Source organism: Silene latifolia, chromosome 3 (assembly GCF_048544455.1).
Source record: "Silene latifolia isolate original U9 population chromosome 3, ASM4854445v1, whole genome shotgun sequence".
NCBI classification, from domain to species: Eukaryota; Viridiplantae; Streptophyta; class Magnoliopsida; order Caryophyllales; family Caryophyllaceae; genus Silene; species Silene latifolia.
This window is the reverse complement of record NC_133528.1, coordinates 14,229,853-14,301,941: the sequence shown is the minus strand read 5'-3', so window position 1 is coordinate 14,301,941 and position 72,089 is coordinate 14,229,853. Positions and strand designations below refer to the sequence as shown.

General features: G+C 36.6%; 3 protein-coding genes across 3 annotated transcripts; all 3 read left to right on the top strand.

Annotated features, from left to right (window-relative positions):
• The first annotated feature begins 23,656 nt into the window (after positions 1-23,656).
• On the top strand, positions 23,657-24,919 carry LOC141648712 (aspartic proteinase nepenthesin-1-like). The gene has a single exon (XM_074457433.1). It carries the CDS (start codon positions 23,657-23,659, stop codon positions 24,917-24,919), a length of 1,263 nt encoding a protein of 420 aa, XP_074313534.1.
• A 14,477-nt stretch (positions 24,920-39,396) lies between these two features.
• Positions 39,397-40,332, top strand: LOC141648711 (aspartic proteinase nepenthesin-1-like). The gene has a single exon (XM_074457432.1). The coding sequence runs from the start codon at positions 39,397-39,399 to the stop codon at positions 40,330-40,332; it is 936 nt and encodes a 311-aa protein (XP_074313533.1).
• A 3,003-nt stretch (positions 40,333-43,335) lies between these two features.
• On the top strand, positions 43,336-44,499 carry LOC141648710 (aspartic proteinase nepenthesin-1-like). The gene has a single exon (XM_074457431.1). It carries the CDS (start codon positions 43,336-43,338, stop codon positions 44,497-44,499), a length of 1,164 nt encoding a protein of 387 aa, XP_074313532.1.
• The last annotated feature ends 27,590 nt before the right edge of the window (positions 44,500-72,089 follow it).

Below are 72,089 nucleotides of genomic sequence, written 5' to 3'. Positions count from 1 at the left end.
AGGACCACTCATCGCTACCAGGGTACCCTTCCCGAGTCGTCTGAAGGACGCAAGGATTGAGCAACAGTATGGTAAGTTTGTGGACATCGTGAAGAACCTTCAGGTAACTGTCCCTTTTTCTGAACTTGTTACTCAGGTACCCACTTACGCCAAGTTTATGAAAGATATCGTGACGCGTAAGAGAAATTTGAGCGAATTTGAGACGATTTCATTTATGGAAGAGTCTAGTAACTTGCTGTTAAATAAGGCCCCTCCAAAAATGAAAGACCCGGGCAGCTTTTCTATTACCTGTGTCATAGGCAATATGGTTATTGATAAGGCCCTCTGTGATTTAGGTGCCAGTGTCAGTGTCATGCCCCTTCCTCGTCATGCAAGAAATTGAAGATGAGTCACTTCAAGGTGACTAACATTACCCTACCGATGGCTGATAGATCTGTTAGGAGACCTTTAGGTGTCTTGGAGGATGTGCTGTGAAAATAGGCAAGCTTTACATCCCAAAGAGATTTCATTGTTTTGGATATAGCTGAGGACACCCGGACCCAAATTATTTTAGGAAGACTGTTCCTTTGTACAAAAATATTATTGATGTTAGACAAGGGCGTCGACTCTTGCGATGAGGGGATGACGCTATCACATTCATTTGCCAAGATTTTAGCCCACCCAATGATAGAGGACACTTGTTATTCGGTCGATATCATTGATGAGTCTATTTATGACTTCTGGTCGGGTTCTTTTATGAAGGACCCACTGGAAGCTCTCATGCTTTTTGATGAGTGTGCAGATAGCCCAGAGGACGATGACGCTGCGTTGGATTTGCTTGTTGATGATTTAGATGAGCATGAGGGAGAGCAGGTGGAACAAATGATTAGCACACTTTGCTCCATTGAGGTAAAGGTACCGGAACGTAAGCCTCTCCCTTCTCATCTTAAATATGCCTTTTTAGACGATACAGAGCAGTATCCAGTCATTGTTAGTGCCAAGCTTAGTGATGATCAAATGACTTTTTTGTTAGTCAGACTTAAGAAAAACAGAAAGCAATGGGCTATTCATCGGATGATATCACGGGATTAGTCCCGATATTTGTATGCACAGGGATAGAGTGGAGGAGGATCACAAACCTTGCGAGACAGGTCGGCGTCGGCTGAACCGAGAAGATGCGAGGATGTTGTGATGGCCGAGGTAATGAAGCTGCTGGATGCGGTATTATTTATTCTCGTAGGTAATTCTAGATGGGTAAGCCCAAAGACGGGTAGTCCCGAAGAAAGGAGGGACAAATCGTAGTTAAGAATGAGAAGAATGAATTAATACCTACCCGAGTAGTGACTGGTTGGCGGATGTGCATAGACTACGATGACAAAATGCCGCCACCAAGAAAGATCACTTTCCCCTTCCTTTTATTGATCAAATGGTAGAAAGGTTAGCTTCTCATAAATTTTTCTCGCTATTTAGATGGGTATTCGTGGTTCTTTCGATCCCTATCCACCTGCACGATCGTGCCAAGACTACATTTACCTGTCCTAAGGGCGTTTTTGCGTATCGCAGAATGCCTTTTGGTTTGTGCAATGCCCCTGCCACCTTCCAAAGGTGTATTATGGGGATATTTTCAGAGTATATTGAGTCTATCATGGAAGTTTTTATGGATGACTTTAGTGTATATGGTAGTGATTTTTCTAACTGTCTGTCTAACCTTGAGAAAGTGTTGCAGCGTTGTATTGAGGTTAATCTTGTGCTTTGAATCGGGAGAAGTGCCACTTTATGGTCAACGAGGGAGTTGTCTTAGGGCACTTAGTTTCGATAGGGGAATAGAAGTTGACAAAGCAAAGGTGGAAGTGATTCAAAGAATTACCACCTCCCCGTTAATGTTAAGGGGGTGAGGAGCTTCCTTGGTCACGCCGGTTTTTATCGCCGGTTTATCAAGGATTTCTCCAAAATTGCTAAACCACTTACACAAATTGCTGTTGCTTAAAGATGCCCCTTTTGTGTTTATCGACGCTGTCTTTCTGCTTTTAACAGTTAAAGCGGGCCTTAATCTCTCGCCGATCATACAAAATTTCCCCAACCGGGACTTGCCGTTTGAGATCATGTGCGACGCGAGTGACTATGCACTAGGAGCAAGTGCTTGGCCGGAGGAAAGACAAAGCCTTGAATGCTATTTACTATGCGAGCCGAACTCGGATGAGGCTCAAGTGAAGTACACTACCATCGAGAAGGAGTCATTAGCTGTAGTTTATGGCTTAGAGAAGTTTCGTACTTATTTAGTAGGGTCAGAGGTCACTGTTTTTACTGACCATGCAGCTTTGAGGCATCTCCTTGCCAAGAAGGAGGCTAAACCGTGGCTACTGAGATGGATACTCCTTCTTCAGGAGTTTGACCTGCAGATTAAGGATAAGAAAGGAGCTGAGAACGTTGTAGCTGATCACTTGTCGCGACTGATGCGACAAGAAGGGGAAGATTCTCTACCTATTGATGATTCTTTTCCTGACGATACTTTAATTGCTGTTATATCGTCTATTGTTGACCAGGAACCTTGGTATGCAGATATAGCTAACTTCGTTGTCAGTGGCAAGCTGCCGCCCGACCTTTCTCATCGCCAAAAAGAAGCGTTTTACGTATAACGCTAAGCAAGATTTCGGATGACCCTTACTTGTTTAAGGAATGTGCAGACGGTCTCTACGGACGGTGTATTCCGCAGTGGGAGACCAAAATAGTCCTGGAAGGCTGTCACTCCTCTTCATATGGTGGTCACCACGGTCCATCGCGCACCGTGGCTAAGGTACTTCATCCGGTTTTTACGGCCCTCTTTATTTGCTGACGCCAAGTCTTTTGTTTCAGCTTGTGATGCATGCCAACGATCAGGGAATATTTCGAAGAGGCATGAGATGCCACAAAACGGCATCCTAGAGGTTGAGGTTTTCGATGTCTGGGGCATTGATTTCCAAGGACCGTTCCCCCCCAAAGAAAGGTAACAGGTACATCTTAGTAGCAGTAGACTATGTGTCAAAATAGGTTGAGGCAATTGCTTCACCCCATTGTGATGGTAAGACCGTGATAAAAATGTTCAAAAAGATCATATTCCCCCGTTTTGGTGTCCCTAGGGTCGTCATTAGTGATGGGGGATGCATTTTAAGGAAAAGAAACTCACTTCCATACTGTCTAGAGTTGGTGTCCAACACCGGCGTGGTTTGGGGTATCATCCCCAAACTAGTGGTCGTGAGAGGTCTCTAATCGTGAGTTGAAAGAGATCTTGTCCAAGGTAGTTTCTAAATCACGGAAAGACTGGAGTCTTAAGCTAGATGACACATTATGGGCTTATAGAACTGCCTTTAAGACACCAATTGGTGCATCACCTTATAGGTTAGTTTATGGGAAATCGTGTCACTTACCTGTTGAGCTGGAATGCAAGGCCTGGTGGGCAATTCGTGAGCTTAATTATGATCCTAAATTGTGTGGTCAGAATCGTCTTTTGCAGCTAGATGAATTGGAAGAGTTTAGGCTTAATGCCTATGACAGCTCGCGCATTTACAAGGAAAAGACGAAGAGATGGCATGACAAGAGAATCTTACCTCGGGAGTTTCATGTGGGGCAGAAGGTGTTGCTGTTCAATGCCCGTTTGAGACTATTTCCTGGCAAGCTGAAGTCCAGATGGAGTGGTCCATACACGGTGACAGCTGTTACCAAATTTGGATCCGTAGAGCTTGAAGATTCCGAGGGTCATAGATTCAAGGTGAATGGCCAATATGTGAAGCATTACCATGAGGCGAGTGAAGCAGACAACCGCGTTGAAGTCTTGCGCTTCGACGAGCTCGACGCGCCAGTTACTTGATACCAGAAAGGTCGTGCGGGACCTCTTAAACCAGCGCTCTCCGGGAGGCAGCCCGGACAGTTTTATTTGTACTTTTGTTGAACTATTTGTTTTTCTTTAGCTTTACGTTAAACCTTAGACGCTGCTTTATGAACAATTCTTGTGCTTTCCTTGCTTTTATGCGTTTTTTGCAGGTTAAAGTACTCGATCGAGTGCTTTTGTGTTCGATCGAGCACTTTCTGATGCGGCTGCTACTCGATCGAGGGATGATGTCCTCGATCGACCAGATCCCTACCCGTGCTTACTCGAACGAGAGGGTTGTCAGTCGACCGAGCCCTTCCAATACGCTGGTTCACTCGATCGAGCTGTTCCAGGCGCTCGATCGAGTAGCTATAACCTCCAGCTGCTGTTTTACGTCTACAAAGCCACTGTTTTACTCCCTTTGACCTCCCATGTTCATGGTCGGTTTGGGGAGGTCCCGCTATATGACGTTTTGTAAGTTTTCCGACTCCGCTTCTCCTTTTCCTTTTAGTTTGCAATTCTTTCCCTATTTTTGGTACAATGAGGGCATTGTACGGTTGGGTTTGGGGAGGTATGCATCCATATCTGTGTCTGCATGTTTCTTGCATTTTTGCTTGCACGTTTATTTATTTCCGCATGCATTGTTGTTTTAATTAATTCAAAAAAAAAATTCATATAAAAATCATAAAATTCAAAAATTTTCAAAATTTTCATGTTTAAATTGAGTCAGAACGTTTGAACATTGACGCTACTTTGAATCTTTACTTGAGCCTGGCATATTCTTGACATTTACCTGGCATGATTATGTGCATAATCTACGAGTTTTGTTTCTCTCTTATCTGAACGAATAGACTTGATTCTTTATGTCGGCAAGCTACAATACATTCTGAGGTTAGAGCTTATTAAACTGGTGACATTCATGACCGGTTTCATTTAGGATGTGAGTAGTACTCTCTTTAAGACATGTAACATCAATTTGCATAAGCATGAGTCCAGTCTTCTTAATACCTGTATGCATTCGGTCTGTGGATGGTGACACGTGTTAAGAGAGGCGGTCCCCCTTATTTCATTCTACCCATGAGCCTCACATAGCCAAATTGCCTTTTTGTCCTATCAACTACTTTCTATAATACTTCCTACCCTAGCTGAGCTAGTAACGCGTAGTTCTTGGAATGTTTTATTGCAAAATGGTTATTTCATCTGATTTCAGAAGATGGTGGAAAGATTGAAGGGAAAGAAAGAAAGAAAAAATGTTGAATTGAAAAAATGGAACGAGAAAAAAGTGCGAAAAAGAAAAGAAAGAAAGCGAAAAAAGAGACAGAAAAATTCAAAAAGAAGAAAAAAAAAAAGAATGAGAATTGCACAATGGTTCACACTCCCATGCCTTATTTATATCTTATGGGGAGTTGATGGCTTTTGGTTTTGTGAGTTTAGTGCATAATTTTGCACCGTTTCATCTTGCTGTTATGAGTACGAAGTTGGGATGCAGTCTATATTTGGATCCGTTGTTGCTAGCCTAGCTATTAACCCCACATATCCAAATTCATTTTAGCCCCTTCTTACCCATTACCTCACTAACCCAAATGTAAGTCCTCGGCACGTGTCTTGGTCATTAGTATGGTTGGAATGCATATGTACGGTTGTAGAGACTTTATTCATGTTAACTGCATGCATGTTCTTATAGGTCGAGTTAGGTGAGTGTCTTGCTTCTTCCTATCTTTCACATATATACTCACCTTGTACCTGATTTAGAGTGACGAGCGACCCGTGAGAGTCCGACATCTTTGAATCCTGCAAGGTCGACGGTTCAGTAAGCATGAAACATTAATTTAACTCGTTTGCACTTTTCAGTTGCCACTTTGTCATTTTGTTGCATTAAATTGGTTCTAGTGGATGATTTGTAGCTGATGCGTTGGTCCCGTTCTATTGTTCACCCTTAGTTGCATTCATATTTGCTTGGGGACAAGCAAAGGGTTGGTTTGGGGAGATTTGATGCGTGTCTTTTATATAAGGTTTTCACCTCATTTTTACACGCATTTCTGTGCTTTTTATGTAGCATCTGGCTACAAATGCCCCCGAATTTTCTACCTTGGTCCGTTTATTGTAATTTGCAGGAATTGACCGAGGAGGAGCTAAATCGAGCCTTAATTGTCCCAATTGTACGCATTCATGGGAGATAAGGAGCCGGAGCTTAGGAATCTTACACTTGGAGGACGCATGAGCTGAGTAAAGGAAGAAACTCAAGTCTTGACGTGCCTATGTAGCTCGATCGAGTGGTTTTACTGCTCGATCGAATGCTTTATACACTCAAGACTGGTCGATCGACCAGTTTAAGGAGTCGATCGAGGAAGTTCAGCAAGCAGTGCTCGATCGAGAGGTTGTCCTGGCTCGATCGAGTGGTTTGTCGTTCGATCGAGTGATCTCTCTCCTCGATCGAGGGGTTTTCGTATGCTTCTAGTTTATTTCCGCCTAATCTTTTATGGGCTTTTGTAATCAGTCCATAGATTAGGTTTAAGACAATTTTTCAGTATAAGACTAAGGAGAACATCACGTTACTCCTATCACTTCACTACGTACATTTCGACTGCTACTCTTGTTACTGTTCTTTGGATTTCTATTCTCTACATTTGTCACTCGGATTCGGTATTATCAATCTAATTTATTCCTTAATCATATTTACTGCTTTTAATTCCTTTTCTCTCTTTGCTTTATAATTGTTCAATCGATCTCTTAATAGTTGTCATCATGCTTAGTTTTAGTTATTTGGTTATTGCAATTGTTAATCCGACGATTATGAGTAGCTAATTTCCTATGCTAAGACTATAGGGGATCCATGATTTGAAGGGAGAGTAATCGATTCACTAGGTTAATACCAGTACCGTCTTTGTTGTTTAAGTGCTGCATATAATTGTAATTGCCTAATTGAGTCGACGCAATTAGACCCTTATTCTTAGTGGACCTTAACCTGGACCGAAAGGTTGGAAGAGGCAGACTAGTAGCGAACAATAAAGTATTGCAGCGAGGACGAAAGTTAAACTGTTTACACTTTAGGGTGAATTAAGGACCGAAAGGTGACATTCGCTACCCCTTAGACCGTGCTGCATTGACCTGGGACCTAGATTACTCGACCAGATGATTATGGTGAACCGTTTGTCTTAGCTATTCTCTTTTATCTGTTAACCTCCTTCTTTTCATTTCTCTTCCCTTATTCTCTTAGTTTAGAAATCACATTTTATAAACCCCCAATTGGTTACTTAGACGAACTTGAATTTAGCCGACAGATTCCCACCTCTCTGTGGATTCGACCCGACTTCCCTAGCTATATTAGTTAGAGCCAGTTGGTTATTTTTGACAGGTACGCGACAGACGTGTCAAAGGGGAAATGATATGGTTCTCGAGGCGGTTACAGAAAGATAGAAGAGAACCTCGTAAGTAGCATGCATTCCCCTGTGAGACTTTATTTTTTTAATCACACTTGGACTTGCATTGATACACATTTACATGTATAACTGTTACCATGTTAATGTGTAGGTGGCAAAGGGAGTGACCAACTTGGATCGGCATGTAACTTATAAAGAAAGGCACACGCCTAAAGGATCCCGGTCGCGTGACAAATATGATGAGGAAGTGTTGGCCAACATAGTAAGCATTATTTTATTAAGACGAGTTCATTACTAACTTTATTATTTTAGTCACAAATATAATTTGAAGTTTATTTAATATATTATAGGACAACGTATTGAAGGAGGTAGAAGAAGGGAAATTCACTCCCAATGGTCGTAATGACGTTCTTGCTAGAGCGATTGGCCAACCCGAACATCCAGGTCGATTGAGGGGCGTCCCGTTACAGGTTGGAGTAATGAAATATTATGGGACAACTGCGCCGATAAAGAAGAAAAGGAAGACTAAGTCTGAGAAGGCTGACATGGTACCATTTATTCTATTATTTTCATTTAAGTTCAATTCACATGTTATTGTTGGGATAAAAATTGCTGAAACATTACATTCTTGGCACGCAGCTTCAGTTAATGACATCCGTACTACTAAAGTTGAATGCTGGAGGCAAGCTTTCCGAAGAAGAAGTGAAGATGATGGAGGATGTCATTTATAAAGGGGGTAATAAGGTACAACAGATTGGTCAAGAGGCCGCTAATACCTTGGCAATACATGAGAAGGAAGTATCGGTCAATGAGATTCAGAAAGATCAGGTACCTAATGCTTCTGAAGTTGTAACAACTAAAGCCGATCAGGTACCTAATACTTCTTTATTTTTTTTTATTTTTTTTTGGGTAAGATCAGGGGGTGTGTTCCCTGCCATCTCTAAAATGCTATAACTTCTGACATCGTGCTATTGGTTAGTTTTATTAGGTAAATAATGGGTCTGAAAAGGAGATGCAACTTGAGAAGACGACTGATGGAAAACAGCATACATCCCCTTCAAGTCAGTTCACTGTTTTCAGTAAGGTATGCATGAAGTGTTTAATTAGTTAAATTTATATGTATTCTATTAAATTTTGGGATATAATAATGTATGTGTATTCTTCAGGCCATAAACAAGAGGCCAGTTATTCTTGCTGACCCTAAATTCGAAAATCCATATGTGCGTGTTGGCCGGGGTCTCGTAGAAATGCACACCAAATCGAAAAAATCGTAGTGGTTGTTCATGGCGAAAAACTTTTGCCGAATCATATAAAAGTAGAGATAACTATAGTCTTTCCAGGCCATGAAAACTTTCAACCGCTGTCCCGATTCGTGACGACATTACCATTCTGGGAGATGCGGTTGGAAGTTTCATCCAATGGCCTCGATTCTCACATCTTCTTGGCTCGGTCGTCTCCGCCTCGGCCCGAAAGCGATTGGGGTTAGAAGAAATACCTTTATATATATGTTAAATTTTTAATTGTTGAATGTTTTTATATGTTAAATTTATATGTTTTTTTTTTGTAGGGAACAAAAAAGCCGGCTTTGGCGGATAAGCCTAAGTCCACAGACATGCCAAATACCTCGTCGAGACAACAACTTGATGAGGTATTTAATTAACTTCTCCATTTTTTTAAAACCTCCCTTTAATTTTTTTGTTTCTGTATTTCTAAAAAGCATGGAAATTTTTTGTATGTAGGGAACAAAAAAGCCGGCTTTGGCGGATAAGCCTAAGTCCCCGGACATGCCAACTACCTCGTCGAGACAACAACTTGATGATGTATTTAATTAACTTCTCCATTTTTTAAAAACCTCCCTTTAATTTTTTTTGTTTCTGTATTTCTAAAGAGCATGGAAATTTTTTGTATGTAGGGAACAAAAAAGCCGGCTTTGGCGGATAAGCCTAAGTTCCCCGACATGCCAATTACCTCGTCGAGACAACAACTTGATGAGGTATTTAATTAACTTCTCCATTTTTTTGAAAACCTCGCTCCCTTTATTTATATTTTGTCTGTATTTCTAAAAAGCATGGAAATTTTGTGTAGGGGACAAAAAAGACTGATAAACCTAAGTCACCAGTCATACCTGCTAATACTACCTCATCATTGAAAGAGCAGGTTGATGAGGTATTTAGTTAAGTACGCTTTTATTTTTATTACTCCAACTAGCTAGCTAGGATATGTTACCTTTGGATTTTTTATTATTTTAATTATCTACATGTGTAGGTTGGTGGTAGTAGCACAAAATCAAAGAATCATTATTTCCCCGAACTGAAAGAAGTTAGGAGTTTAAACTCCACAAAATATTCTGGGAAGGATTACATGCAAAAAGTAAGAACGGTGACGATGAGGAAACTGCATGAGGAGGCTTGCGAACGCATAGGCAATGAGCAATTGATAATTATTCCGCTCGAGGAGGATATTCTAGGGGTTGAACGCGAAGCACTTATGTCATGGGATATGCTAGCCATTTGGGCTGGCCTAGACCAGATTGATGTCCAACACCTATTTATTTGGATGAAGTAAGTTTCTTAATAAGTAATTTCATATTCTAATATTCTGACTACTAGATAGTGTTTTAAATACCGGAATTAATACCGTAATAATGTAGGATATTGAAATTGAGAGTGATCCCCGAGAAGAAGATTCCATTTGATCAATACGGATTCCTGTGCCCCTATATTTTATCTATATTTATTCCGGATTACTCGTTCGAAGATCGGGTAGATTATATTGCTCAGCAATTGGCGACAACCAAGAAGCTGATTTTTGCCCCTTATAATGAAAAAGGGTAATAAACAAATTAATATTACGTTTCCCCCTACAATTGCATTTTCATAACTAATATATGTACTTGTTAATAATGATGATGTCTCTTGATGTAGGACTCATTGGGTGCTAGCAGCCATCATGCCGACGAAGAAGAAAGTATTTTGGTTGGACTCTATACATCATCCACCAAGCGAGACTTTTAAGCGCTTGATTATTAAGTAAGTTTATAATACTGATTTATTTATAATAACATTAAGTATCAATTTTTATTTATAGCAAAAAGCTCATTTTTGCCACAAAAATATGAGTTTCTGCCTCTTTTTTTTTTTTTTTTTTTTTTTTTTTATAAAAAAAGGGCCTTTGAGAAGAAAAGAGCTAACGAGGATCAACCCACGAAAGATTCTGATGATGGCCCTACTTTTATTACGATAACAGGGGTACGTGCTCAAATATAATACCTTAAGTGCAAAAATCTGTGTTTAATACTAATACAATACCTAAAGTTCAAGATTCTGATGTGAGCCTTCTCTCGTCTGTTTGTTTTTATGTAATAATAGGTCCCTCGCCAGCCGGATAGCATACAATGTGGATACTACGTTTGTCGGTTCATGTTGGAGATTATTAGGCAAAGATTTATCCTTATTCCAGAAAAGGTTAGTAATTTAATAACGTGTTTATTACTTTTTTTTAAATTAGAGCTGATGTTGTCTTGCTTGCTGCTATACCATGGTGTTGCTATGCAATATTTGATGTTGTTACAATAATGTCTTGTCTTTGTTTTTTCCGCAGTATTTAATCAACCCGTCACAAGAGATTCAACAGTACAAAAGTTTAGATATAGACGAGGTAAGGGACATGTTGGGCAAATACGTCTTAGAAAATAGAAATGCATGATACTCAGAGCTTAGATCAGCTTATTAGTAAATTTTTTGTTGAAGTTAGGGAATGATTAGTTCATGTAAATTTAACTCCTTGTAAGTATATATATATATATATATATATATATATATATATATATATATATATATATATATATATATATATATATATATATATATATATATATATATATATATATATGATGTTGTTTGTTGTGGTTGAATTGAATCTATTGAGTTCTGATGAACCCAACTGTGATTTATGCTGGTGCTGGTATATGGTGCTGCTGATATATGCAGGTTTTGAATGACATGAAACAAATTTAATTTTTAAAAACATTAGGAGTTCGTAATAAAAACGGTTACTAAAAAACAACCGTTGTGAATACCTTTCACAAATACCGCGCATAATATTCAACAACAGGTTTTAAACGAAGAACCGTTGTTAAAAGTCTTCACAATTTTGGAGAGAAAGTTACAACAAAGGGTTTTAAATAAAGAACCGTTGTTACTACAAATTTCAACAACAGGTATGTAGCATATACCCGTTGTTAAAAGGCTTCACAATTTTGGAGGAAAAGTTACAACAACAGTTATACATATGACAACCGTTGTTATATTATTCCCACCAAATTTTTGAAACACTTTCCACAACGGCTTACACGCAACAACAACGGCTTTTAAGTGTGGTGAATACTTTCGACAACGGTTTAAGTAAATAACCTAACCTTTGTAAATACCTTTTACAACGGCCGCTTTAACAACGTCCGCTTTTTGTTTTTACAACGGTTTTTACCCGTTGTTATAGCCTGTATCTGTAGTAGTGATATAGTGTAAATTGATAAACAGTATCAATCTAATTACCCTTTTTCATAATCAGTACCAACATAAAATTTAATTTGTAAATAGTACCAACAGTTTCTCCGATCAATAAGTAGTACCAAGACACCTGTAAGCGCCACATAATTTTAAAATTTGAATTTTTCCGTCAATTATTTTGATTATATTCCCATTCTACCCTTCCTTTAATGTTATTATAGAACATCACCTCCCTTTCCATTGTTGCGTTTTTCATTTTCTTGCTTCTCTGCCACTTCCTCCACTCGATCTTTACACAATTATTAATAAGAATAAATTGAACAAACTAATAAACATTTCCGGCATTCCTCCATCCCTTGAGAGCACGATGAGCACCAGACTGGGTTCGATTGAGTTGAGCGAGTTGTCGCCTCCTTACTTGCGCAACAATCGCCGAGTCAACTCCAGTGTCAAACCAATTCATCGAAGGCGAGTTCGCCATCACTTTCGCAACTATACTCTTCTCTTCTTCTATCTCCATCTTTTTTCACTTTTTCTATCTTCATTTTCTTCTCTCAATCTTATTCTCTTCTTTTATCTTCATCTCTTGTCCTATCTCATTTTCTTCTAGCAAGATAAAAAAGAACCAACCAACTCAGTTGATTCGAAAAAACCTACCATCCACATAATCAGTTTTATTGATGATTTTTACCCCCAAAATGCATCCTAATGACGACTCTAATTGGCGTGTCATTGTTCATCCTACAGGAAAATTCAAAAACCTAAAACTGAATCATATTAATAAGGTCCAAGTTAAATAATAGTGTAAATAATCTGAATGAGTAATAATCTAAAAATAAATAAAGAAAACGCAGTAATTTACAAGAATAAACAAACAAAAATTAATTAACAAGAGATAGGTAATATAAATAATTATAATAGTTGAGTCTCAACCATCACCTTAAGGTTTTAGTTGAGATGGTTCATTTTTCATGGTATCAGAGCCATCGTGACCAAAGGTCACGGATTCGAATCCTGGCAACCTCTAAACTCCTCAAAAACTCTCGAAGTGGAATTCTAGCACACGGTATGAGGGAGCCGGCATTTCATTAATGGAGCGTAATAGGAATGATTATAATAGTTGGACCTCATGTAATACTACGTATTTATGAGTCTCTGGGTACTCTATCGAGTAGGCCTTACTCAGTCGAGTAAGGGCAAGTTGCAGTTTAAAATAGTTTCTGACCTGTTGGGTACTCGATCGAGTAACGTGGATACTCGATCGAGTAAGGGGGCACTCGATCGAGTACCTTAGCTACTCGATCGAGTAGCCGGTTCTGAGGGATGATTTCTCGGGTTTTGTTAATAATGCGATTAGAGTATATAATACTTCCGTCATTGTTCTTAAAACACTTTTTAAAACCTAATCACTGTGAGAAGAGAAATCAAACTACATCATTCGCTTTAATCGCATTGTGGGCAAATCCCGGAACTTGGAAGGTCGGATTCTACCTTTCTTTATACCGTTGTGATCCTTGCGTCGAGGGTAAGACCTATATACCGTTTTTATAATGTTTCTTTAAAGTTGGTTAAACCCTAATTTGGGGATTTGGGGGTTTTGTTGTTTGTATGATTGGTAGTGATTATGTATTTGTATATTAGGAGGAGGATTCGTAGAGGAGGCATTTTGATATCAGCTGTGAGATCGTCTGATTGTTGTGCTTTCCAGGTATGGTTTCCCTACTCAGTAGTATTTACATAATGTGTGGTGATTGTGCTGTAGTTAGTGATTGTTGATTGTTTCAGACGGTTGTTGATATTGTATTGTGATTGTGATTGTGATTGTTGTCTCTGGTTCTCGAGATGCGTTCTCGGCTGAGTGGAGTCACTTGCGGGAGTGGCTTCACGCCCTAGTTTCGCCCTTCGTGGAACCCGCCACGGAAGGGGATGTGCACATTAATGGGATAGGGTTATCGCTCGGTATGATGAGTGGGGATTTGGTGGGTACGACTGCGGTCCCCCCATCGGCGGGCTGGTCCAAAGGGATGGACGATCGGTGATGGAGATGGATTGGAGTGGGTGATTGTGTGTAATCGCTGAGTGTCTTGATTCTTCGTCTTGTTGATTATATAGATTGTGTGAATAGTATCGACCCGGTTTATTGTTTTAAAACCTGCGGTGATCCATTCGGGGATGGTGAGCGGATGTTGAGCGGTATGAGTTGAGTCTGGGATAGCTGGATGTGCCACGGTCTGATGATAGAAGTCTTCCGCTGTAGCTTAGTAGTCTTCATAAACATTTCGATTAGGCGATTAGACAGTTGGTTTGAGACATGTATTCGTATTTTGGTTTGGTTTTTGGATTGTAACCTTTCACTAAAGTATTTCTATTTAAACGTTGTTTCATTATTGTTTATTTGATTATCATTGCCTCGGGTAACCGAGATGGTAGCATCCTTATACCTGGGTGGTCCTGGTAAGGCACTTGGAGTATGGGGGTGTTACACCTCAACCATCACCTTAAGGTTTTGGTTGAGATGGTTCATCTATCAATAGGGTCAAGAAACATGCGTTTCAGGGACGAAAAAGAGTTTAGAGGTTCGCTTCATACGCGCCATGGTAGGTAACGCTTCGGCCGGCGCATATGCTACCCTTATCGACGCGTTGTTGAATTTGGAGATAGTATTGAGTTTCAGTGTTGGTCTTGATAAAATTGATCTGAAAAAGTGTAAGGAGAAATGGATTAGGGTTACTAATACTCCTGATGTTCTTTCTGATGATGTTGCTGATTAGCAATTGGCCTTATGTTGGCTGTTCTTTGAGGGGATGACGTTGAAGGTAAAAGAACAAGTAAAAAATTAGGGTCAGTTGGAAGGTTATTTGAGAGGATTCAGTGTGTCTTGTAAGTTTGGATCAAACGAAATAATGAGAGAGGGAGATGAATGGGGTTGAGGTAAAAATAAGGGTAGTTTCGTCAATTTAGGTAAGTATAAGCGAGTAAGTGGTACTTTCAGGTGTCTTGGTACTACTTATTGATCGGAGGACTAAGTTGGTACTATTTACCAATTAAATTTTATGTGTTGGTACTGATTATGAAAAAGGGTGATTAGATTGATACTGTTTATCAATTTAAACTTTCAAGTATTTTTTCATAGTTTTTGTTTTTTATGATTTGATACCCATGGATATCAATCTCATACCCACATCAACCCATACCTCATGGGTTTGAGGTATGGATATGAAAACCCTATTTTTTTTTGTTACAAGAAGCGCGATTAACCCATAAAAGAAAACGATAACAAAACTAAAAAACAGAACAGAAAACAGACGAACTACGCTTCCCGAGCTGGGACAATCCTTGACCATGAAACACCACCGATGTCTTGTTGCATCAATTGGAATAGGTGATTTGGTATCTCACCTGGCTCCCACACCACGACTTGGTTAGCTTGCGCAATCCCAAAATTAAATTCGCTAGCCAATCCGCGCAATTATTTGATTCTTTCTCCTATTTTTGTCAAACAAACACCTACTATTGGTTTGACTCATTACAAACTCATAACTCATACAATCATGAGTTGAAACAAACACCCCATATATAGTTTTACAAATACAAACTCATAACTCATACCTTCATGAATTGAAATAAACACACCCCTATAGAGTTTTACTTATGCATAAGATAAGGAAAGCAAGACGATACTTTCCTAGATAATATCTAAAGGAATCGAAAAGTGTATGTAAACTAATTACAAGAGAAAATGCATAAAGTAACAAGCAAAGAACAAATATACGAAAATATATACAAAAGATATTCAAAATATAGAAACTTTTTAGAATACAGGAGTATCAATTACTTGTATATGAAAATGAAATAATAACGCAATATTTTTTTTGTCAATCAAATAAAAGATAAATTTCTTATATATATTTGTACCACATATCATTTCCTCAAATTCAAAAATCATTGAACAAATTTATGTAAATGATTCGTCATTCGAAAACATTATTCATTCACAAAATAAAGTTAAATGAAAATCTTGATTTGATAAAGAAAATCTCGAACATTTTTTTTAAGAAAACTATTATGTATATTTACGAACAAATAAAACTATTACTAAATCAGTTTTGGCTTGAAATCACTAAGTTAGATGGGTGAATTTTGGCTTAAAATCAATAAGATATTTTTTTCAGCATAACTATATTATAAAATATTAATTTTCACTTTCTATTATTATATATTGATCAATATTGCTTTCCTTAATATATAAAAATATTGTTTTACCTTCAATTAATCAACAACATTTAGAACTGATATTAAAGCTCGTTGTTTTATAAATTAGAACTTTTTTAGGAAAAACAAATAATTTTGACGAATTCAGCAAAAATGCTAAGAAATGGATTAAAATTTTACGGCACATAATACGTGACTGAAAGTGATCATACTGCTACTCCAAAATATACGATGGCACTCATACTTATCTAAAAGAATAAACAATATTATTTTATTGATACTATCACATAAATGAGTGGCACTAAGCAATTTTTTTTATAAGGTAAGAAAACTAGATTGGTCCTCTGGTGTATGATCAACCTATCTCATCATTTCGAATAAGGGAGGTAAGGTAAAGCCATCGGCTTTCAAACCACCTCGAAAGAGTTGAATATGAATGTCCAATAGAAGCCATAAAGTCAGCAACCTTGTGTAACACCCCCACATACCAAGGTGTCTTACCAGGACCACTCTAACATGAGAGACTGTTCACCTCGGTTTTCCGAAGCTAGTATATCAAAGTTACCATTCCAAAACAACATTTATTGAAGTATAAAGAGTTAACGATTACATGTTCCAAAACCAAATCCAAATCCAAATCCAAAACAAATGTTCACTAGTACTTAACTGCTGAAACTAAAACAGTAAATCTCATGACAGCGGAAGCTAGACTCGAGTTGATGACTCCCCATCTCGTCCCCAAAGCTAAAGACCATCATCAACTGTCACAATCTTCTCACCATCCCCGAATGGTTCACCTTTTTTTTTACAAAACAACAACGGGGTAGTTCACTGCATAATCAAAACAAGATGAAGTACGATAAACATAAACAGCTGTTCACAATCCACCTCCAACTCCCAATCACATCTCGTAACTGAATACACACTAAAGTGTGTAGCCCTGCCAGTGGGGGACCGTAGCCTTGCCCACCTAAGCCCCCGCTCATTAAAGAGCGATAACCATGTTCATTAATGTGGACATCCCCTCCTGTGGCGGGTTCCACAGAGGGCAAAACTAGGGCGTGAAGCCACTCCCGCAAGTGACTCCACTCAGCGGAGGACGCACCTCGAGAACATCATCAACCATCTCAACACCAACACTAAACTCCAATCCAACAACAGTAATCAATCACAATATCAATCGTACAAACAATTACAACACATATCTTAAATCAATTAAACAGTAAAGCGAGTAGGGAAACCCTACCTTAGCACAACTGAAAAGAGACAATCAAGCAGGCTAAAACGGCTCCTCTCCGAAATCTTCACCTAACAATAATCATACAATTCTAATTACAAACATGCCAAACTCCTCTTTCCCCCAAATCACAAACTAGGGCAAACCCTAAAAGACAATTTGATAGAAACTCAAAGAACTAGAGACTTACCGACATAATTGATGCGAAAGAAGGATGAGCAAGACTCACGAAATATCCACAAACTTGAGAGAGATTTGGAGATGATTAGAGTTACGTTGCAAGTTTAGGTTTGGTAAAAATGATTAAGAACTGTAAATCTCGTTTATATAACTCTAATCCTCTCTAAATCAAACCGCGGAAATAAACACCGCCAGACCGGATACTCGGTCAAGTATAAAGTATACTCGGACGAGTATCCTCTACTCGGTCGAGTATTCCCATACTCGGCTGAGTTTTCCTGGACAGTAGTCTGTCTAGAAACACACGACACACTTACTCGGCCGAGTAACAGACTTAGAAAACCGTAGTATTACACTTTGTTGGCTTCATGAAAGTAATGTTTAATTATCACTTCATCGAAAAAATGAAGGTCTAATTTTACATCCTTGATAATATTAGAAATTTCCCAAGGAATTTGCCAAGTACTACGAATTGCCTTAGTAACACATAAATTATCATCTTCTACAACTAACTTTGAAATTCCTAAGTATTTAGCTGCTAAAATGTCTTCTTTTAAAGCGAGAGCTTTCGCAACAAGAATTTTATTAGATCAACACTTTTTTTGCTCCCAACAAAACAACTTTACCATTGTGATCTCTTATAGAGTATCCTAAAATAGTTTTACTGCCATCTTTTTTTGATCCGTCAACATTTAGTTTTAGAAAACCGTTGTTAGGTTTCTTCCACCAGATTTCTTCCTTACTAGTAGTGTTTATAGCTGACTTATCTTTCTCGACATTGTTAAGATCTTGATGTCTAGTCTCATTATTCCAAATCTTAATGCTATTACAACATAAGAGAATAAGTTTGCTGATATATAAATGAACATTGTTAAAGATAATATCATTTCTACAGAACCATGCATTCCACCAAATAAAAATAATTTTAACAAAGGTGATCACATCTGTTGATTGGTGATATCGTGGTATGGTATAGCATTCGAATTTTGAGGGTGATCACATTAGATCAATATTTTTTCCCTTAATTTATCAAATTAAGTTTTTTATTACTTTACTTTTTCGTGTAAAGGGAGCTATAAGAATTATATACATGTGGCTGATAGACGAACCCAAATCATAACTACCACCCCTCATGACTTTACCAGTTATATAACTGATATTTGCGATAAGTTTTTCATTATGTGGTAACGTATAAATGAGAATGTGGAATCGGAAAATTTTGTGGTACCTTTAAATTTTACCATTTTGCACATGATATCCAATATTTTAAGTTTATGTATATGATATCCTCCATGTTTGATTTTCATGCACACCATGCCATTTTTGTCGCTATAAAAAAACTCAATTGAGGATAACTCCAAGACCGCAATCCCTTACTACTAAGAGAATAAAAATTCTCTTAGTTTTCCCGCCTAATGATACTTCTTCTTAATTGGGCCTATTTTTTGAATACTACTAACACAACAAGATTTGATAGATTGTAAATTGTGAACCTTATACGTAGTCCACTTTTTCTATCTCATCTGTCAAAGTAAAAGTTATTAATAGCCCATAATTTTGGACTCTGCATGTCATATTATAAGCTAGATTTTTTTTGGTGTAAACCATCCGGTTTAATCCAGATTCGAGCCTGGTAGGACCACTCGGGCGGTAAAGCTCTCCCTCATGAGTTTTAACACCGCTGCATTCCCAGGGCTCGAACACAAGAACTCTGGTTAAGCTAGAACAACTCCTTACCAGTTGATCTAAGTGCTCATGGGTATATTATAAGCTAGATGAGTGAACTTCATTTCGTATAAATTTAAATTTATATTATATTTATATGTTACCTCTTTTGTAAGAAATCATCAGTTATTTATTATGTAAAATATACTTCATTTATGCAAATAATTTAATTGATAATATCTCTTTATAAAATAAATCTAAAAAGTATCGTGCTATAGCACGAGAACTACACTAGTTCAGTATCAGCCAACTTTTTCTAAAATAATTATCTCGTCATAATCTACGATTTGAGAAAACAAATTGTCTCATTGACAGTTTAGAGGGTTTTTTTTAACAAAAATCTCAAATCAACTATATCTTCGTTCGATCTTAAATTTCTGAATGGTCATTTTTGTTTTATCAATTTATAGAGCAGAAAGAGGTAATCAATTTGAAAAAACAAAAAGTCAATTCCGATTTCTGGTCTATGATTTACGCTAAATTGAAAATATTAAGAACGATAAAAAGACCATATTGTGTTTAAAAATCAAATCTCAAAAATATCATATACACAAATTTAAAAAGTTGAGTAGCACGTGCAAAATAGTAAAATTCAGAGATATCAATTTGGTTGCACCATTTCAAGAGCTCAATTGATTTCTTACCTTATTTGACCATTATACCATTCCTTTCAAGTGCAAAATACACAATTTTTTTCCCACATATGGACTAGCCTATTTATTTCTTTTTTTGTTGTAGAGGGATCCTTGAGCAGTTGAGCGTTATTTTGATATTTACTAATTTCGTAGTTACGTCAATAATACCTCAATATAATTCATCATTATAATACTCTTTTATCGCACATATTTATTTATTTTTAATTAAAATACCTCTCATAAAAATAGAAAAAGTAAAAAAATAAACGAGACAGAGGAGTATTATCTACTTAGACGACCCTCTGAATCTCTGATCTATATAAGTGCAAATGTACTTGTAATGCCAAAGCAAATTTCCTCTGTTTAGCAAATGAAACCAAAAATGCCTCATATCTCTATATTCCTTGTATGCTTGCTCTCTTTAATCATAGCGGAATTTTCCTCCATCTCCGTTACTAATGGATTCGTCATGAAAATGATCCCAATCGACTCACCCCATTTAAAAATCCACCAATATAACTCTGTTCACCATGAACGACATCAATTTCTAGCCAACATATCTTTGACACGGGTCCTCGATCATCAAAGTAAGTTAAAACGAGTGACACCCGACTACTTCAAACAAACAATGTCCCGATTCAAAAACAGTTATTTTGTGACACAACTTTTTTTTGGTGAAGGCCCGGGTTCCTACTCCCCTTACCTAGCCGTAGACACGGGTACAGACATGACATGGGTTCAATGTCAAAATTGTAATCCTTGCTTTGAATTAAAAGGTCCGAGTTTCCCCTCTAAAGATTCCACTTCGTTTGCACGATTGGACTTACATGATAGTATGTGCTCCCCTCCCGTGTTTGATTATCAAGGCGCTTGTGGCTTTGGGCTCAGCTACGGTCAAGGCTTGACCAATGTAACCGGCCTTTTGGGAAAAGAAACCTTCCGATTTCTAAACTCTACAACCGGGACACTAGACCCGTACCCAGGTTTAGTATTTGGGTGTGGATTAAAAAACGTAAATGTTCACTTTGGGTTGGACGATGGTCCAGAAAACAAAATAGTCGGTATGTTTGGCCTCGCAGCCTCTACACCATTATCGTTTGTAAACCAACTAAGCGATCAAATCCAAGGTCGATTTTCTTACTGTATACCCCCGTTCGATCCCTTTACCATGGGCCAATCAACAATTAACTTCGGGTATGATGCCAAAATACGTGGCGATGCTATGACCAATGTAAAAACCATAGCAATGCATAGTGGGGACCAATACTATTTATACTTGACCGGTATAAGTATCGACGGACAACGACTATCGATCGATCCATCATATTTCGGACCCGGTGACAATTTTGAATCAGGCTTATTTATTGACAGTGGAAGTCCCTATACAATTTTACCAGAATCCATATATAATCCTATAAGAGATGAAATTATCAAATTTTTTAGTGATAAATATAAATGGGTACCGAAGGATCCACAAACATTATTTGAACTTTGTTACCCACTTTCGGATTATCATCAACAACAGGACGTACCGACAATAATTCTACATTTTTGGAATATAGATTATACTGAAGAGGTTGATATGATTTTGGATAAAGATCGTTTATTTCAAGATTTGAGCGATGAATTTGGTCGTAAAGGATTTTGTTTTATGGTCTTAAAAATTAAAGATCCTGGTCCTATATATCTTGGTGCATTTCAACAAGTTAATTACAAGTTCTTATATGATATAAATAATGCGGCTTTGTCTTTTGTACCTCAGGATTGTCATGAAGAAAATTAATTAGTATAAGTTTATCTTGAATTTACTTGAATAAATCGATACGGATCGGAGTAATTTTTATGCTATGCAATTGTATCGCCTGTGTAGGAAGGATTTTGTCATAAACATCAAGTTAATTACATGTATTTATATGAAATTCAGTCGCAATTTCAACCAATATGTCGCAGAGTTTTCCTGCGTAAGCCAAATCGTAATTTCAAGATATGTCGTCATAATATTAACAACCATATTGAATGTGTGTCATGATATTTTGATAATTTATTTTATCATAATTTGAAGATATGTCGTCGAAAAATATATTAAATGGTAAAGGTATGAGTAAAGTAAATCTAAGGTATTTTTATTTCATAAAAAAATAAAATTTATTTGATAAATAGAGCCATAGAGGTAGCTCGAGTAGAGCTAACACCAATACGAGTAAAACATAATAAGTAGCGGTGAACAAATTTATGTCCGGACCGGAAAAATGGACCAAATCGGACCATGTAGTCTGGACCAAATCCGAACCGAATTATTTTGGTCCGGTCCTCGGTCCTCATTTTTTTCAAGGTTTGGTATTCGCTCCTGTCCGGTTCAAGACCGGTTAATTTAGGTCCGAATCAAATGGACCAAATTTCATGCTTTTAATGATGCAACATTAAAATATTATGAATCAAATTAATATTATATCTTCAAAAAACATTATAAATTAGTATTGTCAATGATTTTCATAAAAAGAGCCGTCTAATAATTTAAATGCATTTTATTTAGCGGAATTAAAATGTAATTATCGTACACGAAATAGTGAAAAAAAAAACTAATTTTAGCTCCATTTCGACCCAAGATCGGACCGGACCAAATATTTCGGGTTTGATCTGGTCCAAAACCAAAAGTTGTAGGTCTGGTTTTCGGTCCACTAAATTTTTATTTTCGGTTTTCGATACGGTCCGGTCTTGGACCGATTCTCTACCCTAATAATAAGACCTTGGCTCTGTTTGCAAAGTACTCTCTCCTATTATAAATAACTATCCCCCTTTCCTTATTCATCTATTCACAATACTATCTCTTTTTCCTTATTTAGTAAAGTTTTATACTTATTTTAATCAAATCACCCAACAACAATAACCCACAATACTCATACTTTATCTTATTTTAATCACCCCACCTTTACGACAATACTTATTTTAATCATTTTACCCCACATAATAATACCCTACAATACTTTCCCTCTCCCAATCTCATCACCTCCACCATAATACTTTATCTTATTTAATTCCAAACCTTAATTCTTTTGTCATCTCTTAATAGTGACACTTATTTAGAATATGAGGGAATATTTCTTAGTAGCTTATTATTTCACTAAATTAGGTTATTTGATCAAATTTCAGCTACCTTATTCTGGTGCAAGTGTTTGATAAGTATTATTTATTTAGCTAAATAAGATAGCTGAAATAAAATGTTGTCGAAGATATTACTCGTAGGAGCTACCTTCTCAACTAGTATGCCAAACATTTTCCTATATAAATAGCTACCTTATTAGTGCATCTCCCCCGATTATTTGTTGTCCTATTCTTATTTGGGGTGTCTCAGTCAATTGTTGTTCTTTCTATTTTAAGAATAAACTTGATGAATAATTTGATCATTCACAGTCAATTTGATCCACTAATCATTAGTAATTGGCTCCCTTCACTTTCATTGGTCCTTGTGCCAAAACCAAATAATAACAATTAATCGGGATGGAGAAATAGCTTTTAATTTTCAGTTATCAATTACATAATCAGATTCCGACTACTTTTCATGTTTCAGCCAACTTTTCACCTACTTTAATCAAAGAGAGCCCACCTAAACAAAAAAAAAAAAATAGTAGTATCATTGCAATCGTTATCTATCTTATCGAGTATACTTTGTTTACTTCGGCAACTGATTATGCCTTCTTAAAAACATACATTGTACTCACCAAAATATTAGCTATAAATAATTACTTAATACAAAAGATCTCCTTCCACATTTGCACATACAATACTTAAACTCCTAATTCTATCACAAGTTCACAATAAGTCGCAATTCTATCATAATTCTATCACAAGTTCGCAATAAGTCGCAAATCGCAATGGCTCAAACAACAATTATTATATTATACTTTTTATTGTTCATGATATCCCTTGTTCCAAAAATCAATGGCTTATCACTTAAAATGATTCCAATAGATTCACCACATTTGCAAATATTACCCAAACATGCCACAGCTCTAGAAAGACGTCAATTCCTCATCAACATATCTACGTCAAGGGTGAAGAATTATCCTTTAAGACTAACTCCTAATGGTCTCAAGTCTCCAGTTAAATTGGCTAAAGACAGTTATTATGTTACTAAACTTCCGTTAGGGACGGGTAAAGGACTTTTATCTCCTTATATGGTCATTGACACCGGTTCTGACGAGACTTGGGTTCAATGTGAAGGTTGTGACCATTGTTTTGAATCAAAATACAAAAATTTTAACTACAAGTTATCCCCCACTTTTTCACGAATGGGTGTAGATGATCCGTTGTGTTACTTACGGTTAGCCTATGACGGATCTTGTGGCTTAGATATTAAATATATGGATTCACAAAGTACCGTTGGTTTTGTTGGAAGAGATGTCACTTATTTACAAGACACAATAACGGGAAAACGTGTCCCGTTCAATGGTTTCGCATTCGGGTGTGGACTACAAAATGAAGGGTTTGATTTTTCTACGAACATGCGTGAAAATATTATAGTTGGTATACATGGGCTTGGAGTCGGTCCTAGATCGTTCTTATCACAATTCCGTAATGAAATTAAAGGTCGGTTTTCTTATTGTCTAGCGGCTGGTTCGAAATTATCAAACATGTATTTTGGTGACGAAGCACAAATTAGTGGAGATGCTACTAGGGATGTTAAAACGATCGCTATGAATAATTTGAATAGATACCATGTGTACTTGAATGGAGTTAGTGTCGATGGAGTTAGAATATCAATCGACCCATCTATTTTTGAATTTGATCCAATTGGATATACTAAAGGGTTTATTATAGACTCGGGTGCACTTCATACCGTCTTAGCAAGAAGTGCATTTAATCCTATAAAAGATGCGGTGGTCAAGTACTTTAGAGAAAAATATGGTTGGGAACCTAACCCTCAGCTTCACTTAGAAACGTATGATCTTTGTTATTCATCGTATCCTTATGACGTTCAAAAATTTCCTTCTATGAGTTTTCATTTCGCCGGGATTGGACAACAAGGAGAAGTCGATTGGGTTATGGACAATAATAATCTATTCAAAAAAGTGGATGAAGGATTTTGCATGACTATATTGAGCATTGATGACCCAGGCCCTTGTTTACTTGGAGCACATCAACAAATCAATTTTAATATTTTATTTGAGGTTGCTAATGGGTTTTTGTCCTTTGTACCTCAAATGTGTCATGAAAGCTAGTTTCTAGGTTCTGTAAGTTTTCTATGTTACATTTGGTAAATTCGAATAAATCTATCTCGATGATTTATAAAAAAATTCTCGGAGTGATTAGTAAAAACTTTACTGCAATATATGTGCTTTATAATTAAAATGCTCTCCAGCAATCGATCCATCATACTTCGGACCATATATAATCCTATAAGAGATGAAATTGTCAAATATTTTAGTGATAAATATAAATGGGCACCGAAGGATCCTCAAACATTTTGAACTTTGTTACCCACTTTCGGATTATCATCAACGACGGGACGTACTGACAATAATTCTACATTTTCATTTTTGGAATACAGATTATACTTTTTTTTTTGGTGTTAAAGAGGGGCAAAACCCCGATACAATTAACTACTAGCTATTACAAGAGGAATAGCTACCCCAAAAACGTCCTTTCAAAGGATAGTACGTAACTCATTAAATGGAACATCTACATAAGTAGGAATAGTACTTGAATTAATTCCTCGATTAGCTAATATATCCGCAGCTCTATTCGCTTCTCGATAAACATGCTTCAACTTCACCACCCAAGTAGTGCTTCAGATCAATTCTTTGCATCTTCCAATGATAAATTTTAGATTATTACTTACTAATTGATCCTCATTAATTAACTTCACACATGGAGAGTTGTCCATGTTGATCAGCAGCTTCGGGATATGCATCGACTTAGCCGTTTCCAACCCGGCAAGTAATGCAAGAAGTTCAGCCTTCATGGATGTGCAAATACCACACGAGAAATAGTAAGCTGATCCCAAATTTCCCGTCTCATCATGAAACACTCCACCACCGCAGGCCGGTCCTGGATTACCCTTCGAAGCATCGTCCGTATTCAGGAGAATCCAACCATGTGGTGGAGGATTCCAACGGACATAAATCTCAACATTAGAAGGTCTCGGTGGTGGGATAAGGATGTCGAAATTGTTGAATGTTTGTCTCGTTATGTCAAATTGTTGACGCAAAAACAAATGGGGCTGACTCGGGTTCTCACTATCCCGTCCAAAGACAATATTATTTCGCCATTTCCAAATCCACCAGCTTGTAACAGTTAAGAAAAATAGTAGGCTAGTCCACCGCGTTTACCTCCACATCGTTACTCGCATTTTTGGTTAACCAAAGAGTAAAGGGGGTATTAAGGAATAAATTATTAGTGGTACTAATCCCTATGAGATACCAAATATGTCGAGATACCTGACAAGAGCGGAGTAAATGTTCGGTCGTTTCTTCTTCTTCATTGCACCTTGGACAAAGCGGATTATCACCCATATTTCTTAATAGAAGTTAATCCCTTGAGGGTTTTCATTAGCAAAGATACCAATATATACAGTTTACCAGTCAAGAGCTAAGCCTAAATTAGAGGAGTCAATAAACTAATTCTAGGCCTAAATACAAGGAGTCAATCCTATGAATATGGAAAAATATAACTACATAAGATACGCAATATTTTTCCTAATATGTACATATTCTAATACGCTCCCTCAGTCGAAGCGGGAGGAGGACGGATGCTGAGACTAGATCGAAAATCATCGAATAAAATCTTAGGCAAGCCTTTTGTAAAAATATCCGCAAATTGGTAGCGAGATGGGACGTGATGGACTTTGACTTGGCCAAGAGCAAGTCTCTCACGTACGAAATGTATGTCAAGCTCAATGTGCTTAGTACGTTGATGATTGACGGGGTTTCCCGCTAAATAAATTGCTGACACATTATCACAATAAACCATGGTAGCTTTTCAAATAGGGCAATGAAGTTCCAAAAGCAAATTACGAATCCAACAGGACTCGGCAACAATGTTTGCGACGCCGCGGTATTCGGCTTCGACACTTGATCGTGAAATAGTAGGTTGCCGTTTAGAAGACCAGGAAACAAGATTGTCCCCAAGATAGACACAATAACCCGATGTGGACCGGCTTGAATCGGGACACTCACCCCAATCGACATCACTATAGGCCGTTAACGTAGTTGAGGAAGAAGCTGTGAAGTGTAAGCCATAGTGAGACGTACCTTTAATGTATCGAATAATTTGTTTCAGGGCACCGAAGAAGGCTTCACGGGGATCGTGCATATGTAAACAAATTTATTGCACCGCATAAGTATATCGGGTTGTTGGAGTAGTGTCCTTCACAATAAGTGCGTTTACATATTAAATCTCGTAAAAGGAATATCAGAGATTTATTTATTTATTTGTCAGCTGATCGTCATTAATCGGTAATGATTGGCTGACTAGAGTTTGACATTACTGTCGTGTGACGGCGGTGATCAGCTGATCCTTTTAGGTCACACCTATAGGATGATACCCAAATAGAATAAATTAATTGTTTGTATGAGACACGAGATAATTAATTCCTTGTATTATTTGACTCTTAGTTAGTCACATAAATGTATTATTTGATGACGGGTTACGAACTCGGGACAAAGAGATTTATTATTTAATTATGAGATATTTAAATAATAAATGATTAGAATTTATTAATTAATTAATTTTATATGATATGTGTATATGTTTTGAGGTGGAATTAATTAGCTATTAAATTTTACAAGAGGTTGTAAAATTAGCTAAATGGGTTAATATTGACACATTGTATGTTGATAAAATGGTCTTATGATTACTTAATAGTTAAGTAGTCATTGGTAGTTAATTTATATTATTTAAGTGTTAAATAAATTAAATTAATATTTAATTATGTAAGATAATTAAATATACGACTTATAAGCATTTGTGGGGCAAATATCAAAAACCGAAATGGACCAAAAGTAGTCCACATATACTGGTTTTTTGAGGACATCACAAGTGTCTTTTAGGTGAATTTTTCCACTTATAATTGTCCCCTCAAATTGCCTATAAATACCATTGAAACTCCACCATTTCTCTAGTTGGAAAAATTTGAAGAAAAATTGGTCTAGGTTCATATACACTACCTAAAGACCAAATTTTTCTTCTTATTTTGTTCATCTTTTATATCAAAAACATATATAAATATTAACTAATAATATTATCAAAGTAATAATATTTATTAGTACATCATATATACAATTAAATAAGGTTTACTACTACATATATCTAGTTAGTATTGTAGTAGTATTTTGGGTTGATTCTTGGGTGTATCCTTAGGAGACCATTTTTTTGGTGGTTTGTTGTCTTGGAGGATCATCCATTTTCATAGCTCAAGAACAACATCAAGGAAGGAGTCCTTGAGTTGTGCCCAAAACTTGCCTTATACAATGTAAGGAACTTTTGTCTTAAGATGGTTTAATACCATCTTTTATACTTTTATTTGCATGCATGTAGATTTAGACCATTTTAAATTAATTTGTAATTTTAATATCATAAGATGAGTATTAATACGGTCTAAATAACTAACACGGGTCTGGTAAACGTGAGGTACTGTAAAGCATCTGCAAGGCTACAAAACAGTGTCAGATTGGCAACCGGAGCACCTGCGTTAGCACCGAGTTTGGCTTTAGTATCGACTGGTGTTTGTGCGGGTTTACAGGTAGACATATTGGCTCGGTTAATGATGTCCTCTGTATATTTCTTTTGGTGAAGAAACAGCCGTGGGAGTGGCGGACAACAGAGATACCGAGGAAAAAATTGAGCGGACCCAAGTCCGTCATAGCAAATTACGAACGTAACAGAGACATAAACTCATACCGTAATGCGACAGTAGAAGTATTAAGGACGATGTCGTCCACATATAAGAGGAGATAGGCCATACTAGTACCACGCCGGAAAACAAACAGTGAGTTGTCAGACTTGCTTTGCACAAAACCAATTTTGGAAGCATAATTAGGAAATCGATGGTACCAAGCACGGGGCGCTTGTTTGAGGCCATAAAGCGATTTTTGTAGAAGACATACATGATTAGGATGAGTAGAATCACGGAATCCGGGCGGTTGGTGCATATATACCGTCTCAGCTAGATGGCCATGTAAAAAGGTGTTTTTGACGTCGAGTTGTTGGATTGGCCAATTCTTGGAGACCGCAAGACTAAGAACGGTCCGGATAGTCGCGGGTTTCACCACGGGACTGAAAGTCTCATCACAATCGATTCCCACCTTTTGAGACCTGCCATTGACAACAAGTCGAGCTTTGTATCACTCCAATTCTCCGTTAGCTTTAAATTTATGTTTAAATAACCAAAGACAACGCGTAAGATTGACATTAGGAGGTCGTGGCACAAGAACCCAAGTCTTATTCTTAATGAGAGCATCGTATCGTCTTTCATGGCACGATACCAATTAGAGTCATTAAGTGCATCAATCGGGTTTTTGGGCACAGGGAATGGGTTGTTGTGGCACATAAATCGAGGAGGTGTCAAGGCTTAAATATTCCATGTTTGGCCCGAGTTGGCATTTGAGGTGAGGGAGGAGGGGGTGGGGTCGGGATCGTGGATGCAAGGGACCCCTGGCTGCTAGTCGGGGAGGACGTAGCAGGCGAGGGAGGTGAGCCAGCAGGGCTGACTGTGGGACCGACAATGGGAGAGGCTGGCGGTGTGCGTGGTGGGCTATCCGGGTTTGAGTCGGGATGAGGTTGGGAGTGATTGATGTGGTGAGTCATGTAGGGTGTAGGGTCATTGGTGAGAAATTGATATGATGAAGGGGACGGGTTATGTATTGTAGCAAAGGGAAAGACCGATTCATCAAAGGTCACATGATGGGCAATAATAACCTTACGAGTCACCAAATCAAGACATTTATAACCGCGATGGGAAGACGGGTAGCCGAGAAATGCACAAGCCGTAGCACGTGGGTCGAGTTTATGGATAGTAGTAGAAGGCTTATGTGGGTAGCAAAGACATCCAAAAGTGCGTCGGCGGTTGTATGTTGTGGCACGTTTATAGAGACTCGATGTAGGGGAGGTGAATGAATTGGCTTTGCTAGGTAAAATATTGTGAATGTAGGTGGCCATGTCGAGAGCATGATGCCACATTGAAGGCGGCATATGGGCGTGTATGAGGAGGGTACGGATGGTGTTATTAATGGTCCGTATTTTACGCTCCGCTTTCCCATTTTGTGGGGAGGTGTGTGGACACGAAAATCTAAACAACATTCCGTGATTAGAAAAGAATTGATGAAAAGAGGAGTTGTCATATTCACGTCCATTGTCGCATTGGAGAGTTTTAATTGGGAGATGAAATTGAGTTTTTATCATGTTGTAAAATTTAGTGAAAATGTGGTAAACTTGAGATTTTTTGTTAGAGGAAAAGTCCAAAGAAAATTAGTGTAATCATCGAGTAAAAGAATGTAGTATCGGTGATTTAATGTGCTTAAAACTGGTGATGTCCATAAATTGGTATGCATGATGTCAAAAGGTTGAATAGTAGTAGATAAAGAAGTGGAAAAAGGAATTTTAATGTGTTTTCCTAATTGACAAGCATTGCAAATAGACAAAGCATTAGCTGAACGACATGGAATAGTTTTATTATCACACAAAGAATTAAAAACTATGGGGCCCGGATGTCCTAGGCGTCCGTGCCAGGTACTAGATGATACGGCGGTAAAGGCGTGGGGATATTGGACGGGAGCATCTTGGGTCGTTGGGTGTAGAGGGTAGAGGTCACCGGTGCTATGGCTTCTCATAATCGGCATCCCCGTCTTGAGGTCCTTCACAGTAAAACCAAATGAGTTAAATTCCACAGCTACATTATTATCGGTCATAAATTTGCGAACGGAAACCAGATTTTTAGTTATATTTGGTACGTGGAGAACATTATTTAAGACAAGGGGTTTATGAGGGAAAGGGAATGAAAGAGCACCACTTCCAATAGTTGGAATCAAATGTCCATTTCCGACTACTATGTGACGTTTGCTACTCAATAAAGAATAAGAAGAGAGTTTACCATTGTCGGCTGTCATGTGAGACGACGCTCCCGTGTCCATGTAGTATTTGTCGTCTGGAGGTTGGAGAGTCAGAGTTTGCATCGCCGCAGCTATGTCCGTTGGTACTATTAGAATATGTAATATTAGGAAAAATATTGTGTCCGTTGGTACGAACGCACCCTGTTGAGTCCCAATAGGAGATGGCTGTGCTATATAGGCTTGTGCAGGCCGAGGACCAAGAATCCCCTGACCACGAGAGGGAGTACCTGTCTAGCCGGAGGTGGGATATGGGTAGGGTGGTGGAGTCCACCCCTGCTGTTGCTGCGACTGCCACGGAGACAAAGGGACCCACGTCCAGGAACCGGCCGTGTTAAGCTACTGCTGCTGGCTGTTACGGCCATGGTTCTTGTTGTAGGAGCCATTCGAATGCCCCCCTCCTCCACCATTCTTGCCACGATTATTATTGCGATAATTCTTCTTATTCCGGTTTTGATTGGAATGAGAAGAACCACCATTTTTGTTATTGGATTGGCGGTTGGAGGGATCAGAAGACGAATCAGCCTGAGTGACATTAAGAGCCGTGTCAGTGGTAACAGGAGCACTCTTAGCACGACGACTTTCTTCAAGTGTTAACATGGAGCGGGCTTTGTAAAATGGCGGTAGTGGGTCACTTTGCTGAATGAGGGTCGCAACATTGTCATAAGCATCCGAGACATGAGTCGACAATTGCAAGACAAGGCGAGTATCAGAAACAGGCGCACCAACATTAGCAAGTTGATCCGCTATCATTTTCAGCGCTTGACAATACGACGAAACGTTCAGATAATTATCCATGTGAATATTTGTAAATTGCTGTTCAAGCATTACGGCCCTGGAATTTTTGTTGCCATTGAAAATGTCTTTGAGACGATCCCAAGCACTTTGCGCCGTTGCACCCGATTCAAGAATCGTATGAAGGAGATCAAGAGAGATGGTGCTATAGATCCATTGCTTAACAATGGCATCAAGACGGTTCCAGGTAGCATCCTTATTGATTACCGTGTCTTTGGGAGGGTCAATGTGATCAATGACATCAAAAGCACGAGCAGTATTGAGAAATAGCTCGGCCCATGAAGCATAATGCACATTCTCGGTTTCGAGAGTGATTTGAACGAAGTTTTTGATGTTTGAGACAAAGTAAGCTGGGTGAAAAGAGTTTTTGTTGTTGTTGCCGTTTGTCATCGTGCGCAGGGAAGAAAAGGAGATAAGAAAAGAAAAGAGATGAAGGGAGGAGGCGGAAGCAGGGAGTATTAGATCGAAGGTAGGGTTGATACCATAATAGAAGTTAATCCCTTGAGGGTTTTCATTAGCAAAGATCCCAATATATACAATTTACCAGTCAAGAGCTAAGCCTAAATTAGAGGAGTCAATAAACTAATTCTAGGCCTAAATACAAGAGTCAATCTTATGAATATGGAAAAATATAACTACATAAGATACACAATATTTTTCCTAATATGTACATATTCTAATATTTCTCTTAAAAAGGTTGACATTAACCATCAAACGGTCGTGAGCAGCGAGCCATAAGAACATACGAATCTTTTGTTGAAGAGGGAGTATCCAAATGGTCCGCCATAGCGGAGTTTCAGGCGCTTGTAAGTTGCTTGATTTTTTTAAAAAAACCCAGAGCCGTCTTGAGGGAAAACTTACCCGAAGAGGTTCCTTGCCAGTAGAGTGTATCCTCTAGATGGGGGTCTGGAATGAGTGATATAGATGCATTTTTCTGTAAGATCGATTGTGGTAGCAAGTCAGCGAATTGCACAAATTCATGTCGCTCAAGGTATCCCTAATAAAGCTCCATCTCAGACGGCCATAAGCTTTTTCAAGGTCGATCTTAATCCCCATATAACTCATGCGTCCTGTCTTCTTTCTTATAGAATGTATGACTTCTTGAAAAATTTCAATATTGTCTGTAATTTGTCTTTCAGGGACGAAACCGCTCCGAGTCTCAGAGATAAGATGAGGCAATACTTTTTTGATATGATTAGCTAGCGTCTTGCTGATAATTTTATAAGCGACATTACATAAACCAATAGGACGGAATTGAGAAACCACCTCTGGAGCATTAACTTTTGGAATGAGAACTAAATGTGTGTTATTGAGACCCTCTCGAAAACCTTTACCTTCCAACGCTTTAATTACCATGTCACAAAGAGATTCTGCAACGAGAGCCTAATTCTTTTGATAGAAAAGAGCTTGAAAACCACCCGGGCTGGGAGGTTTGAGTCAACCCATATGATTAATCACTTGTCCTATCTCAACAATACTAAACGGACTAGTAAGTCATTCCCCGTCTTTATTATTAAAGGCTTAGAACAAATCCCATGGGAGATTGTCTTCGACTTCATGTTCATTCTCTTATGTGTATACAGTTTTATAGTAATCAACAATAAGCCTCTTAACCTCAGACGAATTATCAACCCAATCTCCATTTGCATTTTCCCAACCTCAGACGGAATATAGATTATACTGAAGAGGTTGATATGATTTTGGATAAAGATTGTTTTTTTCAAGATTTGAGTTATGAATTTGATCGTAAGGTGTTTTTATAGTGTTAAAAGTTCCGTGAACTAATTCCTTTTCCCGGAATGCACATTCGTCGGCCGTCGCAAATGTTCCGTCGAGTTTGACTCTTAGGCTTCGTTTGGCAAGACATTTCAGGTACCTGATTTGGTTAAAGTAGCTTATTTGACCAAAATTCCAGGTCCCTTATTTTTTTGTACGCGTTTGGCAAGTAGCTTATTTAACCAAATAAGCTACCTGAAATGAAATGCTACCTAGAGTAGCATTTGAGATTTCAGTGCACTGTTTGATTTAATTTTCCGTTTTTACCCCTTAAATTTATACTATTAAATAATTATCATATCCTTTTACGCCATTTCATCAAAATCGATTACCTTTTCGATTAGTTTGCCAAACACTTTTTTATAATAATCACTACCTTATCAGTTCCTAATTTTCAGCTACCTAATCAGTTACCTTTTCAGGTTTCAGTTACCTTTTCAGTTTTCAGCTACCTTTTCAGGTTTCAGCTAGCTTTTCAGTTAGTTTTACCAAACATAGCCTTATATGAAAGTATCACATTTACACAACATAAAAGTTTGACTCTAACCTGTGCTCGCTCACTTGTTAAAAAAATAAAAAAGAAAAGAAATAATTTTTTGTTAAGAAAATTAAAAGTAATAGGATATTATAATTTTCCATAAAAACATCATTCAATTCTTTCGTTTTTGGTTATTTTATCACATGCTTAATACTAGACACATGATAGAAAATCTGTTTTACAACCTTGCTAAGAATTTACACACAAATTCTTGTATACGAAGGGCATATCCGTCTTATACTTAAGACTGGTCAAATAAGAGGAACTAGTTTTTAAATCCGTGCACTGCACGGGTGGCAATATAGAGTGTTAATCAAAGTATATCTTAAATATATATCTTAATTCATTAGTATATTATAGATGAAATTTTTGAGAAGTTATTTTATTTATATGTATATATTTGTCAAGTTATATCTCATTAATTTTATTCACAGTACATTGTGATTTTTTTCTTTTCATCTTGTTAAATTATGCGAGTTTTAAGGGAGACTTAGTATTATTACATTACATTCTCATATGTTATATCTTATTTTATAAATGAGTTTGGCTAAATGTTATGCTAATGTCTCCAAATTATATGAACAAATTGTAATTACTGTTTAAGATGATCACACGTAGTAAGAAGGTCTCATATTGTAAGACAATCGTTTTATATACAAATCATTCACTTATTAATAGCAATAATGAATAAGGTTTTTATGCAAAAAAGACAGTCTTAACATATGAGATCGTCTTGTTATATAATATATGTGAATAACGTAACGTAGTAAAGAAAATTAATATAATATTGTCAAATTGACCGGTCAATTTCGAACCCCAACGCGTCATGATCATACAGTCGTGACTCATGTCCACCACCCACCAGTCACCCATCACAATTCACGACCCACCATTCACTCCATCACCATGCCGTGAGCTGTGACCCGGGTTTGAGTCATTATGGGTTTCTTTTAAAATCTCCAAAGTGACAATGAACCCCTTAACTTTGAATTGAACAATGGTGAAATTAGGATTCATATGTTTCATTTATAGCAATTAAGGCCCATAAATTTAACTAAGAGTAAAATGCAACCTAGTTTCTTTATTTCTCATTAAACTATCACAAAAAATTATTTTATATTATTATTATTCGACTCGTAGCAATTTTTTTAATAATTTCAACCTTGTTAATTACTATACAAGTTTCACAAAGAACTCTTACATTGATGATAAATGTTCTACAAATTGTCAAATTCTTAAAAAAGAAAAAATTATCAGTATATTATTTATAAAAGGCTTAAAGTTGAATTTTTTTTTATATATTTGATTAATTTGATTTTAAAATGATCATTTGGTGAAATATTTATATTTCTAGCGAGCATTGAATTTTGATTCTGTGACGACTCTTAATCTTATTGAATTTCGCTAGCTTGAACGCATTAAGTTGTTTCTTATACCATACTCATGTAATCGTGTTGTTTAGAATTACATACAGAGTAATAACTATTACTCAATCCTATCCAAATTAAAGATTACATTCACTTTTTGGCAATCAAAGTTCAAAATTTGACCATGAAATTGCTAAAAATATGAACTTTGAAAGATAAAACTTATAAATATACAGATTTCTTATGAAAAAATATTTTTTAAAATTTAAATATTTGTAAGAAAAGAGTCATGTATATTAAGATAACACTAAAGTGGTGAACTGGGGATAAGACCCCACTACTATTCCCAATTGTGACATTAACCCCCTTAAGTTTTAAATGTAGCGATTAAGCCCCATAGCTTTGAGTTAAAGTTAAATTGAATCCAATTTTTTGATTTCAACCAAAATTACACCAAAAAATCATTTATGTCATTTATAATACTACAATTTATCACACACAATAAAAAGCCTAAAACCATTTTAATCATCGATTCAAGTATGACACAGTAATGACTTATAACCAAAACTATCTTGATCAGAAGTGATTGTATTTTGAATAACTCAACAATAGCACATTCGAATTACCTTCAAAGTCATAAAAACACGTCCGACACTTAATGAAAAACAAACCCAATATAACGGGACTCTAATAGACGCGATTAAAGTCTGTTTATAATCATTTCCTAGAAACAAATTTATTTAGTCACTGATTTTAGCAAATCAATTTATAATTCCAAATTTGAAAAAAAAAATGCTCATAAGATATTGTTCGTGAATGATGGCTACTTGGTGGCTATTATATGATGCTCGTCCCTAGTTTTTAAAGACATGAATATAACGACGACTATTAACGACATTAGTTTGTCATGCCTTTTAGTAAAATTTGAGCGTAGATAATTTTTAGTTATTGACTCAATCTCCTTTTGTCATTATCAATCTATAATACGGAAAGAACCAACATATTTGAGATACTAAACAAAGTTTAGTTTTTTTTTTTTTCCAGCGCAATACACATTCAACTCGCTAGGTATAATTGTAAGCTATCCAAAGTTTTGTTCATTGCACATTATAATAATAGAAAGCAATACAAAGCATATACGGAGTGACAAATCATATAAGGTTATATTAAACCGTCTTATTCTATAATTATAGATGGAGTGATAAATTTAATATCAAGATGGGATATAACGTACATAATTGAAGAATTTCACCATTAAGACACTAACTAAACATAACATTAGTTATCAAAATGGACAACAAACCTTTGCATTTATCAAATTGATTATGTAGTCCTAATGTGCATCCTCTAATGGTACATATAAACTAAAATAAGATTTGTATTTATTTGTTATCTTTTAGCTCTATAAGACAATATGGCTAATGTCTTTGTTTTTTTTCATTTTATATTTTTTGAAGGATACATTCTCACATGTTCCTTAGTTTTTAAGTCAAACAATGACGTAAAAAGTAGACCGAGGCAAATGGAGGATTAGCTTTCATGGTATTTCTTCCCGTTTTAAGATACTCGCCCTCTTTCAAATCCAAACCTGAAGAAACAAAAGAAACTATCTCAATATATAAACTAATTAACTATGCCAAAAACCTCTAAAAGAACTATGCAAAGAAACTTTGGGAATTGTATATATCATACCAACGAATAAAGATGCGGATTGCAGACCTAAACCAAAAAATCGGAATTTGAGTAATTTCATATACTTTGTACAGATCTATTATGTTTTAACATGCATAAAAGTTCTATTCTATAATCATAATTTAGAGTGAATTTTTTTCAAAAATAGTCATGAAAACATAACTTTTTATTAAATGCAAACTTGAGGAACAAATACTTACCATGAAAACTAACCATGAAAAGAACACCAATTGTAAAGAACATGATAACCCACTACAAGAGGCACACATAGTTTGAACGCATTATTGACCCTTTCACCATAAACATAAAGCCAAGTTCAATATAACAATTGGATTTTGAATACATAAATACTCAAATCAAAATTAATAACAACGGTCTATAAGAAAAGAAAAGTTATATGGAACTACATACCTCGATTAAGGGATGCACACCTCAAGTCCTCAATGTTCTAAGATTGATTCATATTTAAGACTTACGGGCTATACATATCAAATAAACACGTCCTAAATCAAGTAATCCGTATAATGTCATTTGAGAAAAACATAGATAAAGGTTGCAAATCAACGTAATTAAGTCAAAAAATTAGAAACAGTATTTAAAGTTATCAGAATGACATAATAAATATAAGAAGTAGATAACTATAATGTAATTAGAAACGATATTGTATCTGTCTAATATTCTAACAACCCATTCTAGTTCCTAGTTCACGAATAATATAACGTAGATATAATAAAATATGAAGATTTGAAATCTGGAAAATATGGTCACAAAATTATACCGAAGTATTTCCCATTTTTTTTGCTCCTAGATTGGTGGAGGTAATTACGCTGGAGATAAATCCTGCATATTCATTCTACAATTAAAAAAATTACCTTATATTATTGTTCCCAAAATATATGATATGAAAAACACATGTATGATTGCGTAACTTTTAAGTCTTGGAATATATCTTTTCCATAATTAATCCCCTTTATACTAAAAAAATAAGAGTTCTCCAAAATTTTCCTGCCTAAAGGAATTTGGCTATAATTGGGCTTTTATTATATCATATCCGTAACTGAACTTTTATTATACCATATTTGTAATTACGCTTTTGTTATATCATATCGGACTTTCATTTGCATTATACTGAACTTTCGCTTTTCCACCCATTAATATTAATACAAAATATTAATAATAATAATAATAATAATAATAATAATAATAATAATAATAATTTACAATTAAATTTCAAATTGAGTTAAATATCATTTTTATTATTATTATTTTCTTTAATGTTTCTATCTAAAATACCGCGCATTCGCGCTGGATCTATACTAGTATATACCAAAATCTTTACTTTGACTTTTTTTATTTTTTATTGTCAAATATTCTGGGGCCTGCATACACGTGGCAATAAGATGGGGTGTGACACGTGACAATCAACGGGGTGGACGATTATTGTTTTAATATAATATATATATATATGATATGATATGATAGGACAAAAGAAGAGATTCGTGTGACTAACAAAACAATTGTGATACTCTTCTTAAGAAAGACCAACAAAAGGATTTAATACATTTGCTATAATGGTACTATTAAATTAGGTATGTAATTATGTATGATTAACTTACACATATACTTCGTATTATGTTTGATTTAATTTAAATTATTATTTCTTCATATCACAAATTCTAGAATAAGACAATCTCACACTATGAGACGATCCTTATCTAGAAAAAACCCTTCATTTAATGCTATGAATTAAAGAGTAAAGAGTAATCTTTATATAAATAAGTCGTCTTAAAAAATGTAGCCATTTCACACAATAATTATTGTCTTCATATATCCTTAATTTCTTACTATATGCAACCCTAATTATGAAAGGAAGATGGAGGGACAAAATATCCAAAATAGCCTTAATTATGATATGGTTCATGGAATACAAAATGGCGTTTTGTATTACAAAATCGCCCATCATCCTAATTCCATCATATTTCTCAAATCTGTAAGGCACAATAATGGCTCAAAAAACACTTATATCATTAAACCTTGTATTATTCATGATGATATTCCTTGTTTCGAAATTCAATGGCTTAACACTTAAAATGATCCCAATAGACTCGCCACATTTACAAATATTACCTAAACATGTCACGGGTCAAGACAGGCATCAATTCCTCGTTAACATATCTAAGTCAAGGGTGAACAATTATCCCACAAGACTAGCTCCTAATAATCTCAAGTCCCCGTTGGCGAAATTGACAAAAATATATTATTACGTTACTAGAATCCTATTGGGATCGGGTCAAGGACAATTATCGCCTTTTCTGCTTGTTGACACCGCTAGTCATGAAACTTGGGTTCAGTGTGAAGGCTGCGACCCTTGTATAGAAACACAAGCCGAAAATTTTAAATACAAGATGTCCCCTACTTTTACGAAAATGAGTGTAGACGATCCATTGTGTTTCCCAAGGTTAACATATGAGGGATCGTGTGGCGTAGATATCACTTATAGTAGTTCACAACATACCGTTGGCTTTGTAGGAAGAGATAACGCTTATTTTCAGGAAGCAAAAACAGGAGAAGTTGTCGGGTTTGGCGGTTTTTCATTCGGGTGTGCACTCAAGAATGACGGGTTCGAATTTGATAAAAACATGCGAGACAATGTTATAATTGGTATATTTGGGCTTGCACTCGGTCCTAGATCGTTCTTATCACAACTTGGTACTGAAACAAATGGTCGATTTTCTTATTGTTTGGCACCTGATCGGGGATTATCGACCATGTATTTTGGTGACGATGCACAAATTAGCGGAGATGCTACTAGAGAAGTTCAAACGATTGCTATGAATAAGATGCTTAAATATCACATATACGTAAAGGGTATTAGTGTCAATGGAATTAGGCTATCAATCGACCTATCCGTATTCGAATTTGATCCAATAAGAAATAACAATGGTTTTTTTGTCGATTCTGCTGCACCTTATACCTTGATACCGAAAAGTGCATATAATACTCTAAAAGCCGCGGTGGTTATGTACTTTAGAGAGAAATATGGTTGGCAACCTTTACCTATGCCTCGCGGCGAAGAGTCTAATCTTTGTTATGCAACATATCCTAGTGATGTTCAGGGATTTCCTTCTGTGATTTTTCATTTCACAGGGATTAGACAAGAGGGAGAAATTAATTGGATTATGAACAATAATTATTTGTTTACAAAAATAAATGAAGGATTTTGTATGACTATATTAAGCCTTGATGAACCAGGCCCTAGCTTGTTTGGAGCTCATCAACAAATTAATTTTAAGATTTTATTTGATGTTGTTAATGGCCTTCTGTCCTTCGTGCCTCAGAATTGTCAAGAAGCTAGTTTATAGCTTTTAAAACCTTTTAATTTAATTTTAATGTATGCCCATCTTGGTAAATTTGAATAAAATCTATGTTGAGTTTATGTACTTGTGATTGTTTTCCTAGTGTTAAATAAGCCCAAGGGCACCAAGAGATCTTTGTTAGGTGGATTGGGCCGCCGACGAACTGGATGGCTCTGAACATTGATGGGGCGTCCAAGGGCAATCCAGCTCTGTCCGGAGCGGGTGGGTTGATGTGTGACTCAGCTGGTAAGATAGTGAAGGCTTTTGCGGAGAGGCTTGGAATAGCGAAGGTGACTCGAGCTGAAATCATGGCATTGCGTCAAGGACTCATCATGGCTTTGGAGCTTCGAATTACACATTTAATTATTCAAACGGATTCGAAGGTTGTGCAGGCGTTAATGGAATCGCCTTTTGAGTTCCCAACGGCTCATTCACATATGATTCAGATTTGTCAAGCTTTTGTTCGAGACAATCCATGGAGAGTTGAGTTTCAGCATGTCTACCGGGAGGCTAATGCGTGTGCGGACTGGTTAGCTAATGAGGGTGTTTATCAGACGCACCAGTTGACTTCATTTGATTACGAGAATGTGTCTGATCATCTGTTCCAATTGATGGAGAACGACATTAGTGGTGTCTCGTGGCCAAGAGTAGTTCCGTTTTACTCGTAGCTATGTGGTTTAGTTGTAGTTTAGGTTTTCGTTTTCTTTGTTTTGGGTAGCTTTACCTGCTTCTTCACACCCAAAAAAATAAAAAAAATAAAGCCCAAGGGCAAAATTAAAATGTAAGGGTGAAGGAATTTGAACACGTGAATAATACCTCTATCTTAGCTATTAGATTAGGATATCTTCGGTTATGCACTTGTGATTCTAGTCAGGAGGCAATGATCATAATTCTAAAGTGAAGATTAGCTTCAAATGACCCATTTCATTTAAAACAAAAATAAATTGGCTAAGCTACAAACGTAATAACTAATAAGTTCATAAAATAGACGGAATGTGGGTTGGCCAATTTATACTTTGAAAGCTATAACAATGGATAATAAATTCAAAAACAGACGGAATAAGTCATCTAAATTGGAGTTTTGAATCAATTTTTGATAAAAGTACATTTTAAAAGTGTAATTTTAGATTTTTTTTATAAAAGTGAGTTATTTTAGAAAACTGGTATGTAGAATAGAGTTACTATTAATTGACTCTTATTTTTACAAAATCTATTACTTTTACCTTATTTTTGCCATATTAAACATTTAACCTTCAATTAGTTTAGATCCCGCGCAATAAATGCGCGTTATTTATAGTTTTTTTTGTATTACTTAATCATGCTAAATTAACACCTCATTAATTTTTTAAATTTTACGTCATTATTTTTTTATATGAGAAAAAAAAATTAAACTGTAAAATTATTCAAGAAAGTCGAGTAAAATTGAATTGTAAAATAGTAGTGGTATCTCATTAATTGTTCATTTTTCTCGTTATTGTATTTTATTTCGAAAAAAATAAAATAAAACTGAAAACTAATCCAAGAGGATTGAGTAATGTGCTGAAATGTATTTTTCTAAAAAGTATTTTTATATCACAAAGCTAATGATTTATATTTTTATATTATTTATACTTTAATTTAAATAAAATATTATAGTTTAGTATTTATTGAAAATTATATAATTTAATGAAAAGATTAATTTTAATGAAAATAATTATAAAATGAAATACATAATAATTATTAATTTCTTTATTTAGTGAATAAAATTAACTTAGCAATAACTTCCTTATTTAAAAAGATGCTTTTTGGAGGGAAAATTTGTGAGTTCACCTATTCTTTTAGTAGACAGGGGATGATATTAGGACTAGGTTTTATTTTGGAAAGAAATTCTTTTAATTTGTTTCCTTATGTTTTCAATTTTAAAGGATTATATTATTAACTTCTATCCAAAGTAGTGAGTCTATTGGCAAATGATAAATATATTTTTCCTGAAATGACTAAGATTACCATAGATGATCAAAATAATATTTCAAACAGTATACTTTTAACCAAAAAGAAACAATTTATATTCCATATAAGAGTAAGGGTGTGTCTAGTAAACAATGGATTGCCAAATATTTAGCATATTTAGGACTTTTAGCATATTTGACAAATCAATATGATTTGGGGTGTTTGGTGAACAACATATTATGATTGTTTTACAATATGCTGCTGTCCAACATATTCTATGACTAGATTGTGAAAAAAATAAAACCTTGCATTTATTCCATTGTTCATGTATGTCCTTGTTTGTCATTTTAAAAAGGATTGATATAATCAACTAGTTTAAATCTATTAACTACCAAATACCTTCAATAAAATCTACTAATTGAATTTGCTAGTCAAACTTATCAACAAAATTTGCTAATCAATATGTTTCTACCAATATTAATCCGCTGTTTACCAAACAGAACTAAAAGAACGATCAAAATGTTGTGCCTATTGACCATAAAAAGTCGTAGCATTGTAGCAAGATCGTACTAAAGGAGAAAATTTATACTCGTAATACGCAGGGGTAAAAATTATGTCCTTTCTAATCGAAAATCCCGCGTTCGTCCCTGCTCTGTGTGTCATTCATGCATTTTCAATTTTTATTATCTTGGGAACTCATTTGCGACGGACACTTTTCATCATTTTCAAAAATTAAATGTCACATGTTAAATACTTCGTACGAAGCATGTAACATGCTCTATCTTCTTCCATAAAAAAACAAATTACTTGTACTTAATACAAGAGGTCTCCTTAAACATACATTATAATCATCCTAATTCTATCCAATTTCTCAAGTAAAAGCAGACACGTACATCAAGTTGCAAACTTGCAATGACTCGAACACTAATTTCGTTACACCTTGTATTATTCATGATATTCCTTGTTTCAAAAACCAAATGCTTAACCCTCAAAATGATTCCAATAGACTCGCCACATTTACAAATATTACCTAAACATGTCACGGCTCAAGAAAGGCATCAATTCCTGGTTAACATATCTATGTCAAGGGTGAACAATTACCCCAATGGTTTCAAGTCCCCATTGATTTTGTCGAAATTAAATTATTTTGTTACTAAACTCGCATTTGGGACGGGCGAGGGACTTTTTTCTCCTTTTGTGCTCCTTGACACCGGTTCTGAAGAGACTTGGGTTCAATGTGAAGGTTGCGACCCTTGTTTTGCATTAAAAGGCAAAAATTTTAACTACAAGGCGTCTAGTACTTATAAGCGAATGAGGGTAGACGATCCAATGTGTAACCCACGGTTAGCCTACGAGGGTTCGTGTGGCTTTGATCTCATTTTTATGAGATCACGTACAATTGGCTTTGTAGGAAGAGACGATTTTTATTTTCAAGACGCAAAAACAGGACAATTTGTCGGGTACAAAGGTTTGGCATTCGGGTGTGGACTTAAAAATGTAGGGTTTCCATTTGGTAAAATGGGCCTTAATAATGTTATAGCTGGTATACATGGTCTTGCACCTGGACCTCGATCGTTCTTAACACAACTCGATTCTCAAATAAAAGGCCGGTTTTCTTATTGTCTGACAACTGGCTCGGGTATTTCAGACATGTTCTTCGGTGATGATGCCCAAATTAGTGGCGATGATGCTAGGAAAGTTGAAACGATTTCTATGAATAAAGTGAAGAGATTTCATTTGCATTTGAATGGTATATCTGTAGATGGTACACGACTCCCAATCGACCCATCTATCTTTGAATTAGATCCATTAACGTATAGCAAGGGATTTTTCATCGACTCTGGTTCACCTTACACATACTTAGCAAGAAGCGCGTTTAATCCTCTTAAAGATGCTATGGTCAAATACTTCAACAATAACTATAATTGGCACCCTTTGCCTCGCCGCACATTGTTTGATCTTTGTTACTCATCGTATCCTAGTAATGTTCAAAAATTTCCTTCCGTGATTTTCCATTTTTCGGGAATTAGGCAAGAAGGAGAAATCGATTGGATTATGGATAAAGATAATATGTTTCAAGTGATAGGCAATAATGAAGGATTTTGCATGACTATATTTAAAATTGAAGACCCAGGGCCGTGTCTTTTCGGAGCGTATCAACAAGTAAACTTTAAGATTTTATATGATGTTGCTAATGGTCTTCTGTCCTTCGTGCCTCAAAGGTGTCATGAAACTACCTTGTAGGCTTGCTAACCTTTATATGTTACATTGGGTTAATTAATTGGATTATGAATTTGTCATTGTCAATTTCGATATCGATTATAGAATTTTTTTTCTTTAATAATAAAAAATAATCGTTCAAAACTAAATTTTAGAGCGTGTTTTACCTAATTTGCTTAAAATGAGTTTTATTTTTTACGCTTAATTTTTCAAAAGTAGTTTTCAAGAAAAAGAAACATCAAATTAATGCTTCTATTTTTATGGGCAAAAACATGGTATTTGAGCTTTTGAGAATCTCTATTAAAACATGTAAAACAGCTACTAATACTCATCCGGTGCCTCAGTACCTATCTTGGAGTCCTATGTTTAATTGAGAGAAGGAAGAATGGAATCCGGAAGCACACCAGCACCGTGCATTGCGTGATTCTACTGTGTTTTTTTTGTCCTAATAAATACGCGAGTTCCTCCGGACCTACGCCACGAGGGCCTCCGCTCCTCTCTCCTGATGCCCGGTAAGGAAGCCAACCAATCAGTCAGTGAGGAAGTCAAGCTCATGCCTCAGTTCACTTGCTTTGGCTCTGCCATTTCTTGAAATCTCTCTCTTCAAATTCAAAATCCGGTGCGCCATACTCGTTACAGAGACGCCAACTCACGCTTTCCTTAGACGGAAACTACCAATAATAATAATAATAATAATAATAATAATAATAATAATATATGGCTAAGCAAGGCGTGAAGCCCGCTCTCGCGGCTTGCACGAAAAAGTGCTTTACCCCCTTATAAAGCTGGTTTGAAAGCCGAGGCTATTTATTGCTCGAAGAGGAAGAAGCCTTATTACCTTTTAAATTTATGATATGTGTGGCCAAAAAGTGTTTTTTGGTCCAAAAACACTTTGAAAAACAAGGCCAAACACACACACTTTAGGGTGTGTTTAGATAGTAAAAGTGAAGGGAAATGGAGGGGAGGGGGAAGGAGGGAAGGGAAAGGAAGAGAAGAGAAGGGGAGGGGAAATGGCCGTGGGTGTTTGGATACAACTTTCCTCCAAATCTTGTCTATTATGAAAAGATTTTGATTAGGCTTGGAGGAGGGAAATTGGATCCCTCCAAATCTCTCCCCCTCCATTTCCCTCTACCCTCATTTGTTATCCAAAGAAGGGATTTTAATCATCTACTCTTTCTTCTGGTAAGGTAAAAGACTAGGTCGCTAAATACTAGAATTAAACTACCAAATTAGATATTTATAAACCAAACTTGACTCTACACTATGCACTAAGAATAGTAGTAAAGGGAAGTAAGGGTCGAACCCAAGAGAAGGGATTAAGGCTAAAGCTTGAATTAAACTAATGACAATGAATAAAACACAAGACTATGCACAAACTATGGGTATTAACAATGGACAACAATTGAAAACAGATAAGAGGAGAATTGGCATGGAGGAAACAAGTAACAAGATGAAAAAGATATGATTTTGCTTATGAAACAAAGTAACAAACACTTGGTATGCAAACAACAATAATATGAGAGGAAACTTGGTATAATCCTACAAGTTCCACCTTTTCTCAAAGTATGACTCTCTTCTCTCTAAATTCATTTACCCAACAACAAACCTCAAGCAAATGATTACCACTATCAAAGCCAACAATGATAATCCTACTTAAACTACAAATTCTAACATTAAACCATGTATGAATTGTAGCTAAGAGCATGAAGAGCAAAACCAAGAGGAAAGTAAATGGAATATCACAAGAGTATGTCTAAGCCAACAAACCCAATGACATAATCAATTTCTACTCACAAAGGTTGATACTTTAAACCAAGATAACAAAAATATGAGTTGCTTCAACAAGATATCACAAAAGTAAGAAACTTTGCAACATTCAAGCACTAGATGAGTGTTATAGAGGCAAGGGTAATTCCTTCTCATAACAAAACATTCATCATGCCATTCAAACATAGAAATTGAAATAAATGAAAGAGTAGAGATTAGAGAGTCAATACAATGATAAAGATGAAAACTTGAAATGGATTACACCAAGTAGTGGAAGATTAGCCTTCCATAGTCTTCATAAAACCCAAATAACAAAGAAAGATTACAACTTGTGTAGAAAAGTCTTCTAAAATGTTACAAGATTCAAACCCTAATTATGAGAGTGCATGAGATGATATGAGATTAGATAATCCTCTTTAGGTGTTCAAATCTTGGGTATATATATGGCTTCACGGAAACCTAAAAAGATCCTCGCTTAAGAAGCCCAAATGCGAATTAGAAAGCCCCGTAAAACAGAGCTGCGCAGGCTGCGCCAAAGCTGCCCTTGCCTGCGCCATCGGGCGTAGCCGCGCTGGTCATTTGTGCAGGCTGCGCTATAGCTCGCATTTGGAATTCTCAAATCCTATGCTTCTTGACCTCTTCAATTGATCTCAATTCTTCTCATCTTCATTCTTTACTTCTCCTAGCTAGATATTTGGCCATATGTGAGGTGCTTGCGCCATGTCTTGACCGTGGAAAGGTTCTCCTCGACACTTGGGTTCCGAGCATCAAAATCAATTATAAAACCGAGGTAAAATGGACAAGTTACCACATCATAACCAATTATCAAATACTAGGATAAACATACCTAAAGACCCATATTAAAGGACACGAGGGTGATAAAATCACCCTCTTAGACCGACACAAACCACTACTATCAAACACCCCCACACTTAGACTTTTGCTAGTCCCGAGCAAAACCCGAAATAAGCAATTGTGTAGTCTACAAGTGAGTGTAGGAGTATTGATCTCTCTTCCCTCACTACAACCTTCTTATATCTCCCTCTCACAAATCCACCGATTACAAAAAGAAAATCTAGACTCAAAAGTTGACACACACTCTTCTCTCACTCGCCCTCCTTATATCATCCCTCTAAACAAGACATAACACACCTCCAACTCCGACTCATCAACTTCAGAACCACCCTACTTATCACTCCAAAGCAAAGATGGTCACTCTTGCCTTATCCCAAGGCAATAGCAAAGTGACCTACACAATCCTCCAAATCACTCATACTCCCCTTATATCACCCCCTTATCACTCCAAGCAATGGAAGTTATGCTACTAAGTTGGCCAAACACCAATAAAGATCAACAACCTAGTAGCCAACATGAAAAACCACCAATTTGAAGCAATTTTCTTTGACTCAAAAAGAAATTAAATCCTAAATCTAGCCTCCTTCCTAAATCCTCCTTATTGCTCAATTCTTATCCCTCCATCTTTTTGGTGTTGCATTTTTCAATTTTTCGATTTTTTTTTTGTTGAAAATCCCTCATTTTGCCTAAGGTGCCCTTTCGGGTTTTCACCTTAGCTTTCCTTTCCTCTCATGGTGGCTCGCAACTCGTTTATTCATTTTACCCGGAATGCCCTTTCGGGTTTTCATTCCGTCCTCGGCCACTTTCCCAATCTTGCCTTAGGTGCCCACCTTTTTGGGTTTTCACCTAGCCGGGATTTTCGTTTTTTTAGAATGAAAACTTGCATTGAAAAGAAACACCTGTACATAAATAACACTTAACTCACTCCCCCATACTTAAATCACACATTGTCCTCAATGTGAAGGAGTGCCAAACTTCTTCAAAAATTGTTGGAGGGGCCCGAGCCTTTACCTTGCTCATATGCCCCTCGGTTTCCTCTTCTTCTTTCTCTTCTTTCTCTTTATTTCTTTGCCCTCTCATAGGCTTCGTTCACTTCTTGTTCATTGATGGTGGGTTGGTATTGGGGTTCATTTTGATGTAGGGACATGTCAAAGAGGCCTCGAATGAGGCCAAAGGAATCCTCTTGTGCTCGGGCGTCGTGGTAGGAATCTTCAATGTATTGGTGGTGCCTTTCATTTTTCACCCCAAATTGTCGACTTACTTGTTCCGTCCACTCATTTTGGGCTTGCCACATCGCTTGGTTATCCGCCCAAAGCTTGGCTTGTTGTTGTTGCCAAGTGTAAGACTCCTCTTGCCTTTTGACTATCCCCTCTAGCATTCTTGTTTGGGCCAATTCGGCCTCATCCCCCAACCTCTTATGCTCCTCAAAGGACTTTTGAAATTGTTCCAAGCTCTCCAACCTTGGCCTATATTGTTGTTGCCAAGTATGGGAGCTCTCAACCCTCCCACTAATTATTTCCAAAGTTCCCCGAGTATCTTCAAAATATTGAAACATTTGATTTTGCCAAGGTTCCATGGTGGGATTTGAGGAACCTCCGGCTTCATGCATGGGGGTGTCTTGAGGTTGTTGGTGGGTTGAAGGAATGTGGCGGGTATCATGGAATCCTCCCTCAATGAACTCAACCTTCCGCTCCTCCACTTATTGGGCACTTTGGGATGGCTCCACGGCTCTTCTCTTCCTTACTCTTTGTGGTGGTGCCCCGGGTAAATCTCTCTCGGCGGGGCAAAAGAAATCTCGGGCCCTAAACCCGCTTGGAAGAGGGGCATTTCTAGGGAGTCTCATGTGTTGCACATCTCCCTCTCCCAACCAATAACAACTCCATGGGACCTCATCCAAAACTTTGATCATGTGGGTTTCAACCAACCCCGCGGCATTGTAGAAATTGCTACCCCACAATTGAGGTTGGTTGTCGGGGAATTTGACCAACTAAATTGGCCACAAAAAGAGTGATTAGTCCCCCACAATTAATGGCTCCCTTCTTCTCTTTATGCTTGGTCCTATTCACCACAAAAAGCCTAGCCCAATCCGGCACTCCCTCCCCCTCGGGTAGCATCGTCCAAATACACTCTCGCACACTATCATTGATTTTTGTTGGTTCTCCCATTGAAAAGAAGAAACAAGAAATCATCCGGGCAATGATTCGGATGACGGGGGGGGGGAATTTGTAATGGCGGAGCTCTTGTCATTGTTTGTTTGACGAGGTTTCCCCGAAATGCCGCACCACACATCATTCAAAGTGGTTCCTTGTGGGTTGACGGAGGAAGGTGGTCTCGAGATTCTCAAAATTTCCCTCACCCTTTCAAAAGTGAGAGAATGCCAAACTTTGCACAACCGGAAGTTCACCCTTTCACTCTCCCCTTCTCCCGTGATATGTAGCGTGGCAAGGAATTCCAAGGTGTAGGCGGGTTAAGTGTTTAATTGGAGGTTGATGTATCGTTCAAGCCCCACCTTGGTTAGAAAAGTAAGTGTTTGATCGTAAATTCCCATGTCTCTCAAGGTCCCGGGATGGAGGAATTTGGATATGTGAAGGGGTTTACTCTCAAGAGTTTTAAAATAATTCTTGTAAGGCGCGGGCAAACCCTCATCTCCGTTAAAGGCTTTGGGTGGGGGTGGTGGTGCATTAGAGGATTCTCCTCTATTCTTCGATTTTCCTTTTCCTTTTCCAATTCCGAATACCATCTTGCTTTCTCAACAAAATTAAGTTCAAAAATACACTAAAACAACCAAAAACTGAAAATTTTTTCTAAGGGGGAATTCAACAAACTCCTTATGTGCACTAGCTAGAACTCAAGTGTTTAAGGTGTGTTTGTCGATTTGTTCCTTCCCTAGCAGAAAACTTTTACCAACAATCCACAATAATGAACAATAGCAAGAATTTAACCCAAATTAACCTAACTAAATAGTGTAATTCGGATTAAACTAACTTGAAATGAAGAAAGTCAAGAAAAGTTGTTATACCTCCTCGAAATTCCTCAAACTTGCTTGATTAAGTGTAGATGATGAGTAAAAACCCCTTCTTGACCCTCAAATCCTCTTGTAGAGTTTCAATTTTACCCGGAAAAAATTAGGGTTCTTGGGAAATTTGGGGGATTTTTCAGAAATTTGGTGTTGTGATGGTGTTTTTGATGGAAAAATCGAGTTGTGTGAAGAATTTGGTTGAAAGATTTGAAGTTTGGTGATGGAATGTAGTGATTTGGTGAGGTTTTGAGAGATTGAGAGGAGTTTTTGATGTTATCTCAACACAAAGAGGAGTTTTGGAAGATGATGAATGACGGGGTAATTGAGGGTTAAGGAAACGATATAGCAGAACTGCGTAGGCTGCGCAATTTTTCCTCTTGCCTACGCAATCGGGCGCAGCTACGCAGCTCACTTGCGCAGGCTGCACTTAAGCTCGCAGATTTGCTCCTTAATTCCTCTAATTCCTAATTCCCATGCTTAGCCAAATTTTGCTCTTTTTGCTTTGTTCCCCTTCCTTGGCTTTTTCATATGCTTTTGTAAGTTATACTCGACTCTCGTCTCCTCTTGGGCACGCCTTCCAAGAGGGTTGTGCAAATCACTACACCATTAACAAACCTCAAGTGCCTCTTGAATTTCAATGCAAATTAAGTTATTGAAAGCTAAATTAACATGCCATGAAATAAAATACGGAAAGGAACTACACTAAGAAAACAATTAAATTGGGATAGAATATTTACAAATTTTGCCGTTGTTTAATGTCGATGGCTCGACATGATGCTTCTTGAAGGTTAATCTTCATAGACGGGGTCCTCCAATTGAATTTATTCTCCCCCAAGGTCTTGCATTCCTTCATGATAAACTTTGATTCGTTGCCCATTCACCTTGATTAACTTTCCCGAGTTGGGACTCTCCACATCCACCGCTCCATGTGGATGCACTTTCTTCACAATATATGGACCGAACCACCGGGACCTCAACTTTCCCGGAAAAAGCTTAAACCGATTTTGAAATACAAGAACCTTGTCTCCTTCCTTGAAACTCCTCCGAGCTATCATCTTGTCATGCCACACTCTAGCTTTTTCCTTGTAGATTGCGGCGTTGTCATAGGAATCCAACCGGAGTTCCTCCATCTCTTGAATTTGCAACTTTCGATGCAACCCCGCTTCATCTACATTTTGATTAAAAGATTTGATGGCCCAATAAGCTTTATGTTCAACTTCCACCGGTAGGTGTCATGTTTTCCCATATATGAGACGATATGGAGACATGTCAATAGGAGTTTTATAGGCCGTGCGGTACGCCATAAGGCATCGTCCAACCGTTTGCTCCAATCCTTCCGGTCCGAGTTCACCGTCTTCTCAAGGATTCCTCTGATTTCACGATTAGAAACTTCCGCTTGCCCGTTGGTTTGAGGGTGGTAAGCGGTGGAGACCTTGTGGAGGACTCCATATTTCTTCAATAATCCTTGAATAACCCGGTTGCAAAAATGCGTGCCCCGATCACTTATGATAGCCTTAGGGTAACCAAATCTTGAGAAGATATAGCTTTGAATGAAGCTAGACACGGTCTTGGCATCATCAACTCTTGTGGGGATCGCCTCCACCCACTTTGAAACATAGTCAACGACAAGCAAGATGTAAAGGAACCCGCTTGAATTTGGGAAAGGGCCCATAAAGTCGATCCCCCAAACATCAAATACTTCACAAAAAAGTATTGGTTGTTAGGGCATCTCTTGCCGTTGAGAAATGTTTCCACATCTTTGACACCGATCACAAGTCTTCACATAAGATTGGGCATCCTGGAAAATACTAGGCCAATAGAAACCACATTCCAAGATCTTCCGGGCGGTCCTTTGAGGACCAAAGTGCCCCCACAAGCGTACTCATGGCAATGTTAGAGGATTGAGGGAATCTCCACATCCGGAATGCAACGACGGATAATATTGTTTTGGCACATTTTCCACAAGTAGGGGTCATCCCAAATAAAGTAGCGGGAAATACTCCTCAACTTGTGGCGTTGGCTAGAAGATAAGGATGTGGGAAACTTTCTCGTCACCATGTAGTTGACAAGGTTAGCATACCACGGCTCAACGACTTTCATAGCATATAAAGATTCATGTGGTTGGCTACCATCCACTACTCCCATGGTCTTCACTAGATCATCATTAATGTGAAGCCTACTCAAATGATCGGCTACCACATTGGCACTCCCTTGCTTATCTTTGATCTCGATGTCAAACTCGCTCAACAAGAGAACCCACCTCATTAACCTTGCCTTGGTGTCCTTCTTGTCCACGAGCTGCCTTATGGATTTGTGATCGGTATAAATAATGACTTTAGCACCCAAAAGATAAGCCCGGAATTTTTCAATGGCATACACCACCGCCAAGAACTCCTTTTCCGCGGTGGTGTAGTTTCGTTGAGCAACATTTAAGAGCGAAGAGGCATATTGAATCACATGAGCTACCTTCCCCTCCTTTTGGCCTAAAACCGCGCCAAGGGCATAATCACTAGCGTCCGTCATGATTTTAAAAGGAAGGTCCCATTTTGGAGCTTGAATTATTGGGGCTGTCACAAGTCTTTCTTTCAAAGAGTCAAATGCCACCCTACAAGCATCATCAAAAACAAACTCCACATCCTTGTGCAAGAGCTTGCACAAGGGGTAAGCAATCTTGGAAAAATCTTTAATAAATCTACGGTAAAAGCTCGTATGTCCTAGGAACGACCTTATCTCTCGAGTATTAGTGGGATATGTTAAGGTTTTGATTACCTCCACCTTGGCCATATCCACCTCAAACCCTCTTTTCGAGACAATGTGTCCTAGCACGATGCCACTTTTGACCATAAAATGGCATTTTTCAGAATTCAACACAAGGTATGACTCAATGCATCGTGATAGGACCATAGTTAGGTGGTCCAAACATGCTTCAAAGTTGTCTCCATGGATGATGAAATATTCCATGAAGATTTCTAAGACTCTCTCCACAAGATCCGAAAAAAATGCTCATCATGCACCTTTGGAAAGTGCCGGTGGCATTGCACAATCCAAAGGGCATGCGACGGTAAGCATAAGTACCAAATGGGCAAGTAAAGGTTGTTTTGGAATGATCCTCCGGGTGAATGGGGATTTGAAAATACCCGGAGTACCCGTCCAAAAAGCAATAGAACTCTTTCCCCCTAACCTCTCTAGCATTTGATCTAGAAAGGGTAAAGGGAAATGATCTTTAAATGTCACGGCATTAAGGCGGCGATAATCGATGCAAACTCTCCACCCGGTTTGAATCCGAGTGGGAATTAAAGCTCCCTCTTTACCTTCGATTACCGTCACCCCACCCTTTTTCGGTACACATTGAGTAGGGCTCACCCATTGAGAATCGCTAATGGGATAAATGATTCCCATTTGGAGTAATTTGATGATCTCTTCTTTCACTACTTCCATCATTGGCGGATTCAATCTCCTTTGGGGTTGCCTAACCGGCTTTGCTTCTCCCTCCAACCGGATCTTGTGCATGCATACGCTTGGGCTTATCCCCTTAAGATCCGCAATGCTCCACCCAAAAGCTCCCTTGTATTTTTGCAATACATCCACCAATCTCCTCTCTTGGTCACCCTCAAGTTGGTTTGAGATTATGAGGGGTAGGGTGTTGTTTATACCAAGAAAAATATACTTCAAGTGGTCGGGAAGTGGTTTTAGAGTAGGTGTGGGTGGTTTTATAATGGAGGGGAGTGGTCTTTCAAGGGAAGCCTCTAGGGGAAGGAATTTGGCTTGGTAGGCATAAGGGGAAGGAGAAAAACAAGCATTTAAGGAGCTGGAAGTTGCGCAGGCTGCGCTGGTGAGCTGCGCAGGCTACGCCATTTTGCGCAAGCTGCGCTCTGTGGTTGCGCAGGCTACGCAGTTGCTCGGCATTTGCTCCTCATTTTCTTTCATTTCTTCTTCCTCCTTAGCTTCCTCTAATGGTTCTTCTTCCTCCAATGCTTCTATACTTTCCTGCACATCACGAGACAACAAAAACCGCAACCCTTCCTTCTTGACATTGTTAGTAAGGGCCACTTCAAGTGGGTCCCTATGACACAATTGGTAAACTCGATTTTCCAATGGTTCAATTACATCAAGAAAATAACAAAAGCTCAAATCATCGGTCTTTTTCACTGTCTCATACACATTATACCTCAATATTTTTCCTTCAAATTCCATGGTTAAATTTCCATCATACATGTCAAGCTTTGTTTTAGAGGTTCTCATGAAAGGCCTCCCTAGCAAAAGGGGTGTAGCCTTGGAGTCCGGCTCCATGTCTAAAACATAAAAGTCGGCCGGAAACATGAACTTGTCAACCTCTACTAACATATCTTCAACAAGGCCTTTGGGGTGAATCGTAGAACGGTCCGCTAATTGGATCTCAACATTGGTCTTAGACAAGGGAGGCAATTCTAAGGTCTCATAAATGGAGTAAGGCATAACATTGATAGAAGACCCCGAGTCTAGCATAGCTCTAGCAAAAGCTTTGCCTCCAATTGAGCACGATATAGTTAGCATGCCGGAATCATCACACTTTTTAAGAAGATTTCGTTTGAAAATAGCCGAGACATGCCTACTAACCGTGACTCTTTCAATTCCTTTCCTTGGCTTCCGTTTAGGGGTGCAAAGTTCTTTGAGAAACTTTGCATACCTAGGGACAAATTTAATGATAGTGAAGAGAGGGATGTTGACCTCACATTTCCTAAAAGTTTCATAAAGATCGGAGTCTTTATCAAACTGCTTGGGATTTGTGAGTGAAAGATCATAGATCCATATTAGACTCTCTAATAAAATTACTTTATCTCATAAATTGTTATTAGGTGATCTATGTAACATGCATGCTAATATGAAAGCATAAAAAGAAAGTATAAGGAAAAACAATTTCCTTACATTGAATATATGGTAAAATGGGCACAAACTAGTTCTCCTTACTAGTTTGTTCTTGAGCTAAAATGATATGTATGATCCTCCTTGAAAAACCTTCAAAAAGAAAGTCTCCTTCAAGTTGCACCCAGAACTAACCCAATAATAATAACAAGTTTGTACTAGTAACTTGTTAATATTGCTCCCTTGATAAATATTAGTAATATCACTAACTTATCTTAGTAATATTATTAATGTATACTAGTTGATGAATTATTATTGTAGAGAGATAGAGAGAAAAGTTCACATGCAAAATGTAGAGTGTGAAATGAGGTAGTGTAAAAATGTGAACAAATGATGGAGTATATGGGAGAAAAGTGGCGGGTGGGTGGAGTGTGGAAGTGGAGGATTTTGTCTTATATTTTTATCTTACATCACATGCAAAATGTTATATAAGATTAATTATGGTAGTATACAAAATAAGGTAAAATGATTATGTGAGTAATCATCCACTACTCTTATTTTACACGGTCCACTTGACCATTTACGGGTTCATGTTGGTTCTTATATTTGTCGCACAAATCCGTGTAATTATTATTTTAAACATCGTATCATGTTTAAATACTTCCATAATTAATTCGTCCAATTCACTCCGTAAATATACGTGTACCACTACACATATTATTTACGTACTAATATTAATCACATTAATCAATTAGTACAATTTTAGTAAATTAACAGTCAATTAACTAAAACCCGTTTCCCAAAACTTATTATTTAATTATCACATAATTAAATAATAACTGCCGCTCCTCGAGTTCGCAACTCGAAATCTCTCTAAAAATAATCGACTAACCTCTTAGTCTATAAATCAAGGGACTAAACAAATTGTATCTCATACAATTAATTAGTTATCAATTGGGGTTCGTTCCTTTAGGTGTGACCGGAAGGGGTCAGTTGATCACCGCCGTCTCACGACAATAACGTCAAACTCTAGTCAGCCAACCGTTATCGATTTACGTTAATCAACTGACGAGGATCAAATAATTAAATATCTGATGATATTCCATTAATGAGATTTATTATGTTAACGCACTATTGTGGAGGACACTAACTCCAACAATCTCCCACTTGTCCGACACAAGGTGTGCGCTACCAATTCTCTTGTCCGTTTTAATCTCCCACTCAATGCAAGGTGTCTTTCAGGTCGCACTTGCACATGAACACATCGCGAGTGGTTTTCTCGATCGGTAGTGTGACTACCTGACCGGAAAAATCTCTCACAGATTACTTCCGAGCGTGGCCACACATTTGTAGTCATGAACTCCTCGAGTGGCCTTGAGATATAGTTACCCAACGTGGGTGGACAATTACTGTATGCCCTATCTATCCTATTGCACAATACAGCTCACCATGACCTAGTAAATGCCCTTTTGGCCTTCTTTCACGGCACGACCTAGGACAAAAACCAAAGTCACTCGAAAACTGCACCTGCTCAGATAATAGTCTCCAGTCAAAAGAATCGACTCATTAGAACATCTTAGAGATCCCCGCCACGACCAGGCGTCTATAATAGAACTTAGGGACTCTCTAAATGGTCACCGTCCCAAGGCAAAGTGTCACACATCTCGCCTATGTAATCGACCAGTCATCACATATGACCTTATGGTGTTGAACAACCATCAATCGACTTACAATCTAGTCACTCCGAGACGTCACCTCATTAAGTGACTAGGGACAAAATACAATGTTCATCTTATCCACTTGAATAGTGTTCAACATTGTCTCCACAACTTATTCAGATAAACAAGGTATTCTATGTTTTCAGTCAAACTGAATAATTGAGTTCTTAAAGAAACTCGAACAATGAATGCGATCATCACTTATGTAAATATCAATACTCTATCCAATATTTACATAACGATCTTTAGCAATTAAGGTATATTCCTCAATCACATTGAAATGACATAACCATCATGTCTACCTTATGCCTACGACTTTGGTTAGAGGATAAGCAACGGTTGCATCCCTCTAATTTCCATTGCTATTTTCCTTTGTTCTATGCAATCTTTTCATCACATAGAGCCTTACTAAGTACATGTCTAAACAAGTTTTTAGACTCTGGTTCTAAAGCCAGTCAAACACTCCCACTGTTTTCACAGTCTATCGGGAGACGATATTCGGCTAACGGAACTACTCTAGTTCCATTAAATTCCGGTTATCAACTATCTCTTTTACAACATCGGATGCTGTAATGTACTTAGCTTTTCGTTCAGGATTTGTACGTATAACACTTATACATACACATCCTTCATATGACATCTTTTATGTATGACTCCTCATACATGTTTGCTTTATACATGTATAACTTCTTATACATATATGTATAACTTCTTATACATATTATTCTTTATGCACATAGTACTCTTATATGCTAACCATTCCTTAACGAGGCTCATAACATCTTATAAGCATAGGAATGTAATCGTATAACCTCTTACACGAAATTCATTAATTCCTCCAAACTACAAGAGTAAATCCTCAGTGCTTCTCAAGTACTCAAGGATTCTCTTGATAATCATCTAGTGACACTCACTAGAAAATGATTGGTAATGACTTCTCATATTCTCAGCATGATAAGTCCCGACGAGAGAAGCTTTTAGCATATTTAATAGATCTTGCATCGGAAGCACAAGAGATCATATTATTTGTTCAACAACTTGAACGAGTCAAGAATCTTATCACATAAGTCTCTTGACTATAATGCTAATATCCATGGAGATCTATCTCATTAGATCCGGATATTTATGATGCGCCATGCTACTCTCAAATATTCACCCGAGAATATTTCAAGTCACTAATATGTCAAACACATATTTAGACTAAGAAACATCACCTTAGCTATATTTCTAGTCACTAATATGTCAAGCACATATTTAGACTAAGAAACTCACTTTAGCTCCCACTAAACTCCATGTATCATCATGTTACCTCGGCACTCGAGTAATACCATTTTGATAGACTACATAATTGAACCCAAAGTTCCAACTCTTTGACGTATATAGATCACAAAAGGGATCTTTCAAGCAGCATGCTAGGCTTCTTAGCATTGACAAGATCAACAAAACTTCTCCGAAGGAGAAAGTTTCGTTATCCTTTTGCCTAAACTCATCCTCATGAGGGGCTATATTGCTAAGACCATACGAATTGATAAAGGCATTTGGGTTGTCACAAACTCTCTATAACAAGCCCAAATTTTAAACATCTTATGTAACCTTTACGACAAGATCAAGGTAACCAACCAAAGTATTCACCTTAAATCAAGTCTTGAAAACATCTCGTGTTTCCTTCCTTATCGCATCGTGTGCAAGGAGATCAATTCGAATTGTATGGTGACACGCCATCACATAGAGTTCATACTATAGAAAAGCCTTTGATGAGGGTTTAAGATTTGTCACTTAAGTAACGCAACATTATCGCAAAATTATCTCCTTATAACCAATGAGCCATAATAAAGAACGTCTTCTTGTATTGTACTCACCACTGAGCCTCAATAAATAACGTCTTCTTGCATTGTACTCAGTTTGTGGATCTTGGACTTCCGCAAGTTCAAAATTTCTCCCACTCTGTCTTCCAGAAAAAGAAAATCTTTCTGGAAAGACAGTATTATGAGCCACAAACTCTTTGTTCTCGTTTTGGAGGAGTAAAAACCATGTGGTTTAATTTTGGATAACCCTCACAGATACACAAATTGGTTCTGAACATAAATATTTATGATCCCAAATGTATAAAAAGACAAGTTAGGGACACTCCTTATCCATATCTCATATGGAGTCATTACGGCTATCATAGTCGGGTTTTAAACTTTTAGTGAGAAAATAGCTTACAAAAATTGCGAAAACTTCAAACTATATCTCATAAAGTTTGGTTTATATACTTGACTACACCATACTCTATGGTGTCCCAAGGTGAAGGTATTATGTGAACTGGTTCACAACCTTCTTAGTGATTATTAAGATCATTACTTGATATTACCCATTTGATCTTCAAAGTCATTACCTTGAAACTTCCGATCAACATCTTGATCTTGACGTGCTTTTGGTTTACTACTTCATTTTGAAAATATTCCACGTTTCAAAAATCACTTTTATGTCTTATTAAATAGATACGAGGTTTTCATATCTACTTAACATTACAGTAAAAGTAACCAAGTATGTATATTACCAACTATCAGCCTTACACATCCGTATGTATATGGTCAATCACCTCACTATTGTGTTTCTTTTCTACAAAAGAAAACACAATACATGCACACATACCATAAGACTCACAATCAAATGGTTGTTCGATGTGCTTATCGTTTATACGTGAAATGAATTTACTTGAGGTTTGATCAATTGGGTTCACCGGAATAGATACATTAAAATCTACAAGATAGTATAATATTTAGTTTTCGTGAAGAATGTAAATTTCCTCTAACTTAAGTGGTCTAAACCAACCACCAAGTCATCATAGGAGTAGGTACAACATTTTGTTTTAAATCACATGAGTGATGCCTTCTATGTATAAACATAGATGATTACATTCTTTTAAAACCAAATTTAGGTACATTTGTCCCTATCGAAATCATTGCTACTCTAGCACCATCTCGATACATAAATGTCCTATGCTAGACGTCTTACGTTTTATCAATTCATGTAAACTTCTTTACAAAGAAATGACCCATACTTGATATCTCATACCAAGATAGTGGAACTAGCTTATCCATTGAGTAGATGTCTCTTTCAACTTTTGTTCTATCGCATACATCTAGGGTTGATACTTCTTAACTCCCACTCACTTTCACATTCCTCTTTGCTTCAATCAAGCAAAAATGAATTTCATGAAGACCGCTCTTCAAGTCATTCGTGATATTTTATACACTTAGTAAGAGTGAATTACTATAAAGTGAGTGTAACATGTGGTAAAATCTCAACTTCTTGCGAATTTGGACTACCTAACCGTTCAATTGTCATCATATGTCTAAACTCTTTAGCGCATAAACAATCGATTTGGCTTTTATTGAATTGAGCCATTTGACGGTATTATATTGGAGTATTATTTGTGTTTTTGAAAACTCTTTTCGTAAACTTTTAAATTACACTTGAGTGATTAAAACTAATATGTCATCATCATGACGGAGGTGTCACTTCCGAAATCAAGACTCTCTTGATAAAATGTGACTTCCTTTTAAACCCCTAATATGAGTTTGCAACATGAAACCCCTTTTAAATATGTATGGATGTTAAGTTGTATAATAATCGCAATAATTGTTGTAAGCTTATGTAGGTGAATTAGTAAATCATGTTACCAATCATTGCTACCGAATTCCTTCAAAGAAACCGCTTCCAATGAAAGAACGAAACGAGTATAAAAATAGAGGATGAAAGGAGGATGAAGTGCGCGATGTCATACATTTATGAGAATGAGCGAAAAATAGGAAAAATTAACATTCAATGTTTTAAAAATACTTGTGAAAAACATGTTCAACAAGTTTTAACATTTATATAATGATCTCCCACTAAATTATATAAATGATTCCAAGACCCAAATATTAAACAAAAATGAGCATCGCTTGGGCGAAACATCCCATAATTGTGTAAATTCGGTAAGTCACGTTGACTAATTCTACCTCTAGAACTCTTGGTCGACGAATTTCCTTAAATCCATCTACTAGCCCCGGAACACAAGACCGTCTTATATCCCGTTGAGTCTAACCAATTTTGGCGTGTGATAACCGCTTACCACCCTACTTACCCAAGGTAAAAAGAGAACACCCCGCTTGGGCGAGCGTGGCTCTAATGAACAAGAGATTCATAGGTGTTACTAATTGGTAAGGCTAATCTCAATTTTAGTTATGTGAGAGATCTTGTCAATTTAGTCATAAATTCCCTATAAGTGAACTAAGCCGGTGAATGTAAATAACGTGAATTGACAATCGCGAAGATAAAATGCATGTGAATGGCAATTTTGGCATGCGCGAAAATAAAACAAGCAAACATGTAAGCATATGAATAAATCCTAGTATGGCCACCTAGTTAATAAAAAACTAGTTTATTACATTTCGGAAACCAACTCCTTGGTCCCTTGCCTCTTCATTCCAAAAGTGGCTCTTCCTTGTGGGATTTGGAACACCTTCCAAAAATAGACTCCGTCTCGTTGTAATCCGTCTTTTGGAAACGCCGGTAAAAATAACTATTACAAATGAATTACATAGCTATTCCTATTATACATTAATTAATAAAATAAATAAAACTATTAATTAATTACAAACCGACGATACGAGATCGTATTTAATTACAAACAAATCGATATTCCCATTCATTTCGGGTAATAACGATTAAAAATAACTAGGCCATACTAGGTACAACAAGATAAATACTTTAAATAAATGACAATCATTCATTCAACTTAAATAAATATACTTAAAATTCTGTAAAATGATGCCAAAATCGCCCTATCTATCATTCGTTGGTATCCATCTCGGTTTTTGTGGATTTAATCGTTTTAACATGTAAAAATCAATAATCAACTCTTAAATCTCATTTAAGTCCAAACTAATTATCCAAACTGTTTTGAACCTCAAAATTAGTCCTCACTAATTTTATGATAAATTATTAGTTTGATTTGGTGATAATTTGCTAATATAATCGATAAAATCATAATTTTTAAGTAAAAATCCAAAATAATTGAAAAATTACCCAAAAAATTCAAACAAAATTTTTTTATTATTCTGGAACACTCCAAGAACACGAAAATGTCAGAAAAATTGCCCAAAAATTCCGGATAAATTTTGTGAAGAAAAAGATCGATATTTATCGGTTTTTAACCACTAAAACCAATAAACATTAAAACAAAGTGAAAACATACATGCAAAATCACTTTTGACATTTAAATAATATTCTTAAATGTACATAAATTTATCATGGGTAGAATCAAAAATTTCGAAATTATGATTAATTAATTTGACTTTTATCGACTTTTTACTCAAAAAATCAATAAACATGCAAAAATCCGAACCAACCTTCAAATTTTTGCATACAATCAGTAGAAAACATGCATGAACTACCATAAAAAATACATGCACCGAATCAACTTTTAACTAATTTTAGTCAATTTTTCACTAAAATGCGACATTTTGACTCGGTTTTCTACCAAAAAAACATTAAAAATAGCAAAATAACTTCAAAAATCACCAAAAAATTCCACAAACCTTTTGAGATCAGTAGGTATGCATGTCTCAAAAATTTTGTGCTAAAACCTCTTCTAACACAATTTTTGAGTTTTTACTAATTATCTCATAATTCATTAAAATGCTTAAAATCAACATGCAAATTACAAGCCTAAGCTCTGATACCACTTGAAAGATCATAGATCCATATTAGACTCTCTAATAAAATTAATTTATCTCATAAATTGTTATTAGGTGATCTATGTAACATGCATGCTAATATGAAAGCATAAAAAGAAAGTATAAGGAAAAACAATTTCCTTACATTGAATATATGGTAAAATGGGTACAAACTAGTTCTCCTTACTAGTTTGTTCTTGAGCTAAAATGATATGGATGATCCTCCTTGAAAAACCTTCAAAAAGAAAGTCTCCTTCAAGTTGCACCCAAGAACTGACCCAATAATAATAACAAGTTTGTACTAGTAACTTGTTAATATTGCTCCCTTGATAAATATTAGTAATATCACTAACTTATCTTAGTAATATTATTAATGTATACTAGTTGATGAATAATTATTGTAGAGAGATAGAGAGAAAAGTTCACATGCAAAATGTAGAGTGTGAAATGCAGTCAATAGATCCTACAATCAGTTGTACCTAGTTGTATGCTCTAGAACCCGAGCTATATAATAAAGTTTTCGAATTTTGTTTTAAAGAAGTCGAGCTATACCATAAAATTTCTGAACTCACTCACTTAAACATAAAAAAATGAACTTTAAGAAAGCTCAAAAAAATTACACATAAGCTCGATAAAATATAACTTGGTTGTATGATGTTATTGTACCACTAGAGGTATAATGTTATTTGTGGTGTGAAATGAGGTAGTGTAAAAATGTGAACAAATGATGGAGTATATGGGGGAAAAGTGGCGGGTGGGTGGAGTGTGGAAGTGGAGAATTTTGTCTTATATTTTTATCTTACATCACATGCAAAATGTTGTATAAGATTAATTATGGTAGTATACAAAATAAGGTAAAATGATTATGTGAGTAATCATCCACTACTCTTATTTTACACGGTCCACTTGACCATTTACGGGTCCATGTTGGTTCTTATATTTGTCGCACAAATCCGTGTAATTATTATTTTAAACATCGTATCATGTTTAAATACTTCCATAATTAATTCGTCCAATTCACTCCGTAAATATACGTGTACCACTACACATATTATTTACGTACTAATATTAATCACATTAATCAATTAGTACAATTTTAGTAAATTAACAGTCAATTAACTAAAACCCGTTTCCCAAAACTTATTATTTAATTATCACATAATTAAATAATAACTGCCGCTCCTCGAGTTCGCAACTCGAAATCTCTCTAAAAATAATCGACTAACCTCTTAGTCTATAAATCAAGGGACTAAACAAATTGTATCTCATACAATTAATTAGTTTTCAATTGGGGTTCGTTCCTTTAGGTGTGACCGGAAGGGGTCAGTTGATCACCGCCGTCTCACGACAATAACGTCAAACTCTAGTAAGCCAACCGTTATCGTTTTACGTTAATCAACTGACGAGGATCAAATAATTAAATATCTGATGATATTCCATTAATGAGATTTATTATGTTAACGCACTATTGTGGAGGACACTAACTCCAACAGTGAGGGCATTAGGAAATGGTACGTCCAGTTCATATTCTCTTTCGATCTCCTCAATTTGATCTTTGGTGTTGGTGCTTTCTTTCTTTCCTTTGTCCTTGCTCAAAGGATTCTTCTCTTCTTCCCCATTAGCCTTTGAGGGTGTCCCTTTCTCTTTTTCAATCACAAGCTCTTCTTCAATTTGCTCTTCAATGTCAATGACCCTCTCATGTGACTTTGCCTTTCTCTTCTTCTTTGGAGGAGATTCTAGAGTTCTACCCTTCCTCAATGTCATTGCACTAGCATTTTCCTTTGGAGGGAATGTTGTAGATGGAATTGAGTTGGAGTTCTTTTGATTGTTCTTGGCCATTTCTTGTGCAAGTTGGCCAAGTTGGATCTCAAGATTCTTCACCCTTGCATCACTTGATATTTTATCCGCATCCATCTTGGCAAACCTCTTGGTTATCTCGGTTTGCCCTTTCATAATCATCTTGAACATCTCCTTGGTGGATAAATCTTTATCTCCTTGAGAGGAGGAACCTCCTCCTTGAAAATTTTTGTGGTTGCCTTGGTGACCTTGGTTACCAAATTGGAAGGATCCTCCTTTTCCTTGTTGAAAGTTTTGATTTCTTTGGTAGTTGGGATTGGAGCCTTGTGAATTTTGATTCCTCAAATGGTTGAATTGCCCATATTGAAAACTCTTTGAAGTATCCCCTCCCCAACTAAGGTTTGGATTGTCCCTTGACCCAATGTTGTAAGTGTTGCCACCTGGGACATACTTGTAATACCCTCCCCCATTGAGGTTCCTAGAGTTATATTGACCATGCATCATGGCACTCACACTTTCCTTGCGTATCCCTTGTTCTTCCATGATAGGGCAAGTTGTTGGAATATGTGTCCTCCGACAATAATGCGATCACGACTGTTGATCATGATGATCACATGTTTAAATCTCATTATAAAGAATACAATTGGGAAGTAATTTTGTTCTTTGTCAACCGGTCAACATATATCGGTAATGATTGGTGACTACGATTTGACATTACTTTTCGTGCGACGGTGGTGATCAGTTGACCCCCTAGGTCATACCTATAGGGCAACACTCTTAATTGATTATTTAATTAATCGTATAATGTTACGAGTTAATTAAATTACTTGAAAATTGACGGACGATTTTGGAAGTAAAATTTACGTATCAAATTGAAATGTGATTAAATGAGATACAGTCTGAGTAATCGAATTGTATCATTACTCGGATGAAATAATTGTTTAAGGTAACAATTAAATTTGAATGAATTATTATAAATACAATCTGTTGTGATTTATAAATGGTAAAATATTTTGGTACAAGTAATTATGATATTACTGAGTCAATTTTGTATGTGACGTATTTTTATTAATACGTTGATTTTTAATTTGTTAAAAATACATAATAAATTTATGTGACATGTGACATGCTACATATTGACAAATTGACAAAAATAATATGGATCCCATATTATCAAGTGTACCGAAATTAAGGGGTGGTGGAAGCTAATATTGTGTTTGTTTAATTATTATAAGAACACAATGATTACCTACATTCCTAGCCATGCAATCCTAATATTCATTGTGAAGACAAATGTGTGCATGCATTGGCTCCCCTAAAAGCCCCCTTCCACCCGGTTTTTGATGAGAAAACCATTATGGTTTTTCATCTTATTTTTACCTAATATTACACTAAAATGTGTTAGTGATTTTTCATTCTTTTCATCATCCAAAAATTAGAATTCTAGAGAGATAAAAAGCTCTCTTTTTTTCTTCCTCCAATATACCGAAATATTTAAGTGTTTATAATATTTTGGGTCAATTTTCTTCTAATTAATATTGTACTAGTTCATGTAATATTAATTAAATTAAGGGTAAGCTTTGGGTATTAATCCTAAGGAGAGATCCTACACTTGGATCTTGGTTCTTCCATTATAGGAAAGCACAAGAACAAAAGAAAAGGAGATTTATTTTGTGCCCATAAAACCGAAATCACCAATGTAAGAACATGATTTCTCCTCTATTTTATCATTTGTTTGCATGCATAAAATCCATATTTAATTTTATGACAAATTAAATTAAATCATATATGAATATGTTTATGTATAAAGATCTACATGTCCTTCAATTGGTATCAGAGCCACGGTTGTTTGCATGCAAATCGGTTAAAAGTTTTTCCGAGTTATAAGAATAACAAATAAAACTTGTAAAATTTGTGTTATTATGATATATCACGAAATTAATTCATGCATGTGAATATTTGTGGTCCTAAAATGTTTTAGGATATTTTGGTTAATTTTACGGATTTTTATTGTTCATATTATACATTAATGGCATTTAAATATGATTTTATGAGTAAAAATGTCATTTTCGGTCTAAAATTAGCTATACTTCGAATTTTCTATTGATTTTTGGATATGTTGTCACATATATTATTTTGAGATAACCTGTAAAGTTTCATAATTTTTGGACTTGTTATGCTCGAAAAATGGATTTTTCATTATTAAATTCGGATTTAGGTGAAAAATAGGTTAATATGAGTTAAATTTCGAATCTGGTCATCGTAGATAGGATTCTACACTCCTTGTCCAAAGTCAAGGCATATGTGCAATTCCGGGTGAATTTTAACATGCAAGACAAGGATGTGTCTCTCGAAGAATTACATAAGTTACTTGTGCAAGCCGAGAGGGACATGGGGTTAAATGTGAACCCACCAAAGGATGTGCTTAACATAAGCACTAAGAGTAAGGGGAAATTCAAGAAGAGTGGAAGAAAGGGTAAAAAGCAAGCTCCCACATTCACCAAAGCTAAGCCTAATGAAGCTAGCACTTCAAAGATCAAGAAGGGTCCTCTTGATAAATGCCATTATTGTAATGGTATGGGACATTGGAAAAGAAATTGTTCCAAATACCTTGGTGATATCAAAGCTGGAAAGATTACTCCAGTAGGTAAATGACTATCCTTCTTTTATGTTTCTAATTCAACTATGGTAATATGATGCAAAGTTGTGATAATGTATCTCCCTTTTATTGTAAATAGGGCCTCCACCAAGCAAAGACAAGGGAAAGGAAAAGCAAGCATGAGAAACCATGGAGAAGCTATGGATAGCTTTTATGGAGCTTTGCTTTTCATTGTCTTATTTTAAATTATGTTTTGGATTTTAGAACTTTAAGTTTCCGTGTTCGACATGTAAAGGTATTTTGGATAATGGTTTGTATTTTGGATGATGGTGACTTGGTTTGCAACCCAAGTCACCCGTTTTATCATTTATCCTTTTATGTTCTAAAATTCATCTTTAAATGCTTGCACTTTGAAACATAAGATTATTCACTTAAAGTGATCTAATAGACAAATATAATGACGGGTTTCATTATATGTCGACATGCTTAAGGCTTGAGTATGATCATTTATAAAGCGATTTTGAGTCTATGAACTCTCTTAAAGGAATGTCAATCACCAAGTACACATATGAAATCAATAACTATTAGTCTATCTATGAGATAGTTCTCCTTATACTTCAACATCATTATTTGTGTCTCATATGCTATCTTTGAATCTATAGTGTATTTATTCTAAAGATAGAGTGGGAGAAAAAAGAGGACACAACACACAAGGCAAGATAAAATTGTGTACTTGTGTATATGAAGATCTACGCAAGAGAGAATGATTTGAATGAAGGTATATTTATTTACATAGTATGCCGAATAGATGAGATCTATGGTCTCAAGTTAGTTCTAAATGACTAAAGAGACCAAGTGAAGTAATCATAAGAGTATATTCTCAAGATAACTACACGAGGAGACCAAAAGAAAGTTTTGGAAGAAAAAATGACTAATGTAAAGTCTTAACAAGTGTTTGACTAAGTTTATGAAATATTTGACCAATAGTTTCAACCTTGAGATTTACTTAAGAGCCTAAATGAATCATAGTATCATACTAGTTATGATCGAGTTGCAAAGATTGATATACCGATATCTTCAATGGCCAAAGTTTTAACCACGCAAATGTCATTGCTTAACCTCATTGTGAAATGGTTAAACCTCTTTCCAAAAGGGTATTTGCGAAGGACGTATTCTAGATATTATTTATATTTAAATAATGACATTGCTACACATCATTATGACATGAGTGTGTTGGAGATTTAAAAATCTCTTTCCGTAAGGTTAAGATGAGACCACTTCAAAATAGGTATTTTGAAAGGATATGATGGGAACATATATGGTTTTATCCTAATAACTTGGCAATGCAATTTATATTTCAATTCTTGATAAATTTCGATTGAGAAGTCAATTTAGAAATGTGTAGAATTGAGTGGGAGTTAGGAAATTATCATGTGAAGACATGGAATTTAGTGGGAGCTATCATCCTTGAATGTATAAAACTCATTACTCATTAAGGAATGACGAGCTAATATCTTCTTCACAAAGAAGTATTTGAGTTTTCAATTCTGGATGAACATGGACTATGATGAATTCAATTACATTGAGAGGTATTGGATTTGTATTAAGATATACTCATTGTATCAACATACACATAGGTTATTCATATGAATGAAAATGGGATTACCATTAGCAAAATATGGTAGTTCATTGAACCTAAGAACGGTTGGTCTCATGATTATTAGCTACTAATGTTTCCGCCATTAGAATAATCATGCACATGTCAAATTATGAATCATATGCATCAGAGCATGATGATCATTGGTAAGCCATAATAGAAACGTCATGAATTCTCGAGTAGAATCCGATGAGCGATTTCGGTGTTTGTCAGAATTCTCTTATATGTGTCAAGAGGTTGCGCATATTAATGAAAATCCGAGCACATGTGAGGATTTATGAGAATCCTTGACCTTTCAAGCTAGAAGGAGAAATAAGAAGTTTTGGAAAGGTACTTAATTAAATAAGAAGTTACTCAATACTAATCTTTCCTAACTATGCTAGGACTTGTGAGAAGTGCTAGACCAATCGTCTTGGCAAATTGGTGCAAGACTCTACAAAACATATACCTAGTGCATTGTGTGTGGATGGGGTACTTGATCAGTACAAGTTATATCATTCATCACAAATTCGGTCGTTATGTGATAATCGATAAGGAAGTTCTTTCAAGATAAAGAACCAAACCGAGGTCGGGAACCTTGATGTGTACTTGGTAAAGTTCATGCTATGAGAGAGAACATGAATGTAAAGGAAAATGCAAGTGTAAGAAGTTTGAACACATGGACACATGGGATGTTAAACTTCTATTGCAATCAATAAGTGTTTACACTAACGATATACATCACAAGGTTGTAATATGATATTGACTACCCGAGTGTGATGTCGACATTTGTCGTTTGAGTTATTATTAACTCACCTTGTACATTGTTATATCCAAACGGGTTGTGGAGACAATTGAACCCCGTTAAAGTGAACATGGATTAACATTGTATTTGCCCATAGTTACTTGTATGAGGTGACGTCTCAAAGTTACTAGAGTGTGATGCGATTGATGGCAAGTTCAAGTGCCATAGAGTCATGTGAGATGACTAGTCGATCACATAGGCAGACTGTTAGGAACATTTTGTCGGGCCTAATGACCGCTTATAGAGTTCTGGCAAATTTATATAGCCTGGTCGTGGCAAGAGCTACTATAGTATTCGAATGAGTCGATTCTTTTGACTAAAGACTATTCACCTAAGATGGCACGATTTCAGATTAACTTTGATTTGTGTTACTACGACCTTCGTAAATGGGGTCAAATGGGCATATTTTGGGTTATGATGGTGTGGCTAGTCGAAGGGAATGAGTGCGATAGGAATTGTCCACCCCTAGTCGGGGTTATAACAATATCTCGGGGCCACTCGAGGAGTAATGAATCGAAATGCGTGGCCACGCTCGGAAAGTATCTATGATAGATAAGTCCGGTCAATCAGTTATTCTCCAGATCGAGGAAACCACTCTCGATATGATCACTTGCAAGTACGACCTGAAAGACACCTTGCATTGAGTGGGAGATAATAATAGGACAAGAGAATTGGTGACGCACACTTGTCGAGGACAAGTGGGAGATTGTTGGAATATGTGTCCTCCGACAATAATGCGATCACGACTGTTGATCATGATGATCACATGTTTAAATCTCATTATAAAGAATACAATTGGGAAGTAATTTTGTTCTCACAACTGGTCAACATATATCGGTAATGATTGGTGACTAGAGTTTGACATTACTTTGTCGTGCGACGGTGGTGATCGATTGACCCCTAGGTCATACCTACCTATAGGGCAACACTCTTAATTGATTATTTAATTAATCGTATAATGTTACGAGTTAATTAAATTACTTGAAAATTGACGGACGATTTTGGAAGTAAAATTTACGTATCAAATTGAAATGTGATTAAATGAGATACGGTCTGAGTAATCGAATTGTATCATTACTCGGATGAAATAATTGTTTAAGGTAACAATTAAATTTGAATGAATTATTATAAATACAATCTGTTGTGATTTATAAATGGTAAAATATTTTGGTACAAGTAATTATGATATTACTGAGTCAATTTTGTATGTGACGTATTTTTATTAGTACGTTGATTTTTAATTTGTTAAAAATACATAATAAATTTATGTGACATGTGACATGCTACATATTGACAAATTGACAAAAATAATATGGATCCCATATTATCAAGTGTACCGAAATTATGGGGTGGTGGAAGCTAATATTGTGTTTGTTTAATTATTATAAGAACACAATGATTACCTACATTCCTAGCCATGCAACCCTAATATTCATTGTGAAGACAAATGTGTGCATGCATTGGCTCCCCTAAAAGCCCCCTTCCACCCGGTTTTTGATGAGAAAACCATTATGGTTTTTCATCTTATTTTTACCTAATATTACACTAAAATGTGTTAGTGATTATTCATTCTTTTCATCATCCAAAAATTAGAATTCTAGAGAGATAAAAAACTCTCTTTTTTTTCTTCCTCCAATATACCGAAATATTTAAGTGTTTATAATATTTTGGGTCAATTTTCTTCTAATTAATATTGTACTAGTTCATGTAATATTAATTAAATTAAGGGTAAGCTTTGGGTATTAATCCTAAGGAGAGATCCTACACTTGGATCTTGGTTCTTCCATTATAGGAAAGCACAAGAACAAAAGAAAAGGAGATTTCTTTTGTGCCCATAAAACTGAAATCACCAATGTAAGAACATGATTTCTCCTCTATTTTATCATTTGTTTGCATGCATAAAATCCATATTTAATTTTATGACAAATTAAATTAAATCATATATGAATATGTTTATGTATAAAGATCTACATTTCCTTCACAAGTTTCCATCGGGTGTGGACCTTGACAAAAATTGCACTCCAAAGTAGATCCTTGTGCTCCTCCTTGATTGTTTCCCATTAGTTGAGCTACCATTTTTGTAAGCTCACCCACGGTTTTCTCAAGCTTGTTGTTGGAGGAAGAAGGTGTCTCAATGGAGTTAATAGTCTTGGACCCCCGGCTTCTTCCATATTCCCTTATGCTAACGGCCAACCTTTCTATGATCTCATTTGCTTCTGCCACGGAATAGTTGTCAACCCCACTACCCGTAGCGGCATTCACCATGATTTGATATTGTTGGGTAAGACCATCACAAAAATTGACCAAAAGGTCATCACCACTAAGACCATGGTAGGGACATTGAGCAACCAATTTCTTGAATCTCTCCCAATACTCATATAGACGCTCACTTGCATCTTGTTCCGGAGAAGTGATGGTTTTCTTTGCATGATTATGTCTTGAGTCGGGGCAGTATTTCTCAAGAAAAGCCGCTTTCATGTCCTTCCAAGTACGGATTGTACCCGGTTGAAGGTAAAACAACCAATCTTTTGCCGCATCTTGTAGTGAAAATAGAGAGGCTCTCAACTTAAATTGATCCTCCGTGACACCATTGGGGATGGCACCTTCACACATCATATGAAATTCGGAAAGATGGTGATTCGGTTCATCTCTCGCATGTCCATGGAACTTTGGAAGGTTGTGGATGAAATAGCCTTTTAATTCAAAATTGGCATTAGCCCCCATGGGTGGATAGGCTATGCAAAGAGGTTGAGTGTCATGATTCCTTGCCCGGAGCTCCCCAATAGTTCTAGTATCATTCGCCATCGGAGGGTATTCTACTTCAATGGGGTTTACCGAAAGTGGTTCAACGGGTTCTTCTTCAACTTG

What these genes read in the sequence shown, in the direction of transcription:
- LOC141648712 (XM_074457433.1), top strand. Translation starts at nt 23,657, where the DNA reads ATGATTCCAATAGATTCACCACATTTGCAAATATTACCCAAACATGCC.
- LOC141648710 (XM_074457431.1), top strand. Translation starts at nt 43,336, where the DNA reads ATGTCAAGGGTGAACAATTACCCCAATGGTTTCAAGTCCCCATTGATT.
- LOC141648711 (XM_074457432.1), top strand. Translation starts at nt 39,397, where the DNA reads ATGAGTGTAGACGATCCATTGTGTTTCCCAAGGTTAACATATGAGGGA.